The 72,089-nt window shown below is 46.0% G+C and overlaps 1 long non-coding RNA gene across 1 annotated transcript; it reads left to right on the plus strand.

The window, feature by feature from the left end:
* The first annotated feature begins 21,958 nt into the window (after window positions 1–21,958).
* LOC141098939 (uncharacterized) lies at window positions 21,959–38,965 on the plus strand. Its single transcript, XR_012234391.1, has 3 exons — window positions 21,959–22,085; window positions 22,718–22,794; window positions 37,782–38,965. It is a non-coding gene; the product is annotated as an uncharacterized lncRNA (long non-coding RNA).
* Window positions 38,966–72,089: the final 33,124 nt, after the last annotated feature.

A 72,089-nucleotide genomic window follows, 5' to 3' on the forward strand; every position in this document is an offset into this window, starting at 1 on the left:
GATGTATATGCTATATACACACATACTGATGCACTATCCACACACTGATATATATGTTATACACACAGTGATAAATACGCTATATACACACTGATGTATATGTTATATACACACATACTGATGCACTATCCACACACTGATATATATGCTATACACACAGTGATACATACGCTATATACACACTGATGTATATGCTATATACACACATACTCGTGCACTATCCACACACTGATATATATGCTATACACACAGTGATACATACGCTATATACACACTGATGTATATGCTATATACACACATACTGATGCACTATCCACACACTGATATATATGTTATACACACAGTGATAAATACGCTATATACACACTGATGTATATGCTATATACACACATACTGATGCACTATCCACACACTGATATATATGCTATACACACAGTGATACATACGCTATATACACACTGATGTATATGCTATATACACACATACTGATGCACTATCCACACACTGATATATATGCTATACACACAGTGATACATACGCTATATACACACTGATGTATATGCTATATACACACATACTGATGCACTATCCACACACTGATATATATGTTATACACACAGTGATAAATACGCTATATACACACTGATGTATATGCTATATACACACATACTGATGCACTATCCACACACTGATATATATGCTATACACACAGTGATACATACGCTATATACACACTGATGTATATGCTATATACACACATACTGGTGCACTATCCACACACTGATATATATGCTATACACACAGTGATACATACGCTATATACACACATACTGATGCACTATCCACACACTGATATATATGCTATACACATAGTGATACATACGCTATATAAACACTGATGTATATGCCATATACACACATACTGATGCACTATCCACACACTGATATATATGCTATACACACAGTGATATATACGCTATATAAACACTGATGTATATGCTATATACACACATACTGATGCACTATCCACACACTGATATATATGCTATACACACAGTGATAAATGCGCTATATACACACTGATGTATATGCTATATACACACATACTGATGCACTATCCACACACTGATATATATGTTATACACACAGTGATAAATACGCTATATACACACTGATGTGTATGCTATATACACACATACTGATGCACTATCCACACACTGATATATATGCTATACACACAGTGATAAATACGCTATATACACACTGATGTATATGCTATATACACACATACTGATGCACTATCCACACACTGATATATATGCTATACACACAGTGATACATACGCTATATACACAGTGATGTATATGCTATATACACACATACTGATGCACTATCCACACACTGATATATATGCTATACACACAGTGATACATACGCTATATACACACTGATGTATATGCTATATACACACATACTGATGCACTATCCACACACTGATATATATGTTATACACACAGTGATACATACGATATATACACACTGATGTATATGCTATATACACACATACTGATGCAGTATCCACACACTGATATATATGCTATACACACAGTGATACATACGCTATATACACACTGATGTATATGCTATATACACACATACTGATGCACTATCCACACACTGATATATATGCTATACACACAGTGATACATACGCTATATACACACTGATGTATATGCTATATACACACATACTGATGCACTATCCACACACTGATATATATGCTATACACACAGTGATACATACGCTATATACACACTGATGTATATGCTATATACACACATACTGATGCACTATCCACACACTGATATATATGCTATACACACAGTGATAAATACGCTATATACACCCTGTTGTATATGCTATATACACACATACTGATGCACTATCCACACACTGATATATATGCTATACACACAGTGATACATACGATATATACACACTGATGTATATGCTATATACACACATACTGATGCACTATCCACACACTGATATATATGCTATACACACAGTGATAAATACGCTATATACACACTGATGTATATGCTATATACACACATACTGATGCACTATCCACACACTGATATATATGCTATACACACAGTGATACATACGCTATATACACCCTGATGTATATGCTATATACACACATACTGATGCACTATCCACACACTGATATATATGCTATACACACAGTGATACATACGCTATATACACACTGATGTATATGCTATATACACACATACTGATGCACTATCCACACACTGATATATATGCTATACACACAGTGATACATACGCTATATACACACTGATGTATATGCTATATACACACATACTGATGCACTATCCACACACTGATATATATGCTATACACACAGTGATACATACGCTATATACACACTGATGTATATGCTATATACACACATACTGATGCACTATCCACACACTGATATATATGTTATACACACAGTGATAAATACGCTATATACACACTGATGTATATGTTATATACACACATACTGATGCACTATCCACACACTGATATATATGCTATACACACAGTGATACATACGCTATATACACACTGATGTATATGCTATATACACACATACTGATGCACTATCCACACACTGATATATATGTTATACACACAGTGATAAATACGCTATATACACACTGATGTATATGTTATATACACACATACTGATGCACTATCCACACACTGATATATATGCTATACACACAGTGATACATACGCTATATACACACTGATGTATATGCTATATACACACATACTCGTGCACTATCCACACACTGATATATATGCTATACACACAGTGATACATACGCTATATACACACATACTGATGCACTATCCACACACTGATATATATGCTATACACACAGTGATACATACGCTATATACACACTGATGTATATGCTATATACACACATACTGATGCACTATCCACACACTGATATATATGCTATACACACAGTGATACATACGCTATATACACACTGATGTATATGCTATATACACACATACTGATGCACTATCCACACACTGATATATATGTTATACACACAGTGATAAATACGCTATATACACACTGATGTATATGCTATATACACACATACTGATGCACTATCCACACACTGATATATATGCTATACACACAGTGATACATACGCTATATACACACTGATGTATATGCTATATACACACATACTGGTGCACTATCCACACACTGATATATATGCTATACACACAGTGATACATACGCTATATACACACATACTGATGCACTATCCACACACTGATATATATGCTATACACATAGTGATACATACGCTATATAAACACTGATGTATATGCCATATACACACATACTGATGCACTATCCACACACTGATATATATGCTATACACACAGTGATATATACGCTATATAAACACTGATGTATATGCTATATACACACATACTGATGCACTATCCACACACTGATATATATGCTATACACACAGTGATAAATGCGCTATATACACACTGATGTATATGCTATATACACACATACTGATGCACTATCCACACACTGATATATATGTTATACACACAGTGATAAATACGCTATATACACACTGATGTGTATGCTATATACACACATACTGATGCACTATCCACACACTGATATATATGCTATACACACAGTGATTAGAGTTGAGCGAAACGGGTCGAAAAAATTCAAAAGTCGCCGACTTTTGGCAAAGTCGGGTTTCATGAAACGAAACCCGACCCTAGGATGAGGTCGGCCACGAGGTCGGCGACTTACGCGCCAAAGTCGCGTTTCAAAAGTTTGTTTTGCGCTCTTTTTCAGCCAATCAGGATCCACGGACACTGTGGGCAACGTGATGACATAGGCACGGGTCACCACCATCTTTCAGAAGGGCATGCAAGTGATTGGCTTGCTTTGGTGGGCGTCACAGGGGGTATAAAAGGGCATGCACGCCGACCGCCATCTTACTTCTGCCGATCTTAGTATAGGGAGAGGTTGCTGCTGATTCTGTAGGGAGAGCGTTAGGCAGGGAAGAAGACAAAAAAACTGCTTCTGCTGCTAGCGATTTGGCCTGCACAACACACAAGTCACTGTGTGTGCAGTGCAAGGGGAGGCTATATTGTGGTGTATCAGTGGTGTTGGTTGTTGGGCTGCCTTTTAAGGCTTCCTGACACGCTGGCATTGCTGTTTACCCACTGCTCCGCAAACTGCTTTTTTAAAAGCAATCCAATCTCCCTTATCCTCTCGTCACTTTGGTCACAGGCAGCTGTGCCATCGAGCGTGTCACATAGCGCTCAGATATCAGTGGGCCGCACACAATCCACAAGTGTCCACTGTCCACAAGTGTACGCAGAGATTCAAAATCTCCATTATCCTCTCGTCACTTTGGTCACAGGCAGCTGTGCCATCGAGCGTGTCACATAGCGCTCAGATATCAGTGGGCCGCACACAATCCACAAGTGTCCAGTGTCCAAAAGTGTACGCAGAGATTAAAAATCTCCATTATCCTCTCGTCACTTTGGTCACAGGCAGCTGTGCCATCGAGCGTGTCACATAGCGCTCAGATATCAGTGGGCCGCACACAATCCACAAGTGTCCAGTGTCCAAAAGTGTACGCAGAGATTCAAAATCTCCATTATCCTCTCGTCACTTTGGTCACAGGCAGCTGTGCCATCGAGCGTGTCACATAGCGCTCAGATATCAGTGGGCCGCACACAATCCACAAGTGTCCAGTGTCCAAAAGTGTACGCAGAGATTCAAAATCTCCATTATCCTCTCGTCACTTTGGTCACAGGCAGCTGTGCCATCGAGCGTGTCACATAGCGCTCAGATATCAGTGGGCCGCACACAATCCACAAGTGTCCAGTGTCCAAAAGTGTACGCAGAGATTCAAAATCTCCATTATCCTCTCGTCACTTTGGTCACAGGCAGCTGTGCCATCGAGCGTGTCACATAGCGCTCAGATATCAGTGGGCCGCACACAATCCACAAGTGTCCACTGTCCAAAAGTGTACGCAGAGATTCAAAATCTCCATTATCCTCTCGTCACTTTGGTCACAGGCAGCTGTGCCATCGAGCGTGTCACATAGCGCTCAGATATCAGTGGGCCGCACACAATCCACAAGTGTCCACTGTCCACAAGTGTACGCAGAGATTCAAAATCTCCATTATCCTCTCGTCACTTTGGTCACAGGCAGCTGTGCCATCGAGCGTGTCACATAGCGCTCAGATATCAGTGGGCCGCACACAATCCACAAGTGTCCACTGTCCACAAGTGTACGCAGAGATTCAAAATCTCCATTATCCTCTCGTCACTTTGGTCACAGGCAGCTGTGCCATCGAGCGTGTCACATAGCGCTCAGATATCAGTGGGCCGCACACAATCCACAAGTGTCCAGTGTCCAAAAGTGTACGCAGAGATTCAAAATCTCCATTATCCTCTCGTCACTTTGGTCACAGGCAGCTGTGCCATCGAGCGTGTCACATAGCGCTCAGATATCAGTGGGCCGCACACAATCCACAAGTGTCCACTGTCCACAAGTGTACGCAGAGATTCAAAATCTCCATTATCCTCTCGTCACTTTGGTCACAGGTAGCTGTGCCATCGAGCGTGTCACATAGCGCTCAGATATCAGTGGGCCGCACACAATCCACAAGTGTCCAGTGTCCAAAAGTGTACGCAGAGATTCAAAATCTCCATTATCCTCTCGTCACTTTGGTCACAGGCAGCTGTGCCATCGAGCGTGTCACATAGCGCTCAGATATCAGTGGGCCGCACACAATCCACAAGTGTCCAGTGTCCAAAAGTGTACGCAGAGATTCAAAATCTCCATTATCCTCTCGTCACTTTGGTCACAGGCAGCTGTGCCATCGAGCGTGTCACATAGCGCTCAGATATCAGTGGGCCGCACACAATCCACAAGTGTCCAGTGTCCAAAAGTGTACGCAGAGATTCAAAATCTCCATTATCCTCTCGTCACTTTGGTCACAGGCAGCTGTGCCATCGAGCGTGTCACATAGCGCTCAGATATCAGTGGGCCGCACACAATCCACAAGTGTCCACTGTCCACAAGTGTACGCAGAGATTCAAAATCTCCATTATCCTCTCGTCACTTTGGTCACAGGCAGCTGTGCCATCGAGCGTGTCACATAGCGCTCAGATATCAGTGGGCCGCACACAATCCACAAGTGTCCAGTGTCCAAAAGTGTACGCAGAGATTCAAAATCTCCATTATCCTCTCGTCACTTTGGTCACAGGCAGCTGTGCCATCGAGCGTGTCACATAGCGCTCAGATATCAGTGGGCCGCACACTATCCACAAGTGTCCAGTGTCCAAAAGTGTACGCAGAGATTCAAAATCTCCATTATCCTCTCGTCACTTTGGTCACAGGCAGCTGTGCCATCGAGCGTGTCACATAGCGCTCAGATATCAGTGGGCCGCACACAATCCACAAGTGTCCAGTGTCCAAAAGTGTACGCAGAGATTCAAAATCTCCATTATCCTCTCGTCACTTTGGTCACAGGCAGCTGTGCCATCGAGCGTGTCACATAGCGCTCAGATATCAGTGGGCCGCACACAATCCACAAGTGTCCAGTGTCCAAAAGTGTACGCAGAGATTCAAAATCTCCATTATCCTCTCGTCACTTTGGTCACAGGCAGCTGTGCCATCGAGCGTGTCACATAGCGCTCAGATATCAGTGGGCCGCACACAATCCACAAGTGTCCAGTGTCCAAAAGTGTACGCAGAGATTCAAAATCTCCATTATCCTCTCGTCACTTTGGTCACAGGCAGCTGTGCCATCGAGCGTGTCACATAGCGCTCAGATATCAGTGGGCCGCACACAATCCACAAGTGTCCAGTGTCCAAAAGTGTACGCAGAGATTCAAAATCTCCATTATCCTCTCGTCACTTTGGTCACAGGCAGCTGTGCCATCGAGCGTGTCACATAGTGCTCAGATATCAGTGGGCCGCACACAATCCACAAGTGTCCACTGTCCAAAAGTGTACGCAGAGATTCAAAATCTCCATTATCCTCTCGTCACTTTGGTCACAGGCAGCTGTGCCATCGAGCGTGTCACATAGCGCTCAGATAACAGTGGGCCGCACACAATCCACAAGTGTCCAGTGTCCAAAAGTGTACGCAGAGATTCAAAATCTCCATTATCCTCTCGTCACTTTGGTCACAGGCAGCTGTGCCATCGAGCGTGTCACATAGCGCTCAGATATCAGTGGGCCGCACACAATCCACAAGTGTCCAGTGTCCAAAAGTGTACGCAGAGATTCAAAATCTCCATTATCCTCTCGTCACTTTGGTCACAGGCAGCTGTGCCATCGAGCGTGTCACATAGCGCTCAGATATCAGTGGGCCGCACACTATCCACAAGTGTCCAGTGTCCAAAAGTGTACGCAGAGATTCAAAATCTCCATTATCCTCTCGTCACTTTGGTCACAGGCAGCTGTGCCATCGAGCGTGTCACATAGCGCTCAGATATCAGTGGGCCGCACACAATCCACAAGTGTCCAGTGTCCAAAAGTGTACGCAGAGATTCAAAATCTCCATTATCCTCTCGTCACTTTGGTCACAGGCAGCTGTGCCATCGAGCGTGTCACATAGCGCTCAGATATCAGTGGGCCGCACACAATCCACAAGTGTCCAGTGTCCAAAAGTGTACGCAGAGATTCAAAATCTCCATTATCCTCTCGTCACTTTGGTCACAGGCAGCTGTGCCATCGAGCGTGTCACATAGCGCTCAGATATCAGTGGGCCGCACACAATCCACAAGTGTCCAGTGTCCAAAAGTGTACGCAGAGATTCAAAATCTCCATTATCCTCTCGTCACTTTGGTCACAGGCAGCTGTGCCATCGAGCGTGTCACATAGCGCTCAGATATCAGTGGGCCGCACACAATCCACAAGTGTCCAGTGTCCAAAAGTGTACGCAGAGATTCAAAATCTCCATTATCCTCTCGTCACTTTGGTCACAGGCAGCTGTGCCATCGAGCGTGTCACATAGTGCTCAGATATCAGTGGGCCGCACACAATCCACAAGTGTCCACTGTCCAAAAGTGTACGCAGAGATTCAAAATCTCCATTATCCTCTCGTCACTTTGGTCACAGGCAGCTGTGCCATCGAGCGTGTCACATAGCGCTCAGATATCAGTGGGCCGCACACAATCCACAAGTGTCCACTGTCCAAAAGTGTACGCAGAGATTCAAAATCTCCATTATCCTCTCGTCACTTTGGTCACAGGCAGCTGTGCCATCGAGCGTGTCACATAGCGCTCAGATATCAGTGGGCCGCACACAATCCACAAGTGTCCACTGTCCACAAGTGTACGCAGAGATTCAAAATCTCCATTATCCTCTCGTCACTTTGGTCACAGGCAGCTGTGCCATCGAGCGTGTCACATAGCGCTCAGATATCAGTGGGCCGCACACAATCCACAAGTGTCCACTGTCCAAAAGTGTACGCAGAGATTCAAAATCTCCATTATCCTCTCGTCACTTTGGTCACAGGCAGCTGTGCCATCGAGCGTGTCACATAGCGCTCAGATATCAGTGGGCCGCACACTATCCACAAGTGTCCAGTGTCCAAAAGTGTACGCAGAGATTCAAAATCTCCATTATCCTCTCGTCACTTTGGTCACAGGCAGCTGTGCCATCGAGCGTGTCACATAGCGCTCAGATATCAGTGGGCCGCACACAATCCACAAGTGTCCAGTGTCCAAAAGTGTACGCAGAGATTCAAAATCTCCATTATCCTCTCGTCACTTTGGTCACAGGCAGCTGTGCCATCGAGCGTGTCACATAGCGCTCAGATATCAGTGGGCCGCACACAATCCACAAGTGTCCAGTGTCCAAAAGTGTACGCAGAGATTCAAAATCTCCATTATCCTCTCGTCACTTTGGTCACAGGCAGCTGTGCCATCGAGCGTGTCACATAGCGCTCAGATATCAGTGGGCCGCACACAATCCACAAGTGTCCAGTGTCCAAAAGTGTACGCAGAGATTCAAAATCTCCATTATCCTCTCGTCACTTTGGTCACAGGCAGCTGTGCCATCGAGCGTGTCACATAGCGCTCAGATATCAGTGGGCCGCACACAATCCACAAGTGTCCAGTGTCCAAAAGTGTACGCAGAGATTCAAAATCTCCATTATCCTCTCGTCACTTTGGTCACAGGCAGCTGTGCCATCGAGCGTGTCACATAGTGCTCAGATATCAGTGGGCCGCACACAATCCACAAGTGTCCACTGTCCAAAAGTGTACGCAGAGATTCAAAATCTCCATTATCCTCTCGTCACTTTGGTCACAGGCAGCTGTGCCATCGAGCGTGTCACATAGCGCTCAGATATCAGTGGGCCGCACACAATCCACAAGTGTCCACTGTCCAAAAGTGTACGCAGAGATTCAAAATCTCCATTATCCTCTCGTCACTTTGGTCACAGGCAGCTGTGCCATCGAGCGTGTCACATAGCGCTCAGATATCAGTGGGCCGCACACAATCCACAAGTGTCCACTGTCCACAAGTGTACGCAGAGATTCAAAATCTCCATTATCCTCTCGTCACTTTGGTCACAGGCAGCTGTGCCATCGAGCGTGTCACATAGCGCTCAGATATCAGTGGGCCGCACACAATCCACAAGTGTCCACTGTCCAAAAGTGTACGCAGAGATTCAAAATCTCCATTATCCTCTCGTCACTTTGGTCACAGGCAGCTGTGCCATCGAGCGTGTCACATAGCGCTCAGATATCAGTGGGCCGCACACAATCCACAAGTGTCCAGTGTCCAAAAGTGTACGCAGAGATTCAAAATCTCCATTATCCTCTCGTCACTTTGGTCACAGGCAGCTGTGCCATCGAGCGTGTCACATAGCGCTCAGATATCAGTGGGCCGCACACAATCCACAAGTGTCCACTGTCCACAAGTGTGTGCAGAAATTCTAAAACTCCCCTGTCCTATAGACACCTTGTACCTTGTTTTACATTACAATATAGTTTGTTGGATTTTGTCTACATTTCTACCAAAAATGAGGAAGGCTGGTGGAAGAGGCCGTGGAATTGGGCGGGGGTCGGCAGCTGGTAATGATGGTGTTGGTGGTGGATCTGATGGTAGTGGCAAGAGCAAAATAGGACCGAATGCAGGAGGTGCTGACCCTGCGTCATCGTCTGGCTACATAAGGCCTCGAACGCTTAGTTTTCTAGGAGTTGGCAAACCGCTTTTAAAGGCAGAGCATCAGGAAAAAGTTTTGTCTTACATTGCTGACTCAGCCTCCAGCTCTATCGCCTCCTCTTCTTCAGTTGTAAAAAGTAAAAGCACTGAGTCGTCATTGGAGGCTCATGTTCATGAACCACACCTTTCCTTGTGTCCTTCACCCCAACCAAGATTGAAGGATGACGCAGGCCATACTACTGATTACTCCATGGAGCTGTTTTCATGTTTTCATGTGACCATGCCTGGATTATCAAGTCAAATGGTGAATTACCCAGGCCAAGATGAATCTGACATGGAGTGCACTGATGCACAGCCGCTGATGGATGATTCTGCTGGTACATTCACTCAGAGCACTACATTGTCCTCGCAGTGTACAGAGCCAGATTTTGACCCTGATGAGATTCAGGTGCCCCTTCCCGCACACTATACCACCATACACGGTGACACAGAGAAAGGTGCACATGACATAGAAGAGGAGGTGATGGATGACCCAGTTGTTGACCCAGATTGGCATCCATTGGGGGAAGAGGGTGCTGCTTCCAATAGCTCAGATGAGGAGCATCCACAGCAGACATCGACATCGCAACAGCTGTTATCTGGCAGGCCCAGAGCACTCCAAAGACAGGTTCCAAACATCAAAAGAGCTGCTGGACAGCTTGTCCAGAGGGTCAAAAGATCACAGCGTGCTAGGCCGCAAAATGTCTGCCAAAGTAGGAAGAGTGCAGTGTGGCACTTTTTTGAACAAAATCCTCATGATCAGGCCAAGGTTATCTGTAAGAAGTGCGCAAAGACCTTTAGCCGAGGGAAAAATCTGAAAAATTTGAATACCAGTTGCATGCTTAGACATTTAACCAGCATGCACTTGCAAGCGTGGACACAACACCAAACCTCAAGTGCCACATGTGCAACTGATCACAACGAAGGTAGTCAGCAACGCTACATTGTTTCCCCCACTGTAAGCCCACCAGTTAGCACAGCAGCAAATGTTGAGGTGTCGTTGCAAGGCCACAGCAGTCAGGGAATCCCACTGTTATATCAACGAAAGACTGATTCTAGGCCATCAGAAAGAACACCAACTCCATCACCATCATCAACCCTCTCTCAGTCCGCCCTGTCCACCGCTACTTCCACCATATGCAGCTCTCAAGTCCAGCTCACCCTCCCAGACACTATGAGTAGGTCAAGAAAGTACTCAGTCTCTCATCCGCGTACACTGGGTTTGAACGCCCACATTGCCAAACTAATCTCGTTTGAGATGATGCCCTTTCGGTTGGTGGAAAGCACAGCTTTCCGCGAACTCATGGCCTATGCAGTACCACGCTATGACCTACCCAGTCGCCACTTCTTCTCTCGCAAAGCCATCCCAGCCCTCCACCATCATGTGAAAGACCGCATTGTCCATGCACTCAAGCAGTCAGTGAGCGGAAAGGTGCACCTCACAACTGATGCATGGTCCAGTCGGCATGGCCAGGGCCGTTACGTGTCCATCACTGCGCACTGGGTTAATGTGGTGGATGCAGGGTCCACAGGGGACAGCGGTGGTGGGACAGTGCTGCCTAGCCCACGGTATAGGAAACAGTTGGCTGTAGGCGTTCGACCCTCCTCCTCCTCCTCCAGAAGCGACAGCTCATCCACAGAGCGCAGTCGTACGAGCACTCCATCTGCAGCTGCCACTGTTGCACACGATGTGTCCCCCTATCGAGCAGCTAGTGGAAAGCGTCAGCAGGCTGTGTTGCAGATGATGTGTTTGGGCGACAGACACACCGCCGAGGTGCTGGCCGAGTACTTGAAGCGACAAACTGAGTCATGGCTGGGCAGTGTACATCTTGAGGCAGGCAAGGTAGTTAGTGATAACGGCCGTAATTTTGTGGCAGCCATAGCCCTTTCAAAACTCAGCCACATACCTTGCTTGGCTCACACCTTGAACCTGGTGGTGCAGTGCTTCCTCAAAAATTATCCGGAGTTAACAGCCCTGCTCCAGAAGGTGCGAAGACTGTGCGCGCACATCCGCCGGTCGCCTGTACACTCCGTTCGTATGCAGAAGCTGCAGCGATTGCTCCACCTTCCCAACCACCGCCTCATTATCGACATTGCAACAAGGTGGAACTCCACCCTGCACATGGTGGAGCGGCTGTGCGAGCAGAGGCAGGCCATAATGCATTTGTGGGAGGATACACGGCCAGGCACTTTGAGAGCAGACATGGAGTTGACAGGTGTGCAGTGGTCGAAGCTGAAAGACCTTTGTAAAGTCCTTCAATGTTTTGAGGAATGCACACGGCTGGTAAGCGCAGACGACGCCATCCTAAGCATGAGCATCCCACTTATGCGTCTGCTCATGCAAACTTTGACGCACCTTAAGGAGCAGGCGTCTGCAGCCAATGTTGATGAGGAGGAAGAGGAGGAGGGAATCCTTGATGACATTCAGCCATTGTCTGCTCAGGGACCTCTCCTGGACGAGGTGGAGGAAGAAGAGGAGGAGGAGGAGGAGGATGATGGGGATGATTACTTAGGGGAGGAGGATGCATCTCGTGGGGCAAGTGAAAATGTTGGCGTGGCAAGGTCTGGTACAGGGTTTGTGCGTGACTGGAGGGATGTGGATTTGCCAGAAAGTGCTCCTCCACCCAGCACTCGCAGTGTATCATTGACACCGGGAACATTGGCCCACATGTCAGATTATGCCTTGCGGATCCTAAAAAGGGACCCCCGCATTGCCAAAATGATGAACGATGACGACTACTGGTTGGCCAGCATCCTGGATCCACGCTATAAAGGCAAATTACAAAACATCATGCCACAGGAGAACCTTGACCTAATATTGGCTAATAAACAAGCAACTCTGGTAAATCGGTTGCTTGAGGCATTCCCAGCACACAGCAGCGGTGATGGTTCTCACACGAGCCGTACGGGCCGGGGGCAGCTTGGCAGAGGTGTTCGTGGTGCACACAGCAGAAGTGGCGTTGGAGACAGGGGTTTCATGACAATGTTGTGGACTGATTTTTCAAATACCGCTCACACAACTGGTAATACTGCATCGATGGAAAGTGACAGGAGACAGCAGTTGTCAACTATGGTTACAAACTACTTTTCCTCCCATATCGATGTTCTCCCACACAGGTCATTCCCCTTTGACTATTGGGCCGCTAAACTGGACACCTGGCCTGAATTGGCCCAATATGCCTTACAGGAGCTCGCTTGCCCAGCTGCAAGTGTGCTATCGGAAAGAGTCTTCAGTGCAGCTGGATCAATCCTGACAGAAAAAAGGACCCGTCTGTCAACCCAAAATGTGGATGATCTAACCTTCATTAAAATGAACCACGCATGGGTTTCCAAGGATTTTGTCCCACCTTCCCCTGATGACACATAGGGTGACAGAAAAATGGCTTGCTTTGGTCCACCTCTTCCTGGTACTTCACCTATTTCGCCTTTTGCATCAGTTGAATGTCCAACATCAACATATGCCACTTTCTAAAACTCCCTAACTGTGCTGCCTCCCTCCCCCCATGGCCGGGGTCACCACCTAGCGCACGACACCGTGCGAGTGCCGTTGCCCTGGACAGGTGGGTAGGCCGACTCTTGGGCGCGGGCACTGGCACAGGGTCCCTCATAGTGCAATCAAGTGTCTCTGACAGCGGTGGTGCACACCCGCCGTCAGACACACCGCTGTACTATGAGGGGCCCAGTGCCAGTACCGACGCCCACGAGTGGGCCCCCCTTGCTTGGCCAGGGCCCCAGCATTTGCAATCTTTACCTCTCCCTGCTCCTCCGCTGTGTAATCTGGGCCGTCAAATCCATACTGTGCCTGACACCGTCTGAGCCTGCCTCCTGAGACATATATTTTGAATGTGTACGCTATCCATACATGTTATCCGGGGATACGGTACCCCTTCTAACCTTTGTGCAATGACGTGCAATCCATACTGGGCCTAACACCGTCTGAGCCTGCCTCAGGCTGTATAGACATATATTTTGAATGTGTACGCTATCCATACATGTTATCCAGGGATACGGTACCCTTTCTAACCTTTGTGCAATGACGTGCAATCCATACTGGGCCTAACACCGTCTGAGCCTGCCTCATGCTGTATAGACATATATTTTGAATGTGTACGCTATCCATACATGTTATCCGGGGATACGGTACCCTTTCTAACCTTTGTGCAATGACGTGCAATCCATACTGGGCCTAACACTGTCTGAGCCTGCCTCATGCTGTATAGACATATATTTTGAATGTGTACGCTATCCATACATGTTATCCGGGGATACGGTACCCCTTCTAACCTTTGTGCAATGACGTGCAATCCATACTGGGCCTAACACCTTCTGAGCCTGCCTCATGCTGTATAGACATATATTTTGAATGTGTACGCTATCCATACATGTTATCCGGGGATACGGTACCCCTTCTAACCTTTGTGCAATGACGTGCAATCCATACTGGGCCTAACACCGTCTGAGCCTGCCTCATGCTGTATAGACATATATTTTGAATGTGTACGCTATCCATACATGTTATCCAGGGATACGGTACCCTTTCTAACCTTTGTGCAATGACATGCAATCCATACTGGGCCTAACACCGTCTGAGCCTGCCTCATGCTGTATAGACATATATTTTGAATGTGTACGCTATCCATACATGTTATCCGGGGATACGGTACCCCTTCTAACCTTTGTGCAATGACGTGCAATCCATACTGGGCCTAACACCATCTGAGCCTGCCTCATGCTGTATAGACATATATTTTGAATGTATACGCTATCCATACATGTTATCCGGGGATACGGTACCCCTTCTAACCTTTGTGCAATGACGTGCAATCCATACTGGGCCTAACACCGTCTGAGCCTGCCTCATGCTGTATAGACATATATTTTGAATGTGTACGCTATCCATACATGTTATCCAGGGATACGGTACCCTTTCTAACCTTTGTGCAATGACGTGCAATCCATACTGGGCCTAACACCGTCTGAGCCTGCCTCATGCTGTATAGACATATATTTTGAATGTGTACACTATCCATACATGTTATCCGGGGATTGGGTACCCCTTCTAACCTTTGTGCAATGACGTGCAATCCATACTGGGCCTAACACCGTCTGAGCCTGCCTCATGCTGTATAGACATATATTTTGAATGTGTACGCTATCCATACATGTTATCCAGGGATACGGTACCCTTTCTAACCTTTGTGCAATGACGTGCAATCCATACTGGGCCTAACACCGTCTGAGCCTGCCTCATGCTGTATAGACATATATTTTGAATGTGTACGCTATCCATACATGTTATCCAGGGATACGGTACCCTTTCTAACCTTTGTGCGATCACGTGCAATCCATACTGGGCGTGAGAACGGCTGGCGAGCTGTTAAGCAAGCTACAGCACCTGTCCAGACAAGTACAGGGATTCCCTAGCGAGGAGACTTATTTGATTGTTTTCTATGTTGGGACAGCAATTTTTGGGGAGCACTATACTCTGGAGAATGATAGATGGGGCCCACCATACACTGGAACATTCCAAAGGTGGACATCAGACACTGGAGCAGCATTTACAGGGCCCATTATACACTAGAGCATTAGAAATGGGGCCCATTATGTTTGGAGCATTATTTGGGCCCATAAGACAGTGGAGCTTCATCCATGGGGACCAACATATACTGTAGCATTATGTGGAGCTCATCATATACTGTTTCAAACATTATATGGGACCAATGATTTTGTATGAAGAAATAGATGGGCCTCGTCATGAGATGTAAAAAGTGAGGTATTTTTCATTGTACTATACCGCTATTTCTCTGCCGTATCGGAGCATGATGAGTTGTGGTATGTGTTAAAGGGGCGCTCTTTCGCCCAGGGCACATGAAAACCTGCAGCCAGCCCTCCCCCCCCACAAATTTAGCCAAATAACCCCCATTTTTCAGTGCGTAACTTGTATTATGAAGTTAATTAAGGTTGACAAGCTTAAGTAAGAAGAATTGATGCTTTTGGCATTCAAATGGGCACTGTAGGTGTGTTTCCTGTCCTCCTCTCACTGCCGACTTTTATTCCCCATTGACTTACATTGGGTTTCGTGTTTCGGGACGACCCCGACTTTTCCCTATAATCGGACGATCTTGCTCGACCCGACTTTTGGAAAAGTCGGGTTTCACGAAACGAAACGCGACCCTAAAAAAGCAAAAGTCGCTCAACTCTAACAGTGATACATACGCTATATACACACTGATGTATATGCTATATACACACATACTGGTGCACTATCCACACACTGATATATATGCTATACACACAGTGATAAATACGCTATATACACACTGATGTATATGCTATATACACACATACTGATGCACTATCCACACACTGATATATATGCTATACACACAGTGATAAATACGCTATATACACACTGATGTATATGCTATATACACACATACTGATGCACTATCCACACACTGATATATATGCTATACACACAGTGATACATACGCTATATACACAGTGATGTATATGCTATATACACACATACTGGTGCACTATCCACACACTGATATATATGCTATACACACAGTGATAAATACGCTATATACACACTGATGTATATGCTATATACACACATACTGATGCACTATCCACACACTGATATATATGCTATACACACAGTGATAAATACGCTATATACACACTGATGTATATGCTATATACACACATACTGATGCACTATCCACACACTGATATATATGCTATACACACAGTGATACATACGCTATATACACACTGATGTATATGCTATATACACACATACTGATGCACTATCCACACACTGATAAACACACACCGATGCATACATACTTTATACACACAGGCTATACACACACAGACACTTACGCTATACACACACACACTGACACATGTCACACACACTAATACGCTATACACATACACTGATACATGCACTTTACAAACAGACTGGCACATATGCTATACACATTGATGCATACACTATACATACAGACTGATGCGCGTACAAACACACACACACACACACACACACACACTGAGAAATTCTACAGATGCTGATGCATACGCTATACACTCACCCGCTGATACATACCCTATACACACACACGCCGACACATTCACTATCCACACGCCGACACATACACTATACCATACCGCCAACTTTTGAAGAAGGGAAAGAGGGACAAAGGCTGCGCGCCGTGGCAAATTTTAGGCCATGCCCCTGACCACACCCATTTCACAACTAGTTACACATGTCCACGCCCCAACCACACCCATTTAGCACTGCTGATCATACTGACGTACTGAGGGCACAGTGGCTGGCATTATGGGCACAGTGGCTGGTACTGAGGAAAAGAAAGAACAGAGAGAGAAAAAAATGGAGAGAGAGAAAGAAAGAGGGGAAAGAAACAGAAAGAGGGGAAAGGAATAGAGAGAAGGAAAGAAACAGCGAGAGAACAGAAGGAAAGAGGGGACAGAAAAAAAAACGTAGAGAAAAAGAGGGGAAAGAAACAACAGAGAGAGAAGGAAAGAAAAAGAAAGGGGACAGGAAAAAAAAAGGGGAAAGAACAGATAGGGAGAGAGAAAGAGGGGAATGAAAAAAGGGAAATAAAGAACAGAAGAACAGAGAGCAAGAACAGAGAGGGAGAGAGAAAGAAAGAGGGGAAAGAACATAGAGAAAGAAAGATGGGAAAGCAAGAACAGAGAGAGAGAGAAAAAACAGATGGGAAAGAAAGAAATAACAAAGAAAGAAGGAACAAAAAGGAAGAACAGAGAACAAAAGAAAGAACAGCGAGAGAAAGAAACAGAAAAAACAGATTGATTAGAGAAAGGGGAAAGAAAGAACAGAGAAAAAAGAAAGAGGGGAAAGGAGGGGGAAAGAAATGAACAGAGAGAAAGACAAAGAAAGAACAGAGAGAAAAAGAAAGGGGAATGAAAGTAAAAAAGGGAAGAAAGAATAGAGAGAAAAAAGGGGAAAGAACAGAGAGAGAAATAAAAAGAAAGAGGGGAAAGAACATAGAGAAAGAAAGATGGGAAAGCAAGAACAGAGAGAAAGAAAAAAACAGATGGGAAAGAAGGAACAAATAAAGGAAGAACAGAGAGAGAAAGATTGATTAGAGAGAGAAAGAGGGGAAAGAAAGAACAGAGCGAAAGACAAAGAAAGGGGAAAGAAAGGAAGAACAGAAAGAAAGAGTGGACAGAAAAGAACAGAGAAAAAAAGGGGAAAGAAATAAAGAACAGAGAAAGAGGGGAAAGAAAAAGAACAGAGAGAAAGATGGGAAAGAACAGAGAAAGAAAGGGGAAAGAAAGAGAACAGAGAGAGAAAGAAAGATTCTATAAAGATACTATAGCAGCCTAGCTCCCATTGTAGTGCCCACCTGAGCCTCCCGCTGCAGGACATATCATGATCTACTCACATGGCCGGCATCCCCGATTCCAAGGCAATCCTACTGTCGGATGACGACACGGTGATGGATCTGAAGCATTCCCTGAAGTGCCTCCATGGTTCCGTCACAATCTCCTCCCGAAATTACCTCATTTCCGGGCAGCTTCCAGCACATCACTTCCCGTGGAACGTCACGTGTGAATTTTAAAGTGATCCTCGGCGCTCCGCCGTGTACTCCTGTGTCTGCTGGAAAAGTAAGCTCCCGGCCGGGGCAGTGGGGCAGACTCAAAATCGGGACTGTCCCACTGGATCCAGGATGGTTGGGAGGTATGAATGCTCTCCACCATACACGCACGGCTCCACACACCTCATACACATGGTTTTGCTTTGTATGCCTCGTACACACACAGCTCCTCTCCGTACACCTTGCACACACAGGGTTCCACTCAGTACACACATGGCTCCACCCCGTAAACCTCATACACATGCAGCTCTGCTTCATACACCTTGTATACATGCGGCCACGCTCTGTACAGCTAGTACATACATGGCTCCACGCCGTAAACCTTGTACACATGCGGCTTTGCTCCATACACCTCATACACAAGCGGCTCCGCTCCGTACACCTCGTACACACGCGGCTCCGCTCCCTACACCTCGTACACACGCGGTTCCACTTCCTACACCTCGTACACTCGCGGCTCCGCTCCGTACACCTCGTACACATGCGGCTCCGCTCCGTACACCTCGTACACGCGGCTCCGCTCCGTACACCTCTTACACACACGGCTCCCCTCCGTACACACACAGCTCCACTCCGCACACCCCTTACACACACTGCTCCCCTCCGTACACCTCGTACACACACGGCTCCGCTCCGTACACCTCATACACACAAGGCTCCGCTCCGTACACCTTGTACACACATCTCCGCTCCGTACAACTCATACACGGCTCCGCACACCTTGTACACACACAGCTCTGCTACATCCACCCTGTAAACCCCTCCTGACCCCACACATAAACTTCCCCCATCCAGCACCATGACAACCAGCACAGCAGAGTCCTGCATACACTGAGGCCCCTGATCATGTGAATCCTGACTCCTCCCCTCCTGTGACCTCATCACAGGTCCTGTGCACACAGAACAGCCCAGCGACGTCATTGCTGGCTGTGAGGGGCTGTGGTGAGTCTCTCCGGGAGGGTGAGGATGGGGTGCATGGTGGGGCGTGCGGCTTATCTTGGTCCAGTGCGGGAAAAATAGACTCCCGGGTGGGATAGCAGGTGGGGATTAAAATCAGGAATGTCCCGCTAGAATCAGGTCGGTTGGGAGGTATGGCTATATACACACGCTGACACATACACTATACACACTGATGCATTCACTTTACACACTATATCTACACACACACTGACATGCTATACAAACTGATACATGCGTTATATACACACACACACTGATACATATGCTATACACTGATAGGCTACACACACACCCTGATACGTAGGCTACCCACACACACATTGATACATAGGCTACACACACACACTGACACTATACATACACTGAAGAATTATACACACGCTGATACATACACTATACACACTGATACATGCGCTATACACACACACACTGAAACACTATACACTGATGGGCTACACACGCATACAGGCTACACACACTGAGAAATTATACACACACACAGTGATACATGCGCTGTACACACACACTGATATATAGGCTACACACTCTGATACATAGACTGGCACACACGTTGACACATGCGCTCGAGCTAGGAATGTTTGACTCAGCCCCCCTTTCAACCTCCATCTTATGTAACCCCTACACCTACAATAATCGCAGACACATTCCGAGCCTTTTTTGATAAATAGACCACAGCAGTCCTGTTTATTAACATATCTACATACAAAAAATGAACATATCAGTATAACATTGACAAATAAGGAACGGGGTCTATGGAAGCAGTGCACCAGCTTACCAGAGACCCTCCTGATTATGCCATCAACCGCAGCACACCGTTTCGAGGACCTTACTGAATGGCACCACCAATTAAATTGTCCCACCGAGACCTCAGCCCAGTAGGGACCCCTTTTATTTAAATTATACTCTGACCACCAAATGAAGCAAAAGAGGGGAGGGGTAGGTAACTGTCCCAACAAACACAGGCCCCCTACCCCCCTCTGCTACCATCACCTGGTTCTCCACAGACTCGTTCCCAACTGTGGCTTGCAGTACGGGCCCCATTATACACTGAGAGTCTACACACGCACACACACACACTGATATGCTACACACATACTGATACATGCTCTATACTAACACATACGCTATACACACACTGATAGGCTACACACTCATACTGATACATACGCTACACACACAGACTGACACTATCCACACACACTGAGAAATTATACACACACTGATACCTTACACAATGATACATACGCTATGCACACACACACTGATACATACATACGCCACACACAAACTGATACATATGCTTTACTCTGGTAAGGTCCATTCTTGTGACCTGACCACTAGCACCAATCCTACCTCTCCCTGGAAGCCCCCCCACCCCCCATAAATAAAAGCTCAGACAACAATCCATTTTTTCTTTGGATAAAAATGGCCACAGCAGCCAGTTTATTGATAATTAAAACAATTGGTGAGGTCCTCGAAGCCACAATAAATCTGGTGATTTTCCTATGACATTGCTCTTCCCCTCCCCAGCCTTACTCCTAGCCGTTTTCACCTGCTCAGGAGCACCGTGAAACAGAGGAAAGATGTCCTCTAATACTGTTAATATGAACCCGACGTTCCATCACCAGGTGTCACCCAAATCTCACCAAACCACCATCAAATAACCATCCAGTAAAGGGGATCTACGTATTTAATGAATCCCAATCTCGAAATTGTAAGTGGCTGATGGATTGCTCTTCCCTTGGGCTTAGGCAAATGCCAAAATTTAACTCTTTATAGCAATAATGTCATTGAACATGGTAACACCGCCGATGATCGCCACTGTGACCCAGAATTTCTTCTTTTTCTTAGGGAGGGTGGGTGGGACTTTGCTGTCCAGTGGTCTGAGGTCAAAGAAGGCCACTCAACCTCGGTCAGTCCTATTAGGTTTTTTTTCCCCAGGAGTCTCCACCTATAACCTATGTCATTTCCTCCCTCCCTTCAGACCACTACCCCTTGGATCACCTTTCGCCTCATTCTCCACCCCGCATCTTCTCCCATATGGTCACTCCCTCCCTTCCAGCATCATGTCAAGCTTCCCCCCTATCCCTGCGTGGAGTGTCCAGCTGATACTTGACTCTGGTAAGGTTGATTCTTGTGACCTGACCACTGACATCAATCCTACCTCTCCCCGAAAGCCCCCCACCCCCCCTCCCATAAATAACTGACGTGTGCACCACACACACACTGATGCATGCGCCACACACACACACTAATGCAATGCTCTCTCTGTCTGCAACAAACTTTCCTACATCCATGATCTTTTCATTACTAAAAGCTTACCTTCCTCGCTATCACTGAAACTTGGCTTGCCCCCTCTGACATAGCCTCTCCTGCTGGACTTTATTATGATGGATTCTCATCTTTCTCACACCCCCGCCTCAGCAGCAAGCATGGCGGAGGAGTTGGTCTTCTCCTGTCAGATAACTGTTCCTTCACGCAAACCCCACTGCCATCCTCTGTTACTCTCGCTTCTTTTGAGGTGCACTCCTTGCGCATCTACTCCCCCTCCAACTGGCTGTCATTTACCACCTCCCAGGGCCAGCTACCACCTTCTTCGACCACTTCACCACCTGGCTACTTCATTTCCTCTCCGCTGACATCCCCACTATCATCTTGGGTGACTTCAACATCCCCATTGACACTTCCCTCTCAGCTGCCACTAACCTTTTCTCTCACTTCCTCCTTTGGCCTCACTCGATGGTCTTCTGCAGCCACTCACAAAGATGATGAAGAAGAAGCAGGGCGAAATGTGTGACTGCAGCACTTAACATACGCTCAAGGCACACAGGTACTTGTGCTGGACAACATTTGTATGTATTTCTTTCTGCCATTCCTTCTGTGACGTTAAAAGCAACATGAGTACCTGAGTGGTAAATTTATGCTTTCTTTGATGGATATTTGGCTGATTGAATAGGAACATCTTTAGAAATAATGCCTGCTTTTTAAGTGCTTGTATTTTAAGAATATCGAAAACTCAATTCAGTTTTTTCTCTCTGTTGTATTAATGTGAAATCGTATTGGGAAGCTTTAGCACCATCTGGAGGCCAGTTCATACAATAGCATTTATTATTTGTTCTTCAATCTTTATTTTGACTAACATATAATTTATGAATGAGAAATTGTTATTTCTCTTGGCACCATGCACGTTAAAAATTGATGGAAAACATAGATTGGAGAAAAATTGTTGCACATAAGCACTGTATTGTTATCTACATTTTGGAGTCTGATAAACTTTGTTTTTTATTTTTTTATTTTATTAATATCTACCTTAAATTGAGTTTCTTGAGAGATAAGCTGTCATACAGGGCAGGCATTTGGGGCAGGCAGATGCCTGGGGCCCCCACCTACAAAGGGGGCCCCCGCATCTGCAGCCCCTTTATGAAGTGCCCAGAGGGTGTACAGCAGTGAATAATGCTGTGCATTGCTCTGTAGTCCTGGAGTGTCTCTTGCAAACCCCCCTTGACCGTGGTCCTGTAGCTCTGTGCTGATTGCTGTAGGATCAGGTTTCACAGTCAAAGCAGAGATCAGCATGGGCTCTGAACACAGTCACTAAATCACTGCTTGTAATCTGACAGGGCAATCTCCTGTCAATACTGTCTGGATGACACAAGCAGAATTCACACATTAGAGGAGCATCCAGCCCTACATAGACCATGACAAAAATTGCATATAAAAATATTCCTTTTATTAATCATCACATAAAACCACAATAAACATAGTAATGATAGATGAAGTGGTCGGTGTTGAGAGACAAACAGAAATCCCGGAGATACTCACAGCCAGGGTACTACAATGTGCACCATACAGAAAAAATCTCCAGAAGGGAGAGTAGAATGATAAGGTGAAACACAAGATCTGACTATGCTGCAATTTCAGACTCAAAACATCACCCTGCCAATAGTAATATGTCTCCAAAATCCCATATAACCAGGGAAGGAAAGTCCAATGCAGGGTGACAGGACTATAAAGGAATAGTACATGTGATTGATGGGTTGATTTTGGAACCAGATATGTTTCTCGTCACGGCTGACGTTGAGTCTCTGTACACCAGCATCAATCATACAGATGGGCTGGAGGCTGTATACTTCTTTCTCAGTATGGGTGGTCTTGATCCATCCCTGCGGTCCCTGGTCATGGAGCTGCTGGAATTCATTTTGACACACAACTTTTTTACTTTCAAAGACAGGTTTTATTTACAGAAACGAGGCACGGCAATGGGGGCGGCGTGTGCGCCATCCTATGCAAATCTCTTCCTTGGCCATTGGGAGAGGGAGTTTTTTGGGGATGGCGCATGCGCGGCTTCCCATTTGCTGTGCTGGTATAGGTACATTGACGATATTTTGTTTATTTGGCAGGGTCCCGAGCTTGGTCTTCATGAGTTTATGGATAATCTTAATCAAAATAATTTGAATATCAAATTGACGTACAAGATCTCCAGGGAAGTCATTGACTTCCTGGATATTAAAATCATAGTGTCAGATGGTGGCATGGTGTTGACCGATGTCTTCCGCAAAGAGACCTCGGTCAATGCGCTCTTGCTTGCCACATCTGCACATACATCTTCTACCATCCGTGCCATTCCAACTGGCCAATTTTTGAGACTAAAGCGTATTTGCTCCACGGATGGGGTGTTTGAGGAGCAGGCCCGGGACCTTTTTCGGCGGTTCCATGACCGGGGTTACAGCAGGAGATCGATCAAACGGGGGTATTTGAGAGCCAAAAAAACCCCACGTAATCAACTCTTGGGGGCGAGACATAGAGTGGCTAATCATAATCAGCCTATTAGATTCATATCCACATTCAATAACCGTTGGTCTCAGATACAGGGGATTATGACTAAACACTGGCCTGTGTTAAGATCAGACCCAGTATTGAGGAGTATCTTGCCCGAACGTCCCCTTCTTACGTCTAGGAGACCCCATAATCTGAGGGATATTTTGGTAAAAAGCCACTATGTGGCCCGTCCTCCTGACCCTTTTGGTGCTGGTGTGCAGAGACATGGTTGCTACCCATGTGGTTCCTGTTTGGTCTGTAGGAACATCCTTCGGGCCACGTCATTTTCAGCTGCGGATGGAGGTGGGAGCCATCGGATTACTAACTATATATCTTGTAGCACATGTTATGTGATTTATCTTGCCACATGCCCATGTGGATTGAGATATGTAGGTCTGACCTCGCGCGAACTTCGTGTTCGCGTTAGAGAACATATTAGGGATATCAGGGCAGCTGAAGAAGTCATGGACCTTGTGGCACTTAAGACGATCACAAGGCATTTCAAGCTGCGCCATAAGTGCAATCCTTCAGGCCTTAAATTTATTGGCATTGATCGTGTGCGTGGGGGAATCAGAGGAGGTGATCTCAAACGCACACTGGCGCAGCTGGAGTGTCGGTGGATCGTCTATTTGAAAACTATGGTGCCCAAGGGCCTAAATGAAAAATTATCATTCGCCTGTTTCCTGTAATTGGATTTCTTATACTCTGTTTCTTTTTTGCTTTAATGGTGTGCGGTTTTTAATTTTTACTTTCCTTTGCAATTATTATAGTAATTATTTATGGATGACATGTCCGATCCGGTGGCATGCTTGATGACAGTGATGGGCTTCAGTTCTGCCGGCATGGCTTTGGGATATTCCAAAGTGGAAGAAGGACCAGTTCGTTTACCCGTGATGGAGGCATCGATTTTTATTGTCGACTAGTTAAGAAATATTATGGACTATCGAACTATGAGTCTAATACCAATACCCTATTAATGTAGTAACCATACCATTTACTAATAAGGGGTTAAACTTCTTTTTTGATGGGTTTTTGGTATTTATTTGTTATGGGAGGATATATGGGCAATTGTTTATTTATTTTTCTTTGTTGTTTGTTTTATTTTTATTTACGTCCTATGTTGATTTATATTTACATTTATTTATCCTTATGCTGATTTATATTCATTTGTTTTATATTGGATTGATGTTCTGTGCCCTTTTTATAAGAGCGATACATGGAAATATCTTACAGACTTATAGATTAGGTTTGTTTTATTTCGTTCCCTTGCCAACCATTAATAAGTTTGTGGTGGGGATGTATACGTGCAGGCAGTTAAAAGGGTATGTTTCCCCAAAGGCACCCATGGAACGTTTATGCGGGACTCTGATATTATGGGTTAAATTCTTCCGTTCCCTGGTATTCTCCTTTTTTCTCCCTTTTTTCTTTTTTCTTTTCTGTTTTTTGTTTTTTTGTTTGTGTTTTTGTTTTATGTATACATTTTCCTTTTCCTCTTTTTGCTCCTCCTCCCATTATATGCTCTCACGGGCTGGTTGCTCTAAGTTTTTGAGCGTAAATGAAAACATTAACACGGCCATGTACCGGGTCTTTTTGCCCATTCTGTTGCCAATCACCAACATGTCCGCCGCGGGGGTGCGCATGCGCGGGCGGCTTCACAGTCTCGCGTTTCCTAAGGCCTCCATACGGTGACCGTCACTGACATCATGGGTGATTTTCCCAGACCTGCGCTGTCATTGGGAGGCCGGCGGTGACGCGGCGTCTGTGAAATCCCGCCCCTCATGCGCCGTGACACCGCGGCTGATACCATGCACCTGGAGTTGGGGGTATTTATACATGGCTGAGTACACCTTTCCACACTGCCCCCCAAGGAAGCCAACACGGCGAAACGTGCGTCGGGGCACGTTCCTGGAGACAGATACTCACCCACATGGGTAAGCACTAAAGGGCACTTTAATCTGCACCGTCACTTTATGGGAGAATTACTTTTGGACAATCACATGTACCATTCCTTTATAGTCCTGTCACCCTGCATTGGACTTTCTTTCCCTGGTTATATGGGATTTTGGAGACATATTACTATTGGCAGGGTGATGTTTTGAGTCTGAAATTGCAGCATAGTCAGATCTTGTGTTTCACCTTATCATTCTACTCTCCCTTCTGGAGATTTTTTCTGTATGGTGCACATTGTAGTACCCTGGCTGTGAGTATCTCCGGGATTTCTGTTTGTCTCTCAACACCGACCACTTCATCTATCATTACTATGTTTATTGTGGTTTTATGTGATGATTCATAAAAGGAATATTTTTATATGCAATTTTTGTCATGGTCTATGTAGGGCTGGATGCTCCTCTAATGTGTGAATTCTGATTATGGGTGGAGTTGCCCATCCCCTTTGGGGACTTTGGAAAGTGTTTTTCACCCATTGTATCGGTTATATTAAACTGGATGACAGAAGGCAGGAATATTGTCTGCTGAATCAGGGTATTATATAGAAATAAATGAATTCCCATGTGAAATAATAAGGGTAAACCATACACATATATACAGTGCCGTATTTGCCACTAGGCCCTTGAGGGCACGTGCCTAGGGTGGGATTGCATACAAGGGGGAGGGGGAGAATGAGCCCAGAGCCATGCATACAAGGGGGGAGGATGAGAATGAGCCCAGAGCCATACATGCAAGGGGGGGAGAATGAGCCCAGAGCCATGAATACAAGGGGGGGAGGGGGAGGATGAGCCCAGAGCCATGCATACAAGGGGGGGAGGGGGAGGATGAGTCCAGAGCCATGCATACAAGGGGGGGAGGGGGAGGATGAACCCAGAGCCATGCATACAAGGGGGGGAGGAGGAGGATGAGCCCAGAGCCATGCATACAAGGGGGGGAGGGGGAGGATGAGCCCAGAGCCATGCATACAGTGGGGGGATGAGCCCAGAGCCATGCATACAAGGGGGAGGATGAGAATGAGCCCAGAGCCATGCATACAGGGGAGGAGGATGAGAATGAGCCCAGAGCCATGCATACAGGGGAGGAGGATGAGAATGAGCCCAGAGCCATGCATACAGGGGAGGAGGATGAGAATGAGCCCAGAGCCATGCATACAGGGGAGGAGGATGAGAATGAGCCCAGAGCCATGCATACAGGGGGGGGATGAGAATGAACCCAGAGTCATGCATACAAGGGGGGATGAGCCCAACCATGCATACAAGGGGGTGATGAGCCCAACCAAGCATACAAGGGGATGATGAGCCCAACCATGCATACAAGGGGGGATGAGCCCAACCATGCAGACAATGGGGGGATGAGCCCAACCATGCAGACAATGGGGGGATGAGCCCAACCATGCAGACAATGGGGGGATGAGCCCAACCATGCAGACAATGGGGGGATGAGCCCAACCATGCAGACAATGGGGGGATGAGCCCAACCATGCAGACAATGGGGGGATGAGCCCAGCCATGCATACAAGGGGGGGATGAGCCCAGCCATGCATACAAGGGGGGGATGAGCCCAGCCATGCATACAAGGGGGGATGAGCCCAGCCATGCATACAAGGGGGGATGAGCCCAGCCATGCAGACAATGGGGGATGAGCCCAACCATGTAGACAATGGGGGGATGAGCCCAACCATGCAGACAATGGGGGGATGAGCCCAACCATGCAGACAATGGGGGGATGAGCCCAACCATGCAGACAATGGGGGGATGAGCCCAACCATGCAGACAATGGGGGGATGAGCCCAACCATGCAGACAATGGGGGGATGAGCCCAGCCATGCATACAAGGGGGGGATGAGCCCAGCCATGCATACAAGGGGGGGATGAGCCCAGCCATGCATACAAGGGGGGATGAGCCCATCCCTGCATACAAGGGGGGGGATGAGCCCAACCATGCATACAAGGGGGGCCGGAGTGTGTGTCTGCATGTATTTCTACGTAGCTGAACGCTCTGGTCCCGAGTGCCGGCGGCAGTGCCGGGTATTGAGGTGCAAAACTCATGCGAGTTTGTTGCAAGTGTGACCTCGGCCTAATGCAGATTTTATGTGTGTGTGTCTTTATTTAACTCTCTATGTACCATTTTATTATAAATATTGCTAAACATTGGGCTTGGTATTAGATATCTATAGATAGATGATATATAATAGATGATGGCTCTATCGATCTATCTATTATCCTTCAATGGAGTATGTAAAGGAAGAGGCTGAACAAGAAATTACATCACAATTCTTTTTTTTTTTTTATTTGGTAAATAATAGATTGTTATTTAGCCTACAAGAATGCATACAAATCTGCATCAAAAACACACATATTTTTACCTGCATTTTCTGCTAAAAGAGGCAGATTCTGTGCAGAAAATTCTGCAGACAAATCTGCAACGTGTGCACATACACTAAGGCCACGTTCAGGAAACACTGCAGAGAGGACCCAGCTCCGTCCAAAGCTTTGCCGGCTTTTGTATGTGGCGGTTATTCCTCATTTTGTCATTGAACCGTGCGGAATCACCGCATCCTATTCATGGAACTGGGTTAGGCCTCGTTCACACTTCAGTTTTTTGCATAAGTTCAAATCCGCCAAAAAGTCAGACAAGCGGATCCGTTCTTAACTGATGTGAACGGATGGCACAGGATCCGTTTTCAGACGGATCCTGAAAATGAGGAAATTTAAAGGGAGAGAGAGAGGGAGAAAGAGAAAGAGAGAAATTTTTTTGTCCGGCACCCAGAAAGAATTTCGGGTTAAATGAGTGTCTGGAGGATCCGCCACAGAAAAAAACATTGCAAGCTCCGTTTTGAAATCTTTGAGGATGGTGACGGACGGCAACTTTTGGCGGATCCTCACAAAAAACGGATGCAACGGACAGCAATCCGTCACAATCCGCCATTAATGGAAGTCAATGGGGGAAAAAAACGGATCCTCAAAAGAAAATTGAGGATCCGTTTTTTTCAAAACCTGGCGGATTGTGACTGATTGTAAAAAACTGAAGTGTGAAAGAGGCCTTATTTATCTTGTGAGGACTGAGCGTCTCCGTGACATAAACAGACACGCTGCGGTCTAGAAAGATGCGCCACATGTGTGGATATGCGGGTCTGCCGCCTGCGTGTTTGAACACATAGTGGAGACGGGATTACATAAAATCCCCTCCACTATGCTGTAACATCTGGACGCTGCGGCTGTATGCAGCGTCCAACCCGCAGCGTTTCCTGACCGTGGAAACGTACCCTAAATCTATCTCTGCCTCTGGACATTATATAGTATAGATTTGCCTGGACTGTACATTATATATTATAGATCTACTACCTTAGCATTATATATTATAGATCACCCTAGACATTATACATTATAAATGTCACTGGACATTATATATGATTGTACATAATATATTACAGATAATTCTGGACATTTTATACTATAGGTCTCCTTGTACATTATATGCTATAGATAGATCTACAATAGATAATGTCAAAGTAGATCTATAATAAATAATATACAGGGAGATCTATAATATAAAGTGTCCAGATTTATCTATAATATATAATGTATATGGAGATCTATAACATACATTAATATATTTAGCATTGCAAAATATAGGATAATTTTTGACATTTATTTATATATCCATTATTGAAAAACACTTATTGTAAAATCTGACACACTGACCATACATCAATGACACTGATACCATTTTTTCAAGTATCTGTTTAAACCCAGACATATGAATAAGGCCTTAGTCAGAGACTGGGCAGTAATAGAATAATAAAATCCATCTAGTAATCCTCCAATGTCTGCTGGACATGGGATGGGGAGAGTTTCTAGTTCAGTTAGTACAGACACCAGACTTCTTGCTGTTAACCAGTTAATGCTCTCTTGTCCACCACAATGCAGTGTCAAAAGAGGAAAACAGCGAGACAGGCAGCAACATCGCATCAGAGAGCTCGTGACCTCGAATTAGAACATCCTCAGATCCTGGTATTGTGACATAATATTAAGAATAATATTTATTCATTGATATTGTCCTATTAACTCCACAGCACTTTATATAGATCATCAGCACTGTCCCCATTGGGGCTCACAATCTAAACATCCTATTAGTAGGGCTTTTGAGTGTGTTAGGAAACCCACACAAACACGGGGAGAACATATAAACTCTTTACAGATGTCATCCTCTGTGGGATTTGAACCCCAGTGCTACAAAGCGGTTGCGCTGACTACTGAGCCACTATATACAGTGCTAACCACAGAGCCACCGTGTATAGTGCTAACCACTGAGCCACCGTGTACAGTGCTAACCACAGAGCCACCGTGTACAGTGCTAACCACTGAGCCACCGTGTACAGTGCTAACCACAGAGCCACCGTGTACAGTGCTAACCACTGAGCCACCGTGTACAGTGCTAACCACTGAGCCACCGTGCTGCCATAATAGCTATGCAAGAATATTTTTGCTGGCAGCGTTGTGTATTAGCTCTTTCTATGCAAATCATATGCACTAAACATCTGTTTTTAATTGATTTATTTGAGGATGTAATATTGATATCCTCTCCTTATAATAGGCCATCAATATTGACACCAGCACTGATCAGTTGACTGAAGGAGTTGTAGCGCTTCGTGGAATAATGACTGCTATTTTACCATACTTATACACTATGTTCCAATGTATTATTATGCAGTTATATAACGCCATTTATTCCATGGCGCTTTACATGTGAAAAGGGGGAAAATATAGACAAATATAATAAACATGTGTTAGACAAGGGACACACAAGTACATAAGGAGAGAGGACCCTGCCCGCGAGGGCTCACAGTCTACAGATGTATTTATTTAAAGGCAGTCTGTCTGCAAGATTTCACCCCTCCAAAATTTTATATGTGCATGTACAGTCATGGCCAAAAGTTTTGAGAATGACAAAAATATTATATTTTCACATGATCTGCTGGCCTCTGTTTTTTATGTGTGTTTGTCAGATGTTTTTATCACATGCAGAAATATAATTGCAATCATATTATGAGTGACAAAAGGTTATATTGACAGTTAGAAAGAGTTAATGCAGCAAGTCAATATTTGCAGTGTTGACCCTTCTTCAGGACCTCAGCAATTCTCCCTGGCATGCTCTCAATCAACTTTTGGATCAAATCCTGACTGATAGCAGTCCATTCTTGCAAAATCAATGCTTTTATTTTGTCTGAATTTGAAGGTTTTTGCTTGTCCACCCGTCTCTTGATGATTGACCACAAGTTCTCAATGGGATTAAGATCTGGGGAGTTTCCAGGCCATGGTCCCAAAATATCTATGTTTTGTTCCCTGAGCCATTTAGTTATCACCTTTGCTTTATGGCAAGGTGCTCCATCATGTTGAAAAAGTCATTGTTGATCGCCAAACTGCTCTTGGACGGTTGGGAGAAGTTGCTCTTGGAAGACATTCTGGTACCATTCATGGCTGTGTTTTTAGGCAAGACTGAGAGAGAACCCATTCCCTTGGCTGAGAAGCAACCCCACACATGAATGGTTTCAGGATGCTTGACAGTTGGCATGAGACAAGACTGGTGGTAGCGCTCACCTGGTCTTCTCCGAATAAGTCGTTTTCCAGATGTCCCAAACAATCGAAAAGGGGATTCATCAGAGAAAATGACTTTACCCCAGTCCTCAGCAGTCCACTCCCTGTACCTCTTGCAGAATATCAGTCTGTCCATGATGTTTTTCCTGGAGAGAAGTGGCTTCTTTGCTGCCGTCCTTGAGACCAGGCCTTGCTCCAAGAGTCTCAGCCTCACAGTGCGTGCAGATGCACTCACACCTGCCTGCTGCCATTCCTGAGCAAGCTCTGCACTGCTGGTAGCCGATGCCGCAGCTGAAACACTTTTAAGAGACGGTCCTGGCGCTTGCTGGTCTTTCTTGGGCGCCCTGGAGCCTTTTTGGCAACAAGGGAACCTCTCTCCTTGAAGTTCTTGATGATGCGATAGATTGTTGACTGAGGTGCAATCTTTCTAGCTGCGATACTCTTCCCTGTTAGGCCATTTTTGTGCAGTGCAATGATGACTGCACGTGTTTCTTTAGAAATAACCATGGATAACAGAAGAGAAACAATGATGCCAAGCACCAGCCTCCTTTTAAAGTGTCCAGTGGTGTCATTCTTACTTAATCATGACAGATTGGTCTCCAGCCCTGTCCTCATCAACACCCACACCTGTGTTAATGGAGCAATCACTGAAACGATGTTAGCTGGTCCTTTTAAGGCAGGGCTGCAATGATGTTGAAATGTGTTTTGGGGGATAAAGTTCATTTTCTAGGCAAATATTGACTTTGCAAGTAATTGCTGTTAAGCTGATCACTCTTTATAACATTCTGGAGTATATGCAAATTGCCATTAGAAAAAATGAAGCAGTAGACTTTGTAAAAATTAATATTTGTGTCATTCTCAAAACTTTTCGCCATGACTGTACTGTAGCTCTTTCAAAGACAAACTCAATAAATATCTTTTATATGGTCAGTCCCTTTCTCCCTTTATTCAGAAATCAGCATTTCAATTGCTATATAAATAATCCCTAACGACTATGGTGGACCTTATCCCTCTATCACTCCAGCTCTATTTCCCGCAGCGTGCCACCTCCTCTCGCTTCACTGACAGCCTCTATCATGTGTTTCCTTCTGTAAGTCGATCAGGAAGAGGGGGCACCGAGCGGGTATAGAGCTGGAGTAACAGATCTACGCCTTCATTTGAGTATGTATGCAAACCGATTTCAGATGAATAGACTGAACATATTGCTGGAATTGTCTTTGAAAGAGCTACATGGGCATACACATTGATTCGGACCCCTTACTCATTTCCTATGGGACTTGCGAACATGTGCGGCACTTGCGGTGGAACAAAAAAACACTGCTAGCAGGGTTTTTTTTCCGATGCTGCAAGTACTGCATTTGCTGAATCGTGGCAAAACCGCAAGTGTCGCACATGTCCGCAAGCCCTATAGGGAATGAATGAGGCCGTACGCAGTGTTCCCGTAAGTGATTAGTTACGCGGCAGATGCGGAAAAACTGCCGCGAATGGCAAAAATCACTGATGTGAGAGTAGCCTAAGTCACTGACGACAGTGTATGCATTAGTCATAGTCACCAATGGGGGAGGCAGCACGAAAAGTGCCTAGGGCAGCACAGAAGAACATTTAGAATTGAGAGTCCTCAGTGGTTGATACCTTTTAATAGCTAACTGAAAAGATGGTAACACATAGCAAGCTTTCGAGACTACTCAGGTCTCTTCATCAGGCATAGACTAATACAACATCTGAAGAATCACATATTTATAAATAAAGCCCCCGTTACACATAGCGATATCGCTAGCAATATCGCTGTAACATCACCGATTTTGTGACGTAGCAGCGATATTGCTAACGATATCGCTATGTGTGATACTTACCTCCGACCGGCTCCCCCGCTGCTCATCGCTGATCGCGCGAGAACAGGCTGGACTGTTTCTCGTCGTCAGCTTCCTGCTGGGCTTCCTGTGGCGCCGATGAGCGACGCGTGGAGCCAGGCGGGAGGACGTCAGGATTGCCTCGTCTGACAGGTAAGTAGCGACCCCCGACCTCTGCGATGTCGCTGGTGAGATCTGCCTGTGTGGCAGCTCACTAGCGACCACTTAGCGATGCACCAGCGATCCATATCGTTGTCGGGATCGCTGGTGCATCGCTAAGTGTAACGGTACCCTAAGACAGGACAGAAATAACTCAATAGATAAGACAAGTGATGTGAAGCGGAATAGTCATTATGGGTGACGAAATAGGGCAGCACAAACTCTAAATACGGCCCTGCATATACAGTACAGGTGTGCATATGAATCAGCGTTTTTGGTGCATTTTTTTTTTGCAGCCAAAGCCGGCTCTCTTGGCAGTAAAAACACAGCTTTCAAAACACCCATTTTTTTAGGGCATGTGCAGACGATCCGGAAATGGCAGCACTTTGGACGCAGTGGACATGTGCCTTGTCCAAAGTATTGCCATCTTTCGAACGCAGGTGATTCTGCGTGTGTTCATTGAACCGTGCGGAATCACTGCGTCCAATACATTGTATGGGTGAGATCTCTCTTGCAGAGACTCGCATCTACACAAGATAAATTGACAAGCTGCGGTCTGGAGAGACGTGCCGCATGTCCGCCTCTGCGGGTGAGCCGCGGGCATCTGTGGATGCATAGTGGAGATGGGATTTCTTGAAATCCCATCCACTATACTGTAGCATCTGGCCGCTGCGGGTTGGACGCTGTACAAGTATATAGCAGCTGACCCGCAGCGTTTACTGACCGTGAACACATACCCTTAGAGCTTTTGCTGTTTGTTTGGGTTTTTTTACAGTATGCATTTTGTCTACAGTACATGTTTAATAAAGTTCGTTTTATTCACCAAAAACGCAGCGAAAAACAACGTTGTGACATTTGCAGCTTTTTTTTAAACTTTTTCATTGCTTTCTACGGGTGAAAAAAATTGCTGAAAAAAGTGACGCTGTAGATTGAAAAAAAACGCTGCAGTTGTGAAATTAAGTCAGGAGAAAATAAAAGGGTGTGCAGGAGATTCCTGAAAATCTCAGTCTTTGCTTGTGCTGTAAAATGCTGTAAACTTCTTATTTGCAGAAGAAAAAGCTGCAAAAATTCTGCATATGAACGTGGCCAAGAGCTGCTTTTTAAAGCGCCAGCAAAACATATGAGATTTCCGAAATCTCCTGCATGCGCTTGTTTTTTTTACTAACTGAATTTCAGGACTGTAGCGTGTCACTTCTTTCAGTGTGTTTTCACCCTTAGAAAGAAATGAAAGAAAAAAAAAAAGCTGCAGATATTGCAACGGCATTTTTCACTGCAATTTTTTAAGTGGTTTTGGTGAATTAAACTATTAGGTCTCGTTCACATGTTCAGTATGTTGTCAGTATTTGTAATGCAGAAACAACAGTGAAACAATGAGAGGAAAAGTATAATAGAAACACGTCACCACTTCTGGATTTCTCACCCTCCTGGCTTTGGGTCACACATATTGATGTGAAATACTGACCAAATACTGAATGTGGCCTTAAACATACTGTTGACAAAGCAAACATCCTCACTCCAAAAAAAGCTGAAAAAAGTGTAAAGAACACCAGAAAACAAGCTGAAAAACAGGTGTTTTGAACGCAACATTTTTACCGCCAATAGAACAGGTTTTGGCTACTGAAAAAAATGCTGCGTGTGAACATAGTCATAGCGTTTCAGTGTAAGACTATCTGTGGTGTTACATAGGACTGCAGGTGACAACTACTACATTATCTGATCTCAGAGAGTTATCACTGTGCTATCTGTGATACATAGGACTGAAGGTGAAATCTACTACATTATCTGTTCTCAGAGCGTTATCACTGTGTTATCTGTGGTGTTACATAGGACTGCAGATAGAACTCTGTAGAGGAATAAGTGGATTTTTGTCTGCGCTGCCCAAAAGATGAAGTTCCAGACGGTTATTAAAGTTGACTGGTTTATTGTACGCGTTTCAAGTTTTTTTGCAACCCCTTCATCAGGAAATACCACATGAGACATACATAAGTGGTGCAATAAATACATACCGATTTTAAAAAAAAAAAAAAAAAGTCAGATGACACATGTCAAAGATCATAGTTTGCTGATAAATAGTATGTTATCATTTAAATCATAATAATAATATGTCTCTTTGAATTCACAGGTATGTTTGACAAAAAAAGAAAAAGTGGTTGCAAAAAACCTTGAAACGCGTAGAATAAATCACTGTCAACTTTCATAACCGTCTGGAACTTCATCTTTTTGGGCAGCGGGGTCAAAAATCCACTTATTCCTCTACAGAGTTCTGTCTCATATAGTCGGTGACCGACTTGTAGATCTGTTGCAGCCCTTATCTATACATGCTTTCAACACATAATACCAGGTGAGCAGTTTTTTTTTGGCTTAACCGCTTATTGTATAAGTGGGATAAGACCCTATTTTGCGCTTTTCTTCACAATAATAGGACTGCAGGTGACATCTACTACATTATCTGTACTCAGAGAGTTATCACCATGTTATCTGCAGTGTTAAAACAAAATTAAGAGGGAGTTGAGGGGCCAATCTTTTCTGACCCTTGCAACACCCCTGCGTACTGCTAATAGTGGCAGACCCTTTGGCCGGTATAAGGCCCCTGAATATGGGGGCCTCAGTGCGAGACACTGGCTCCAGGCCCCTCCGCCAAATGTATCCGCATCCTGCTCATGTAATGTAACCTAAATGTTTGTGTGATTTTACAACGTTAGCATTTGGGGCCCCACTTTAAACTTTTGCCTAGGGCCCCACTTTGTCTAAAACCGGCCCTGGATATAAGGGACAACCATCGTTGAGCGGAGGTGCAACATCTCTCATTTAGGCTGGTTTCATACTTGCATTGAGAAGGGCTGCAGATGGCAGCCTACTTCCTCCTTTCTTCTTCCGTGAAGCTCCGCCCACGCTCCACCTACTGCCACATGTTTCCAGCGTTTCCCTGCGTACCTATCTTTAACATTGGGTACGCAGGGACATGCATTGTATGCGGATACGTCCTCATGCGGTGATTTGACGTGTGCGACGACTGCACGGAAACGCAAAATTTTGAGTTTCCGTGCGGTCGCCGCACACATCAAATCACCGCATGCGGACGCATCCGCATACAACTCATGTCCCTGCAATGTTAGAGATAGGTACGCAGGGAAACGCTGGAAACATGCAGCGGTAGGTGGAGCTTCGCTGAGGAAGAAAGGAGGAAATAGGCTGCCATCCGCAACCCTCCTCAACGCTAGTGTGAAATTAGCCTTAGCATGCCAATCTCCACTGCTAAGCAGGACATCAGCCTATAGGGTCTACCAGGGCAATATATACATAATCTGAGTGATTTACCCCTTTATACTGCTCATATACCCAGATTCCCTGTTACTACCCTATTTTTGTGTGTCTGTACGTATGTTCAAGGTTTTAATTCATTAATAAAATATCTTTTTAGGGTTTATTTTCCTTTCTATTTTTTCTAGAGACAACAAAGACATCATGAATCCTATTTAGAGACAGCGAGATCATCAGTAATCTACTCCAGAAACAGGAAGGCATCAGGACTCTGCTCTAAAGACAGCAAAGACATCAGGAATTTGCTCCAAAGACATAAGGGCATCAGGAATCTGCTCTAGAGACAGCGGGGACATCAGGAATCAACTCCAGAGACAGTGAGGACATCAGGAATCTGCTCCAGAGACAAGCGAGGTCATCAGGAATCAGCTCCAGAGACATGAGGGCATCTGGACGATAAACAGCAAAAAGCAGCTGACAGCACAACGGAGGGGTGGATGCCAGCTCAAAGGTTCATGGACCCAAATGAACAATAGTCCAAATAAGGAAGAGGAACAGCATCCGGTCTGGGTGAAAAATTGTATCAAAAATTTATTCTGCCAGTACAAAATACAATGTTTCGGCCATATTGTGGCCTTTTTCAAGTATAACAGCACAAATGGTGGCCTTTTATAGTGTGGCACAGCCAATCACCATTTCGGTAACACCCATCACAGAAAATCCATACATAAAATACATATAAATACATCCATCAGATATATATATGTTCAATAACACAGTTTATCTAGTCGTTAACAATAATGGTCATATTCATATTAGAAATATTGCAAAAACATTTCATATAAAAACAACGATCCCCAAATCAGCCCACCAATGATCGTGATGCATCAAAGGTATCCATAGAAATAACGCACCAATCACTTGCAGTAATACATATCCATATATAAACCGCCAATCTCTAATCACATAATAGTGGCGCCAACCCCAATGGACCAATCATATGAGGACTCACAAATCCCTATATCGGCAGAGTTCCCTCTCCCCATATGACAACATCAGCCAGAGCCAGGTTGTATCAGGAGCGCAGTCTAATGACGCGCACCACCAGGTCACGGCACGCGCGCTGCCCATCCCCGCAGGTCCGGTCACGTGACGTCTCCGTCACAGAGCACCGCGCATGCGCGGTGCTATGCAAGGGATCGGCCACACGAACCGCCCACCGGGGAGGACCACGCACGCGCAGAAGCCCAGGGCACGCGATCACATACCGCACTCCCTCACAAACCCGCGCATGCGCTGATTAACAAAAACAAGTGTAATACCACACTTAAATAAATGAGTCCACACAGATAGGCCAAAATGCTCCCAAACCACGCAGCATATAAAAGACATTTGGAATCAAGGAACCATATCCATAGTAACTTTAATAATATTCCATACTTTACGAAATTCGCATACGTTGCACATTATATAAGGAGCAAAACTGGGATAATTACAGAAAAGAAAAAAAGGAAAAGAAAAGAGGGCACGGGGAATGGCAGGCAAGGAATAACGACAAAAATTCACAAAGGACAACATCCTCTTCGTAATTCAGGACTGTTCAGTCCCCGTGTCCTCCACTCCATCCAAATGTATCACCTATAAACACTGAAAATAAAAAAGCATTTGATTAAAAGACCATAAAGGCCACATAGATATGTGGCCTTTATTAATTTTTACCATTAAAAATTTAATAAATTGTAATTCTTCTTATGTTGTATATTTAATAACATGAAATATTTGTAATATTCAATACACGGGTTGCACCACGGGACCCCTGAAGGTTAGAATTAGGAGGCATCTCTCAGATGTGTCTAATCACAATGCTGTTGCGGTTTCTGCAGTATCAAAGCATTTTGCCACAGTTCACAAAGGGGATGTTAGCGGCTTTCATTTCATGGGAATAGAACAGGTGCACAGACCGATTCGGGGTGGAGATCACAGAAGGAAACTATTGAACAGAGAGTCCTTCTGGATTTTCACCCTGGGCACTAGATATCCGGATGATATGAACAGGGCCGGACTGGGACTAAAATTCAGCCCTGGCATTTGAAGTTACACAGGCCCACTAGTCACATGGTGACTATATAATATCTTTGTACACTTGTAGGTTACAAGAAGTGAGAGGAGATTAACACGACTATATAACATGTAGTCACAGCTGTGCCCAGTATTTCAGCTCAGTCCTATTTATTGCTTTTAGGTACAGTACTCCTCCCAAACCTCTGTCCCCTTTTGTATGCATGATTACAGAATTCCTGGCAGAACTGCTCTCTATTGGGCAACCAGACCCCCTGGTCATAGCTGCCCCATCATACCCCCCAACTTTTGAAGAAGGGAAAGATGGACAAAGACTGCGGCGCAAATTTTGGCCACGCCCGGCCACACCCATTTCACAACTAGTCACACCCATGTCCACGCCTAATCGCACCCATTTAGCACTGCTGATCACACTGACTGGTACTGAGGGCACAGTGGTTGGCATTATGGGCACACTGACTGGCACTAAGGAAGATAGAAAACAGAGAGAGAAAGAAAAAAGAAAACAGAGAGCGAGAAAGAAAGGGGAAAGAAAGAAAGAACAGTGAGAGACAAAGAAAGAACAGTGAGAGACAGAGAAAGAACAGAGAGAGAAAGAAAGAGGGGAAAGAAAGAAAGAACAGAGAGAGACAGAGAAAGAACAGAGAGAGAAAGAAAGAAGTAAAGAAAAGAAAGAACAGAGAGGAAAGAAAAAGAAAGAAAGAGGGGAAGAAAGAACAGAGAGAAAGAAAGAGGGGAAAGAAAGAACAGAGAGAAAGAAAAAGAGAGAAAGAAATAAAGATTCTACAAAGATACTATAGCAGCCCGGCTCCCATTGTACTGCCCACCTGAGCCTCCCGGTGTAGGAACTATCATGATCCGCTCACATGGCCGGCATCCCCGATTCCAAGGCGATCCTGCTGTCTGCGCTGTCGGAGGAGGACACGGTGATGGATCTGAAGCATTCCTGGTTCCGTCACAATCTCCTCAAGAAATTATCTCATTTCCGGTCAGCTTCCAGCACATCACTTCAGGTGGAACGTCATGTGTGTGTTTTAAAATGCTCCTCGGGGCTCCGCCGTGTACTCCTGTGTCCGTGGGAAAAGCACGCTTTGTATGCTTTGTACACACTTGGCTCCGCTCCGTACATCCCGTACACATATGGCTCAGCTCCGTACATCCCGTACACATATGGCTCCGCTCCGTACATCCCGTACACACGGCTCCTCTCCGTACACCTCGTACACACAGGGCTACGCTCCGTACACCTCGTCCACACACGTGGCTCCGCTCCGTACACCTCGTACACACGCGGCTCCTCTCCGTACACCTCGTACACACGGCTCCGCTCCGTACACCTCGTACACACGGCTCCGCTCCGTACACCTCGTTCACACACGGCTCCTCTCCGTACACCTCATACACACGCGGCACCGCTCCGTACACCTCGTACACACGCGGCTCCTCTCCGTACACCTCGTACACACGCGGCTCCTCTCCGTACACCTCGTACACACACGGCACCGCTCCGTACACCTCATACACACGCGGCTCCTCTCCGTACACCTCGCACACACGCGGCTCCGCTCCGTACACCTCATACACACGCGGCTCCTCTCCGTACACCTCGCACACACGCGGCTCCTCTCCGTACACCTCGCACACACGCGGCTCCTCCGTACACCTCGCACACACGCGGCTCCTCTCCGTACACCTCGCACACACGCGGCTCCTCTCCGTACACCTCGTACACACGCGGCTCCTCTCCGTACACCTCGCACACACGCGGCTCCTCTCTGTACACCTCGTACACACGCGGCTCCTCTCCGTACACCTCGTACACACGCGGCTCCTCTCTGTACACCTCGTACACATGCGGCTCCGCTCCGTACACCTCGTACACCCACGGCTCCGCTTCGTACACCTCGTACACACGGCTCCGCTCCGTACACCTCGTACACACACGGCTCTGCTCCGTACACCTCATACACACACAGCTCTGCTACATCCACACTGTAAATCCTGACCCCACACATACTTACCTCAACCAGCACCATGACAACAGCAAAGCAGTCTTGCAGACACCAAGAGGCAAGGCTGTACGCACAGGACCTGTGATGAGGTCACAGGAGGGGCGGAGTCAGGGGGTGACATGATCGGGGGTCTGGACAAAGGCTCCTGATCATGTGACCCCCTGACTCCTCCCCTCCTGTGACCTCATCACAGGTCCTGCGAACAGAGCGAGCAGGCAAGCGAGTGCGACGCTGTGAGTGGCTGCGGGGGGGGAGTCTCATGCTAGGGCGAGGATGGGGGGCGTGAGGGGGGCGTGGCGGCAGGAGCCACAGTGGCCGCAGCAGCTGGCAAGCGGCCAGATGATCGGGCGCTGCCGCCCGCGGCCCACGTGACAGCGGCCCAGCGGGAAAATGCCCGGTTGGTTATATTGCCAATCCGGGCCTGGATATGAATATTACATTATTGAATATGTTCGTCCCATATTTTTATTCAGAGGTTGTAATGTAACTTATCGATCTAATTTTAGTATATTATGTATGGAATATGAATATGTGATATGCACTTTGAAATATGTTACTGCAATTGGAAAAAATTTTTTTTTTTTTAAATTTTTTAAATTTTTTTTGTTATATATTCATCTTTTTCATCTTACATTAGGAGTATATATATCTCCCTTTTAAATTATATATGTTATTTATGTTGTATTGTCTACATTGATTGTTTTTTTTGTTTTTTTTCTCCTTGTTTGGCTCTCCCACCATTACCATATCGGGAGCTGCTTTGGAGCAGTCCACACATGTGTTTCTGATTTTTGCAGGTGGGAGAATCCAATAAAAGGAAGTTGGTTACATTTAATGTCAGAACATGATTAAGACCTGAGGCGTCGAAACGCGTTGTTCTGCAGTCATCCGACTGATATGCTGTACCTGCTGGAATTTTAATATGCACTGGCACAATAAAATGGATTTTTAATTTTCCATTTCTGGCGCTGGAATTTCTCTTTTTTCTTTTCCACTATTGATTGACTGCCTAGTCAAATCCGTGCGCAGGATTTGGATTCTACCAGCAAGGCAGTACGGTGAGCTGGATTATTTTTTCTTTTCCTTTTACAATTTGGCCAGAGGGTTTATCCGAAAATCATCATCACCGGCAGGAATAGGATTCTTCTTCGAGAAGAACAAAGGCGGATCCATGCGGCCCTGTATCGACTACCGGAGACTGAACCAGATCACGGTAAAAAACAGGTACACTTTGCCTCTAATTTCAGAACTGCTTGACCGTCTCTGAGGGGCCAAAATCTTCACTAAGCTGGATCTCAGAGGTGCCTACAACGTGATCTGAATCAGGGATAGAGACGAATGGAAAACAGCCTTCAACACCTGTGATGGTTGCTACGAGTACCTGGTAATGCTGTTTGGTCTAAGCAATGCACCCGCTGTTTTCCAAGAGTTCATCAATGACATTTTCAGGGACCTGCTTTACACCTGTGTTGTTGTCTATCTGGACGACATTCTGATTTTTTCCACTGATTTGGTCACGCACCGGAGGCAAGTACGCCTAGTCTTACAGAGGCTCAGGGAGAACAGACTGTATGCCAAGTTTGAAAAGTGTCTCTTTGAACAATCCTCTTTGCCTTTCCTCAGTTACATTGTTTCCTCCACAGGATTGAAAATGGATCCAGAGAAGTTATCGGCTGTACTCAAGTGGCCTCGTCCGTCTGGGCTGAAGGCCATATAGCGATTTCTGGGCTTCGCCAACTACTACAGACAATTCATTCCTAACTTCTCCACCCGAGTGGCTCCCAACTCAGCTCTGACCCGGAAAGGTACAAATCCCAAGGATTGGCCTCCTGAAGTAGGCTTTTGTCTCTCTCAAAAAGGCCTTTGCTGTCGCACCTGTTCTTCATCGTCCTAACTCCAATGAACAATTTTTTCTTCAGGTCGATGCTTCCTCCGTAGGTGTGGGAGCCGTACTTACCCAGAAATCATCCACTGTGCGAATGAACTCCTGTGGGTTTTTTTCCAAAGTTTTTTCTTCCGCAGAGAGGAATTATTCCATTGGAGATCGAGAATTGTTGGCTATCAAATTGGCTCTGCAGGAGTGGAGGCATCTTCTAGAGAGAGCTCTTCATCAGGTAGTCATATACACTGATCACAAAAACCTTGCTTACCTCCAAACTACGCAAAGGCTGAATCCTCGTCAAGCCCTCTGGGCTTTGTTTTTTGCTCGATTTAATTTTGTTCTTCATTTTCGCCCAGCTGACAAAAATGTCAAAGTAGACGCACTTTCCAGAGCCTTTCTACCTCCAGATCAAGAAGAACCGCAGCACATCATTGAACCCTCAAGGTTAGTAGCTCTCGCTTCTGCCGATCTTACCCGGCTTCCCCCTGGGAAAACTTTCATGCCTGCTTCTGAACGTACTCGTGTCCTTCGGTGGACTCACTCCTCCAAGTTGGCTGGTCACGCCGGTCAGAGAAAGACTCTGCAATTCATCACCCGGTACTCCTGGTGGCCTGCTATGGCTAAGGACATCCAGGAGTATGTCACAGCCTGTCCTTCCTGTGCCCGTAACAAAACGGCCAAACACCTACCTGCAGGTAGGCTTCAGCCTCTTCAAATTCCGTCCGCTCCCTGTCAACACATCGCGATGGACGTCATCACAGATCTTTCGATCTCATCTGGCTGTTCTGTGGTGTGGGTAGTGGTGGACCGCTTCTCTAAAATGGCTCACTTCATTCCGCTACCCGGTCTTCCAACTGCTCCTGAATTGGCAGATCTGTTCATCCGGCACATCTTCCGTCTCCATGGTTTCCCTCTCCACATCATATCCGACAGAGGAGTCCAGTTCACCTCAAGATTCTGGAGAGCAGTTTGTAAACTGGTAAGAATTGAACTGGATTTTTCCTCAGCATACCATCCCCAGTCCAATGGACAAGTGGAGAGGACAAATCAAATCCTGGCTGGATTTCTGCGTCACTTTGTCAACGCCTATCATGACGACTGGGTAGACTTACTGCCCCGAATTTTCCTACAACAACCAAGTAAGTGAATCTTCTGGAAAGTCTCCCTTTCAGATTGTCTTTGGACTGCAACCCGAAATACCTCTTCCCATTTCCGGATCATCTGGCATTCCGGCTGCCGATACTTTCTCCGAAGATTTTTCTAAGGTTTGGAGGGACACCAAAACTGCTCTGGAGAAAGCCTCCCAGCGTCTGAAAAGGCATGCGGACAAGAGACGTTTGGATGCGCCTATCTTTCGCCCCGGAGACAAGGTATGGTTCTCCTCAAAGTATATCCATTTAAAGATGCCATCCTACAAATTGGGCCCCCCGGTTCATTGGACCATTTGAGATCTTGAGACAAATCAATCCAGTCTCTTACAAGCTGAAGTTGCCTACTTCCCTACGTGTGCCTAACTCCTTTCATGTTTCTCTCAAACCAGTAGTTTTGAGCCCCTTCTTTAAGGCTCCGGTAACCACTCCTGACCCTGTCTCGGAGGATGATGTTTTTGAGGTAAAACATATCCTGGCCGTGAAGAAAGTAAGGGGTAAGACCTACTACCTGGTGGACTGGAAGGGTTTTGCTCCTGAGGAGAGATCTTGGGAGCCTAGAGAGAACATCCAGACTCGTCTTCTCCTTAAAAGATTCTACGCAGGCCAGGCTTGAAGAAGAGGGGGTGTAAAGAGCGGGATACTGTTACACCTGGTCCCTGTCCTGGCGCGGCGCCCAGGTCTGCCGCTGCCTCCCGTTCTGAGCACTCACCTCGTGCCTCGCACGCTGTCCTTATGCAGCAGCCGGCTTCCTCTGTGTCTCGTGCAGCTGCTCAGTATTCAGGTCTCTCTCCTTCCCCCACCTCCTGGTGTCCTGTCGGCAGATCTGCAACTAGAGCTATTAGGGCACGCCCGCGTGCTCTCCTGCCTTTTTAAAGAGACAGCGTGCATTTTTCAAAATGGGCAATTAACCAATTGCAGCGCACTGGCTGCTATTTCTGGCCTCTCCTCCGTAGGGAGAGCGCCGGAGCAACGAGTATCAATCATTGCTACATCCGGTTCTCTTGCTAACCTGTCTGCGCTGCGTCTGCAGTCTCTGTGCATTCTCTAATGCTATCTGTTTCCACAGAATATCAGTATCTTGATCATCCTGGTTATATCTGCAACCATCTGGGCGAAAGCCTTCCCGTTCCGCCAACAGGCCTCAGCTTCCATTCGTTACAGAGAGCATCTGGAATGAGTTCCACAAACAGAAAAGCATCAAGACTCTTCTGTAGAGACAGCAAGGCCATCAGGAATCTGCTCCAGAGAAAGGGCATCAGTAATCTGCTACAGAGAGAGCAAAGAAATCAGCAATCTTCAGAGGCAGGGAGGACATCAGGAGTCCACTTCAGAGACCAGGTGGACATCAGTAGTTTGCTCCAGATACAAGAGGGCATCAAGACTCTGCTCCAGAGATAGTGTGGGCATCAATAATCTGCTCCAGGGGCAGTGAGAACATCAGAAAACTACCCGGCACACCTAGACAAGTGTTGGGGTCCTGGACGAACGGCGGGGCCCACTTGACGTCATGGACACAAGCACACTATGGGGACTGTGAGTCGGGGGAGCATGGTGCCAGCACTGGTACTGCCCACCCCTCATATACTCACCTGTCCTCGTTCCCAGCAGCTCCAGGACTATGTGGTGCCCCTAGTACTGTATGGAGGACTATGTGGTGCCCCTAATACTGTATGGAGGACTGTGTGGTGCTCCTAATACTGTATGGAGGACTGTGTGGTGCCCCTAATACTGTATGGAGGACTTTGTGGTGCCCCTAATACTGTATGGAGAACTATGTGGTGCCCATAATTCTAAGTCTAAAATGATAAGTCTGCAGTCACCCTGTGTGCTGTGTGCTACGATTATTCACCGGTTTTTGAGCTATTGTAGAATTTACAATAGAAATCACTAATGTAATTTAAGTACCGTATTTACTCATGTATAAGCCAAGTTTTTCAGCACATTTTTTTGTGCTGAAAAGCCTCCCTCGGCTTATACATGAGTCAATTGTCCCAGAAAGCTGGCGGGGGAGTGGGAGCGGTGGAGCAGCGGGTTGGCTGCTGCGACTGTAACTGTGCCCGCTGCTAAATATTCATTTCTCTTATAACACGCACAGCGACACCCACAGCCGCTGGCTTCCAGAAGACTCCCATAGGCGTGGAGACGTGTGCATATTCATAGCCTTAATGAGTGGGGCCACGTGATCGCTCTGCACATGAAGATCTGCTGGAAGCCGGTACCAACGAGATGCAGGGCACGCAGGGAGGTGAGTAGGATGTTTGTTTTGTGCTTGGTGCTTTGTAAACAATGGGAGAGAAAACCAAGACAGAGTGGCATCAGGGGCGAAGTCAATGCGAAATGCGCATTGGTGTTGCACGGTGTGGATCCAGCTATACCACAACATGGGTAAGGAATCCAGGGTTTAGTAGGTTTTTATATTTATGGGGCACTTGTCTCTGGGCTTATAGGACTTCTAAATAAGCCACATTAGTCACTCTGTCCTGGCTTTCTCTCCCATTGTTTACAAAGCACTAAGCACTTTATTAGTGTGATATGTGTGGTATTTCTGGACTAGCACACTGCTCTGTTCAACCTTGGTTTACTCTCGCTGAACATGTAATATTCATTGATTTTCTATTTACTTTTATTTTTCATCTATAAACAATGTGATGAACTATTTAATAAACTTGTACCTTCTTAATATTTTAGACTTGTACTCCATTTTCTCTCTTTGGGTCTAATGTTCTGGTGTTTGGAGTGTCCTCCTTTGTTTTATTGGTCTCTCAGGTTGTCGGCTCCACCAGTGTGATGAGCATGTGTGAGAGACTGTTATTTATGTTTTCCGTTCTGGGCTGTATTAATCTTATTATATTATTTTCTTCAAAAGCAGGTAAAAACATAGCGGCAAGGGAGAAGAGATGGAGACTACGGAGGACTACAGCTGCGGGTTTTGCACTGCCGCTATGTTTTTACCTGCTTTTGAATAACATACAGACATTTCGGACAGTGAGTGCTGCTTTCTTCTTTTTTTTTTTTTTTTAATTTCTGCTGCACTATTTTCTGTCTGGCACCCTGTTTACCGTGCTCTACCATACTGGTATTTACAGGTGCTGTTTCAGTCAGGTGCACTGGGACCTTCTGATATGAGGAATAAGCTGTTACAGTATGTTCTCTTGATGAACCGACTGGCGGGGAAACGTATTGAGAATATGCGTACTTGGCTGCTTATATGCACAAATATCTAGTGTGAATATGACCACATTACTGGATGTATAAACTTGGTTATTCTATCCATTGTTTTGGGGAAAATGTAATACGAATACCGATACTGAAAAGGATAATTATAGCTTCAATACATAGTGACCCATGAGATATGGAATGGGCTACAAAACCATACGTAAAATGCTGGGTGAGAAGGAGACAACTGTTGGTGCAAGAGTAAGAAAATGAATTTGTCAGTGGGCAAAATTACAAAATCAACAAGGGATCAAATAATTATCTCCTTCAGAGAGAGAGAGAGAGAGAGTGTGTGTGTGTGAAATATACAAACACACACGCACTCTTATAATTTCTCTTGATACCACTGAATCCAAAAACAGGCTCCTGGATTTATAGGGAGTAGGAAATGTATATGTTTTTTTCAGTATAACTACAAACTCTTTACTGTCTGATATAGTTCACGTACCATATGATATATCAGACATATATTATCCAAACTCTACGAACCATATAGTGCCCTACTATTTAACTTTCCTACACCCCTTTATCCTTTAAATAGGGCCATATAAGGTGAGGGAGAGATCGTCGACGGTGATCGAGGTCGCCACTACTCACGTTAAGGGTGCCAACCTCCACAGCAAGATAGAGAGATACTAGTAACCTATTAGGGTGAAACCTTTCCCTCTTTGAAATACAGACAAGTGAAGACTTGAGTTGGATAATTTTTGTATAACAAAAACTCTGAAATTAACCTGAAATATAACCTTTTTAATAAACGAAATAAAGGGTATGTTTTATATGAGACAAAAGGGCATCAGGAATCTGCTCTAGACACAGGAGAAGATCAGGAATCTGTGTTTTAGAGGCTGCAAGGGCATCATTAATCTACTCCAGAGACAGAAGGACATCAGGAATCTGCTCCAAATACAGAGAGGACATCAGGACTCTGCTCCAGAGATAGTAAAGGCATAATGAATCTGCTTCAGAGACAGGACGGCATTAGAAATCTGCACCAGGAACAGCAATGTCATCAGGAATCTGCTTCAGAGCTAGGAGGGCATCAGGAATCTGGTCCAGAGACCAAGAAAATCAGGAATCTGGTCCAGAGACCAAGAAAATCAGGAATCTGATCCAGAGACAGTGAAGATATACAGAATCTTCTCCAGAGAAATCGAGGACATCAGGAATCTGCTGCAGAGATGGCAAATACATCAAGAATATGCTCTAGACACAGGAGGGCATCAGTACTGTGCTCCAGAGACAGCGAGGATATCATGAGGAATCTGCTCCAGAGACGGCGAGGGCATGAGGAATCTGCTCCAGAGACAAATAGGACATCAGAAATCTGCTGCAGAGACAAATAGGACATCAGAAATCTGCTGCAGAGACAGCAAAGGCATCAGTAATCTGCTCCAGAGACAACAAGGGCATCAGGAATCTGCTAAAGAGACATCGATGGCTCAGGAATCTGCATTCCAAGATGGCGATAGCCTCAGGAATCTGCTCCCAAGACTGTGATGGCCTCAAGAATTTGCTCCCGAGACAGCGAGGGCCTCCGGAATCTGCTCCCGAGACGACGAGGGCTTTCTTCTTGCATAGATATTGGGACACTGAAACTCTCCCAACATCTATCTAATGTGATGAAGAATTCATTCTCTGAGTTCAGGCTATTTTTGTCAGTTCACTATTCTAGGTCTCTGCTCTTTTGTTCATATATTTCTCTTTCTTCAGATAGTTTGTTGTACCTCATGCCCGGTGAAGAGACCCCGGTAGTCTGAAGCTCTGTTGTGTGACGTCTCTTATTTTAACCGTTTGCCATTAAAAGGTCTCATAAGTACTAGATTATTATTTTGTTTCTCCTACTGAGAACAATCTAGTCACTTTATCTTGTAATTCTTGATAGCTGGCACTAGATGGCAGTGTAAGGTTGCTAGCAGGAACGCGGGATGCAGTGACAAGCAGGAGGCAGAACAAGAGTTAATGGGTATTTTATGCAGAGTCGGCAATCAGTGCTCCATGCAGGGAGATCGTGGAAACACAATAATACAAATACAGGAAGGATGAAATGTGTAGATATAACGATCGATAAAGGTTTGGATCAACTTATCAGTTTGTAGCTCCCGGAAGGTCAGGGTTACACGATCCCATGATGTCGACGTAGGTGACACGAAAAGTCTCTGAAGCGATCCTGGAAGAAGTCGAAGCAATGTCTCTTGAACGAAACGGCAGTTCCTGGCTTTTCCAGGCCCGGGCTTTGGGTCCTGGTACACAGAGTTGCACGGGGAGTAGAAGATGGAAAAACAAGTGGGCAACAAAGTTCTGGAGTGGAGGCCGCAGAGGGAAATGCGGAGTCAGCGTGCTGGGCGTGGTCGGTCTGGCACAGATTGTCAGGCACTGCGAAGGGTGCTGCCAAGTCAGAGCTCTCAGGTATGGAAGTCTGCCAGGAGCTCGGCTCTATCTCAACACAGGCTGTGCTCGTAGAGGCTGCGGCGTAGGCCTGCTGATTGGCGGGGAACCGTGGAAACGGGAGTCAACCTCCTTGCGTATGCCCTGTCTTCCCGCCAGAAGTCCCCCTTTCACGTGCTCATCTTCTTTTATCCCTACCCCACCTCCTGCAGTCAGGTGCAAAGGTCTTCTCCGGTCAGAAAGCGCTCCCCCCCCGCAACAATGGTGACAGCCCCGATGGTTCCAGCCAAGACACACAAGAAGCTGCCTCAGTCAGGTCCATCTCCCTACAGCAGCATCAGTCAATAAGAGAACAGAATAGATATTACAAAGTGTTGTTTTCTTGATTTTCCTTTATTTTCATCTAATAATATTGGGTTTTTAAAGATTGTTAAGTCAAACATTTAAACAGGCATAATAAAACAAGGAAATTAAGTGGGTAAAGGTAAGGGTATGTGAAATATGAGAATGGAAGGAAAGCTAACAAACTTTATTGGGCAGGTAAACGGGAGGGCATGTCTCCGGGTGTTACTACATTATAGAAAAACAAGAGCATATGCTGTCTTGGATTTTTCTTTATTTTTATGCATTTGATGTACAGTTAGTAATGCAGCAATGGTTTATATACTGTAGTGTCAGGTACTGAAGGCTGGAAGCCCATCTCTGCAGGAGACAGGAGCTACACAGGTACAGGAACAAAGCAAGCTGAGGGTCAGCGCAGGATCAGTAATGTACACAGCGACTGCAACAGCAGAATAGTGAGTGCAGCTTTGTTCAGCTGTTGCTCATTCTGGTAATTGTGGGTGTGGTTGCCACTCATCATTCTGTATGCTCCAGAGAACCAACACCTCTCCACCTGGGGACATGCTCTCTCTCCTACTCAGGGAGGGAGTGGGTTTCCTGGGATGAGCAATGTAGCCAAGTCCCAGGCTTCTGTTTCCCGGACCAGGCCGGCGGGAGGCAGAAGAAATCAGCAGCTGGCCTGCACATCAGAGGACTCGACTCGGGTGAGACGCTCCACCAGGAGTCACAGCAATGTGACTCCTACTCTCCCTGGGTCTGCAGAGATCCAGAGAAGCCACAAAGCTTCCAACATAGAGGAAAAGCCTGCTAGCAGCGTGCATGATGGCGGTCCTTCTGGAGGAAAGCTGAGCGCTCACGGAGGTGAGACAGACCTCACTGAGGAAGGTTGGGGGCTGCAGAGACCCAAGGAGTCTGTGTCCACCTATGCCTCCCGGGTCATAAGCCACCTCCATAAGTATGAAGAAGCAAGTAAGACCATCAGGAGGCTCCAGGCAGAGGTAAGGAGGCTCAAACATGAGCTTAATGAGCTGGAAGTCAGAAAAGCCTTTATAAGAGAGAAGAGTGGACCATTCAAGAAAAAACTAATGAATGAGGGCAGATTTAGAGAAATGGCTGACAACAGAGATCAAAGGCAGATGGGGCTGCAGCCTGAGAGCCAGGTGGATCATGATGATGATGAAGACCAGCAGAAAGCCCCACCTGGCAGCCTGCAAAGTCACCCGCAGGCCACTTTCAGCGACCTCCCTGCAGGACATCTGGTCGCAGTTCTGCTGGCTCTGGGGAGGAAAGTGACAACAGTGACCAGGGAGGGGCACTAATGGTAGAGATCAAGCTCCTGGAGTCCCCAGTGTGCCTTCAGAATTTCTATCTTGGTGATGATCTACCAGAGGAGTCACCTGGGGGGCCAGAAGAAAAAGGGAAAGACAACCAAGCCAAAACTACAGGAAGCGGTAAGTTATGTATATGCCCCCCTCCCTGTACCCCCTGAGTAAGCTGAAGGGTCAGCTTGCTGTATAAGCCAAGCCCCGTTGCCCTGCCCAGCCCGGGTTCTGCTGTGGATCCGATGCAAAGGTGCGGGGAGAGTACAGAGCACGGTAGTGAGGTGCAGAGCTCCGTTTCTGCTTGTAGTAGCAGGAATGTAGCTGGAGGTGCATCAGCCGAGAGGCTAGACAGTGAGGGCAGCCCAGCTGCGGGCAAATGGTCAGGCCACGATACTGTGGCGTGCTCCTCAGTGGGAGAGGGGGGGCGTCCCAGTGTTGGGGGCAGCTCTGGTAGCCTCGGTGCCCCTGAATACTGTTGCTGCTGATCACTTAGTTGAGAAGCAGCGGCAGCGTGAGGGGGTTGTTGGGGCTGGGCGTTCTGATCCTCCCAAAGTCCTATTCTGTGTTTGCGCTGCTGGTCAACAAGATCCTGATATAAAGGATCAGTGGCGCCTCACAGCAGCAAAAGATCAGCGGCATCTGATGACAACTGTTAAACAGTGGAAATTACCAGCTGATGATGAAGAAGGCTCATGTAAGAACAGGAGTGAGGTCACCTCCAGTTCTGTGGAGCAGACTGAGCCCCTTGTGCCTGATGATGCGGAGGTCAAAATGTCACCCCCTGTTGTCACTGGTCCAGCAGGAGTGAATGTGGTGGGGGGGTATGAAAGAATTTTCCTCATTCTCTAGTGGTGTGGTTGCTAGTTTGGTAGAGGGTGAGGGGGTTATGGAGGTGGGTAATAATGGTACTGTTGGTGTTGATGTGGTCACTGGTCCGGTTGCCCCCTCAGTGGTGGCAGCACCTATTAGTAGTTATGCCGCTGTCACCTCAGGGAGAAATAGAGCGTCCTCCTCATCTCCAGGCTCTGGGGATGGCATGTTGCTGCGGCATTGCCTGGAGGCTCTAAAGAAGGGGGAGAGATCACTAATGGTAGAGGGTCGAGAGGTAGATCTATCCTTCTGGATAGAGAGGCATAGCCTCAGGGCCTTCCGGGAGCAAAACGGCGGGGATACAGTGCGGTCCCTCCCAACAGCCGGGCTGGGTAGTATGTGTAGGAATGTGGTCTGTCTTCGGTGAAGGGGCAGTGATGCGTGTCCTCAAAGGTCCAAGGTTGTGGAGCTCCTGTTGAGTGTGCTGTTCCGCCTACGTTATGCTTTTATGGTTTCCATAGATTGTGTTATTTTCCATGCCGTGTATAATTGTCTTGCATTTGCTCTGCTGCCACCTGCTGGTCTCTTTTCTGTATGGCAGCCTGCAGCTAATTAATTCTTGTACATGCCTTTCACTTCTGGTTCAGAGGTCACGCCTTCTCTTCCTGCTTCCAGCCATTGGTAGTTTCACTTTCACCTGGTAGAGACATGCTTGTACTGAGCTGTGAAAGGCATCAGTTTTTCGACCACCTTGCTTTATCACCTTTTTCTACTACATTGCTGTACCACTTTGCTGCACCACCTTGTTAACCACTTTGCTGTATCACTTCATTAACACGCTGCACATCTGGAGAACCTATTGTATTACCAATCATACGCTGTATGTCCAGATTTCCAAGTAAATAAAACTAGTCTGGACTTCCCAATTCCTGGTATGCATTATCTCTCCGGACGCTGAGCAACATGATCCTGTCTGCCCTGCATTGAGGAAATGAAAGGTAGGAATCTCTCCCAGCCCCAATCAACTATACCGCCATTCGCCTCATGTGGGGACAGAACACTGAGGATGGGCGTCAAGGCGATTGACATCTACGCCGTGATACATCCCTATTCCACTCCTGAGTTTGATGTCAGCTTTGTTCGGCCAGAGGTGCTTGAACTCTTCTGGTCGAATCATGACTTCTCCCGCGCTGCGCCAATCCTCTGGAATGCTCCACCCCAAGAAATTAGGACTATCCACAATTTGCATAGTTTCAGGTGCTCCCTCAAAACACATTTGTTCAGAGCGGCCTATCACGTTCACTAATCAAAGTCATTCTATGTGTAAGTGTGCATGTGTACCCCATTCACTATCTCCATCCATCCTTCACTCTCTCAAGATGGCTGGACCATCATTGTAAATACACCATTGTAAACTGTACTTTGTGTCTCCCCCACCTCATTGTAGATTGTAAGCAGGGTTGTCTTATTTTGCTTTACTGTATTGTTAACGTTATTACTTATGAATTGTGTTTTGAAACTGTTAAACTGTAAAACACTGTGGAATATGTTGGCGCTATATAAATAAATATTATTATTATCATTATTAGTTGGCAAAAAATGAGCCTGGCTGGCAAGACTTTGCCATTCAGGCAGTGTCTCGCCAAAACTAAGTCAAGAAAGTGACCGTGATGACTTGTGACAAGTCGCTTTCTTGTTATGACATCATGACGTGGCTTGGCTGATATGGAGAAGTGGTGAAGAAGCCAAAGAAGAACCGTGACGAGATTGGTATCTGGTCAGGGACCTGGACGTTTATGGTAAAACTTAAGCGTTCAGGTGGTACGGTTGCCCACATTCCATCATCTGCCTTCCTGGGTAGGGATCATATCAATGACTTCTACCAGGGGCAACCGAAGCTCTGTCACAGGTGCAGCAACCCCACATATTTCAGTGCAAACTGCACTGTGCAGAAATGTGCATTGTGTGGGGATATCGGCCATCTTGCTGCATCTTGTGTGAAGATTAGGTGCCACCTGTGCGGTGACTTGGGTTACCCATTCAGCCGTTGTCCTCGCTCCTTCGCTAATGCAGTCGTGACCCCGGTGGGAGAAAGCCGTGAGGCTGATTCTGCTGGGGAAGGGACTAGCAGGGGTGGGGGAGCTGAGGGGCCAAGGAGGAAAAGCAATAAAAAGACTCCTGCCCATCTGAGGTGTCCAGACATGCGCAGACAGCAGAGGAAGCTGGGCGAGCCCCGGGCTACTAAGGTGACCCCTTTCTTGGATGCCAGTCTTGCTGCTGAGGATCCGAGGGATGATGAGTTGGATGAGGAGATCAGGAGGATCCACAGGGAGGAAACTGCCACTGCCTCCGAAACTTCCCATTATAAAAGTATGGATGAGGATAATAGGCAGTGGCTAGAGGACTAGCGTAAGATCGGCACCAAAAAGAAGAGAAAGAAGGGAAATAAAACATCTCCCGCCCTGACCAAAGTACCTAAGGAAGGAAAAACTGACTCCTCTCTGGTTGGTCTTTCTAACCGGTTCCAAGCCCTTGAGAACATCTCTTCCTCTGAGGGTGAGGTTCCGCCTTTGGTGGAGCTTACAGGGGGTGCCGAGTCTCGTTCTTCTGGGAATGTAATGTCCTTGGAGGGAGGGACTGGATTAGAGTCCGGAGGCGAGGAAGACAAAAAGAAAAAACACGTGGGAATGGACTCCTCTGTGTCATTAGTGGGAGTGGGAAGAAGAAGAAAGCCATCTAACTTAATCACCAATGATGGCGGCACCCACTCCGTTGACGCTGGCGTCCATTAATGTCAGCAGTATAAAGTCAAATACACCCAGATTTGCGGCCTTTGATTTTCTCAGCCATGTTGAAGATGACATTTTCTTTTGGCAAGAGACCAGACCATTTGTTTAAAGCCAAGAGGGAGGGGAGACTCGGGCCCTCCTATTGGTCTCTTGCGGCCGAGCCGTATAGCGGAGTGGCGGTCCTTTTTACCGCACAGGTGGAATGCTGATGGGTTATTGAGTTAGAAATGGGGTGGTGCCTGATCTTCGATGTCCTCATGAAGGGACAAGAGTTCCGGCTTATTAACATCTATGGTCCCCAATCTAAGTGGGACTGGAAGTGTCTCTTTTTGAGGATCAAGCCCTACCTTTTACAAGTTGGCAGGATGTCTTTGGAGGGGACTTCAATACTGCCACGAGGCCCTGAGATAGAGGATCCAGAGACAAGCTGACTTATGATAGCGTCGCCCTTAATAGTATAGCTAGTGAGGCTCGCCTGGTAGATATCCACATTCGGCACACCCCAGGCCACGAGGGGTTCACCTATCATATAGGTAACTGTAGGTCCAGAATAGATAGGTTTTATTTAAAAGAGGAAGCTGCCTCTTCAGCAGTGTCTGTTGTTGAGGTGGAGTTCTCCGACCACTGTTTAATTTTGTTCTCTCTGAATGTTACAGAGACCCTCCGGTTGGGAAGAGGCTTTTGGAGGCTCAATTCGTCTCTCTTGGAAGAAGCGGACATAAGACAGTCCTTTGAGGATTTTCTTCAGAGCCAGGTACCCTTAGTGGATCTTTGTAGTAGTAAGTCAGAGTGGTGGGAGATGTTCAAGAAAAGGGTGGCAAGATTCTTCCCCAGCTCTCGAGGCTCAGGAGTCTGAGCAGGTACCGCCTGTATCAGGGTCTGAGGAGGAAACTCGAGTATCTTGTCTCAACTGGAGGTATCTGCGAGGAGTGAAATCTTTGCTTATGAGGTGTCAGTACAATAGACACGCATCTTTGGTTTTTGAGAGGGATTACGGGAACTACTGCTTGCCCGACCCTTACAGAAACTGCAAGATGTTAGTGAATAGTAAAGTGGTTACAGGACTGGTCGACACTACGGGGTCCCTGAGGCGATCCAGATCAGGGATCCTGGAGGTTGTCAGATCCTTCTACTCACACCTCTTGGGGAAGAGGGATCTTGATTGGGAAGAGATGTCGGCTTTCCTGGCTGAAGCCGTTCCCGAACCAGGGGCAGACCCCTCTCGATGTTTTGACAGAGATGATCAGGGAAGAGGAAGTTAAGTTGGCAATTAAAGGGCTTGCCCCCCAAAAATCGCCCGGTCCAGATGGCTTAACATCTGAGTTCTATAAGACCTTTAAGGACGCTTTGGTTCCCCTCTTGATTGAAGTATTCAATGAGTGTCTTTCTTCGGGCATGCTGCCAAAGTCAATGAGGAGGTCTGCCCTCATCATCTTGTCAAAGGGTAAGGATCAATCATGCATTGAGAATTGGTATCCCATAGCGCTTCTCAATGCAGACAGGAAGGTTCTGGCAAAGGTGCTGTTTAATTGGCTGGTGAAATTTGCACCCCGACTCCTTTCGGAGGCCCAGCATTGCTCTGTTCCAGGTCGCAGCACATTTAGTGCTGTGCTCGGTGTCCGGGAGGCGGTGGAGCAGGGTAGGACTGGTCACAGGAAGGGGTACATGCTGTCACTGGACCAGGCAAAAGCGTTTGATCGGGTTAATCACGAGTACCTCTGGTCTGTCCTTCTGAGATATGGCCTGCCGGGGGAGTTTGTTGATTGGCTTGTACGGTGGGGCAGAGAGTTTCCCGCTTGTGAACGGTTGGATTAGCAGCTCTTTTAAGGTTGGATCTGGTGTTCACCAGGGTTGTCCCTTGAGCGCGCTGCTGTATGTGTTTGCGATTGACCCACTTCTTAGGAGGGTGGACCGTTGGCCGGGATCGGGATGGACCTGGGAAGCACTGGAAGCCACTCTGAGGGTGGTGGCGTATGCGCATGATGTCACTGTTTTTGTTTTCTCTCACGAGGAGGCAGGGTGACTGATGTCAGAGGTAGATCACTACTCAAAGGCATCCGGGTCCAAGATCAACCGGGATAAGTGTGAGAGTCTCTGGCTGGGAGTAGTAGATCCTGGTTTTGATCTCCCGGACACCCTTCCAGGACCCAAAGTCTCTGCAAAAGTCCTTGGCATCGAATTTGGCCAGGGGGATTACCCCAAGCAAAATTAGGACAGCAGGCTAGAGATCGCCACTCAGAAGGTGAACCAATGGAAGGGTTGGTCTTTGACCCTCACAGAAAGGGTAAACCTGATCAAAACTTACCTGCTCCCTTTACTGATTTATCTGGGCAGTGTGTGCATCTTTCCGGAGTCTCTCTGGACCCGGGTCTACAGTTTGTTCCTCCAACTGCTATGGGGGAATAGACTGAACCTGGTCAAGAGGGATGTTACTTACCATACGAGGAGACAAGGAGGGTTGGGTATGGTCAACCCTGTGGTATTCCTTATGGATACCTTCATTAAGATCAATATTGCAAACCTCTGGAAAGAGAGGGCTCCTCCGTGGGTATTCTCCTGTAGGGGATGGTTTCAGCCTCCCAGGAATGGGAGACAGGAAGGCAAATGAAGGATCTTTGCACACCGCATGGACATCTTCCGGCTTACGCTACCTTGGTTCTGAAGGTCATTCGCCGGTGGGGTCTGGGAATGTGGGAGATCAGGACTCTCCTTGACAATAGGGTTCTGTTGACCCATTTCCAGAGGCCTCTGGTGCTCAGGGATTGCCCAAGTCAGGATCTTGGGGTGGGTTTGCATCTTTTGAATTCTATCAGGATCCCCTCAAAGTTTTTGGACTTTGCTTGGCGCTGCTTCCATGGGAAACTATGTGTGAGGGACAATCTGAAGTGTAGGAGCTCTGAGGACAGGAACTATCTTTGGGAGCATTGTGGTACCGTGCTGGAAAGCATGGACCATTTCCTGCTTCATTGTCCCTTCAACACAGAGGTGTACAACAGGGTGGGCGCCTCCATTGGCTGGTCTCGGCTGGCCAATCTCTCCTATGCGGAATGGGCCTATGGAGCATTCGGAGACCTTGGTGGTCGGGACCACTGCACCTTATTTCTAGTTAGTGCAGTGGTTAGGTATCACACGTGGAACGCACCGTGCTTAGTATCGACGCGACGGAAAATCCTCCCAGTGGACGATGTGTTTAGGACCATTCTAGGTGACCTGGTGAAGGTGCGCTCTCTGGAGTATGAGAGACTGGGCACACGAAGGGCCGCTCTCCTCTGGAGGGGCTTTTCTTTTAGCGTGCCCTAGTCTGGTCATCTCCTTTCCTGGTGGTGGGCTGCTGCTGACACTGTAGATTTTTGTTTTGTGATCGGTATACAGTGATGTAGGGCTGCAAGCACCGAACTTGGGCTTTGTGATTTGTGTGTATTGTAGTGTTGGTTTCTGTATATATTGTATATAGGGATATAGATTTGGGTGTAGGTGTTAGGTTGGGTGGTGGGAAAGGGTTGGAGGTGGGTTTATCTTGTGGGACTATGGGACACTGGGGTGTTTGGGGGAAACACTGGCACTGCCTGATCTGGCCTATGGATGGTGGACATGGACTGAGGCATGAGACGCAGGACCAGCTCTCAGGTCAATGCGGGGGGGTTGGGAATGGTGGGCTTGAGTGTGAGGTGTTTAGTTTAGTCTTGTATATATTTGTATAGTTTGTGGTCAATTTTTTTTTTTTTACATTTTAAATAAAATATGTATATAGTTTTTGTTTGCTATTGTTTATTTTATTTGTTTGTTATTAGTTTGTTGGTGACCGGACCAGAAGGTGGTAATACTTAATATTAGTTATTATTCTGTATGTATGTATAATATGTGAGAGGAGAGAATGAGCGGCTGGACCAGTGTTCATTATTGGATTTGTGGCGCCCCTGAGGCTCAGTCGCCACAGAGGTACTGCACCTTCTCCTAAGGTCTGGTGCCCCACCATCCAGGTAAGTTGGGGGCTCCTGACCACGCTCCAACACTCCAACACTCGCACCCCACACAATAGAGTAGTTCAGCAAAACCTCATTGCGGCTCCTTGCTTAGAGAGAAGCAGAGCACCTTTGATGGTTCCCTGTTTGGAACACTAGACGTGCTGGGAGATGGGTGGAGTTCAGAATATATATATGAGCGGGTGGTTTAGGATTACAGGTCAGTCAGTCAGTGAGTGAGTGAGGAAGGAAGCCACTCGGGAGGAGTGGGGATCCCTGGAAGAGGGATGGAGGGAGTGCTGCAGCTGCCTCAGTGATCTGAGCCAGCTGGCACGGGAAAGGAAAGAAGGAGAAGGACATTGAACTGAAGCCTGAGCTTCCATAGAAGGGAAAAGACAAGTACGGAACGTAGGAGTAAAAGGGAACACAGAGGACGTGGGTTAGAGGAAGAACCCTGCCTAGAAGGTCTAAGCGCAAGGTCGGGGCCCGGTCCCCGTGGTTGTATGGACACTAATGGTTCTGCAGCAGACACAGGTGGAGTAGTGGGCTGTAAATGCACTACTCCCATCTAAGACTTGAGGGCACAACAGCAACATGGATAGAGAGCTGGGACTAGGAGTAGAGAGTCCCCGAAGCAGGCTACAGCTGTCTGCCGTGCAAGTAGAGTTCTGGGGAACATCTGTCAGGAGGAACTCCAGTGTAACACAGTACTAGGAGATCTTCACCCTTAAAGGCGCTAAAGAGGAGACGTTCAGGAAAAGGCACATAAGTTGGCAGAGTGTGGAAGGGAGCATTCCATCTTGCCTGGAGGTTGACTGGGTCCCTGACCCGTAGGACACGGCACAGAAGCGGGCACTACAGACTGTGAGTAAAGCTTTGGAACTACATGCCCTGGTGTCCTCCATTCCTTCCTGCGTCCGTCCGCCTGACACTGCTACATCCCCTGCGCCAAACACTACACCATCTAAGTGTCTCCACATCTACACTGCCCTGGGACAACAGCCCTGCCTGTGGAGGGCTATAACATCATTGCTGCCCCACACCATCTGTCCTGGAGGATCTGTCTGCAGCGTCGGCTTAACGCCTCCCTTGCCGAACACCACAGGTGGCGTCACGAACTATTCATTTAACTACATTCCACCATTCACATCTTCCTATTACTTGGGCGCCCAGGGCCACGGTCCGGGTCACCACTGCTGTGACACATCCCACTGATACCGGCCCGGTACCGAGTACCCCACAGCCCTGGGAGGGCGACCCAGATTATTTTTCTGGCTGATATTTTTGTTTTGTTTCTGTTATTGTTATATTTTTCATTTTTATAATAAAAGATCTACGGGATGTAACTCTGGATATGTAATGTATGTACACAGTGACTGCACCAGTAGAATAGTGAGTACAGCTCTGGGGTATAATTAGGAGGTATCTCAGGATCAGTACAGAATTAGTAATATAATGTATGTACAAAGTGAATTCACCAGCAAAATAGTGAGTTCACCTTGTACACAGGCAGCTCCGCACACCTCGTACACGCACACCTTGTACACGCACATCTCCGCTCTGTACACCTTGTACACGCACATCTCCGCTCCGTACACCTTGTACACGCACATCTCCGCTCCGTACATCTTGTACACGCACATCTCCGCTCCGTACACCTGGTACCTGCACATCTCCGCTCCGAACACGCACATCTCCGCTCTGTACACCTCGTACACACACGGCTGTGCTCCATACACTTCGTACACACACAACTCTGCTCCGTACACCTCGTAATGCACATCCCCGCTCCGTACACCTTGTACACACACACTGTGCTCCGTACACTTCGTACACACATGGCTCCGCTCCGTACACATCGAATACACATGGCTCTGCTACATCCACCCTGTAAACCCCTCCTGACCCCACATATAAACTTACCATCATCCAGCACCGTGACAACCAGCATAGCAGAGTCCTGCTGACACTGAAGTCCCTGATCATGTGACCCATGACTCCTCCCCTCCTGTGACCTCATCACGGGACCTGTGCACACAGAGCAGCCATCGTGAGCTCCTGAATGCGCGCCTATCCTCTGCACTCTCTAGTCACGGAGCTCCATGTGACTGGTTACTGAGAGTGATGGCAGCAGTTCTCATCCTCCACCTGAGACACTGGGGGGTGGAGTGCAGTGCTCAGGGGGAGGAATAGCCGAGTCCATGCTGGAGTAGGGGGCGCAGGACGTGATCGAAGCCAAGGTCCCACATGAAGCTGGCTGCTTCTTTGCTGTACTGGGGCGGTCCCTAATCACTCTGGGGCCCCGTCGCAACTGCGACGCCTGCGACCTCAGTAGTTATGCCTCTGATAGGGAGGCAGTGATAATGTGCAAGAGAAATAAAATCTGGATCACAAGTGAAACACCAAATTAGTGTATACTCATCTGTACAGTCTGGGTGCTGGGAGGATGAGTTCTCCCTATATGTGTACATTGGGAATGAAACTTCTAATCCAAATTTTCAGTTTGTCTGATTTTTCTCTTTATAGGTATATTTTTGAGTAAAATGTAAATTGCTCTTTTATTCTATAAACTACTGACAACATGTCTCCGAATTTCCAAGCACTAAATTTTGAATTTATTTTCAGAAAATGAGAAATGGTCAAAAGAACAAAAAATGCCGGGTTACAGACCTCAAATAATGCTAAGAAAACAAGTTAATAATCATTTAGAAACAACAATACTAATGTTTTAACTTGGCAGGAGTTCAGAAGTCAATATTTTGTGGAATAACCATGATTTTTAATCACAGCTTTCATGTGTCTTGGCATGCTTTTCACCAGTCTTTCACATTGCTTTTGGGTGACCTTATGCCACTCCTGGTACAAAAATTTAAGTAGTTCTACTTTGTTTGATGGCTTGGGACTATCCATCTTCCTCTTGATTACATTCCAGAGGTTTTCAATGGGGTTCAGATCTGGAGATTGGGTTGGTCCTCCCGGTCAGTGGAGAGTCATTTTCTCTCTCTGCCGGTCTAGCTTTGTTGTCCCTAATGTCTACTGCTTGACATTTTTGTAATGGACTGCCGTCTTAGAAATTTTAAGGATAGAGGCAACATGACGCTCACTGTATCCCTTTGCTAGTAAAGCCAGAATTGAGCCCTTCTTTTCCTCACTCAAGACTTTTCTTTTCAACTCCTTTGACATGGTTAAAAGTTATTTTTTTATTCTTATTTTTTTTGGAATTTTACTAGCACTTGTTTTGCCATCCAGTTTGTCCAATTGCAAGAGGATTGTGAACACCACAGAAGGGTTTTTTATGCTTTCCTTGGTTAAATAAGATATGGTTCAGGGGATCACCTTATCAGAAGCACATTCAGTAGAATGAGGTGTACTCTGGTTGGAATTCAACTGACACTGGAATGGAACGGCTGTCAGACATGTAGAGAAGCTGATTTTTATAAAACGGTGCAGTGGTCTCTTAATTTTTGCCAGAGCTGTATATTCCAGCTATGTAAAGCTTACACATGTTTACCACCTGCAGATTATCTCAACTTCTCTGGTTTCTGACTATCTCATTAGGGAATATAATTATTCCTATTGATTAACATAAGATTTTGTCTGGAAACCAATATTTATTACATTTTATAAGCTTCAGTGTACCCTATATTGTAATTTTTAAATATGCTAGGTCATATTCACTTCTGCAACCTGCATATATGAGGTTTCTTTGCTACTTTCTCCCTCCATTCTTGTTTTTTATTCTATATGTAATTTTTAATGACCGATTTGTTATAATAAAATTATATCTTTTGATTATACAGCTGTATATTTCTTTTTCATTTTGGTTGGTTCTCTGGAAGTGGTGTTGATATAAGTTGGTCCCCTTTGTTTGGATAGAGTGACACTGCTTAAGGACCTTCAGTGTCATGACAGTCATGTGGCCTGATGTCACTACAGGACTTTCAGTATGGTACTCTTCAGGACTTCAGGACCTTTCGTGATATCATGATCATGTGAGCGATGTCACCAAAGGTCCTGTATTGTGCAGGCGTTTAGAAGAAATTCAGAGGAGAGGACTGGTAAGTATTCTATTGTGTGTGTGTGAGATTGTATGTAGATATGAGCATGCATGTGTCTGTATGCACAGTGGAGAAAATAAGTATTTGATACACTGCCAATTTTGCATGTTTTCCCACCTACAAAGAATAGAGAGGTCTGTAATATTTATCATAGGTACACTTCAAGCGTGAGAGACAGAATCTAAAAAAAAAAAACAGAAAATCACGTATGATTTTTACATAATTAGTTTGTATTTTATTACATGAAATAAGTACCGTATATACTCGTGTATAAGCTGACCCGAGTATAAGCCGACCCCCCCCCCCAATTTTGCCACAAAAAAACTGGCTCGCGCATAAGCCTAGGGTGGACAATACAGCAGCTACTGGTAAATTTCAAAAATAGAAATAGATACCAATAAAAGTAAAAGTAAAATTAATTGAGACATCAGTAGGTTAAATGTTTTTGAACATCCATAGTGAATCAGGAGCCCCATATAATGCTTCATACAGTTCATGATGGCCACATAAGATGCTCCATACAAAATACACCCCATATAATGCTGCACAAAGGTTAATAATGGCCCATAAGATGATCTATATAATAATATGCCCCATATGCTGCTCCATAAAGGTTATGGCCCTATAAGATGTTCCATAGATTATGCCCCATATGCTGCTCCATAAGTTGCTCCATAGATTGTGCCCCATAAGATGCTCCATAGATTATGCCCCCATAAGATGCTCCATAGATTATGCCCCCATAAAATGCCCCATAGATTATGCCCCCATAAGATGCTCCATAGATTATGTCCATTAAGATATTCCATAAATTATGCCCCCATAAGATGCTCCATAGATTATGCCCCACAAAATGCTCCATAGATTATGCCCCTTAAGATGCCCTATAGGTTATACCGAGCAGCAATGGACCGGGGACAGGTGAATTTTGGATATACTTACCCCCTCCTGGCGCAGTCTTTACAGCCCCCTGCTTCTCCCACTGTTTCACTTCCTTCCTTCAGCAGTCACGTGGTACCGCTCATTAAAGTCATGAACATGCACATATTCATGCCTTTAATGAGCGGCACCATGTGACTGCTGAAGGAAGGGAGACCGTGGAAGAATTTGAGGGGACTGCAGAGACGGCGCCAGGAGGGGGTAAGTATGATCTGGCTCCCACGCCGACCCCCTGGCGTATATGACTCACGTATAAGCCGAGAGGGGGACATTCAGCCCCAAAAAATGGGCTGAAAATCTCAGCTTATACGCGAGTATATACGGTATTTGATACCATAGAAAAAAGAATTTACATGTGCTTCTCACAAAATTGGAATATCATCAGAAAGTTAATTTATTTAAATTCTTCAATATAAAAAGTGAAACTCATATATAGCGTTATTACATTGGGTGATCTATTTCACATGTTTATTTCTGTTAATGTTGATGATTATGGCTAACAGCCAATGAAAACCCAAATGTCATTATCTCAGTAAATTAGAATAATTAACAAAAAACACCTACAAAGGCTTCCTAAGTGTTTAAAAATGTCCTTTAGTTTGTTTCAGTAGACTCCACTATCATGGGGAAAACTGCTGACTTGACACATGTCCAGAAGGCAGTCATTGACACACTTCACAAGGCGGGTAAGCCACAAAAGGTCATTAAAGAAGCTGGCTGTTCACAGAGTGCTGTATCCAAGCATATTAATGGAAAGTTGAGTGGGAGGAAAAATTGTGGTAGAAAAAGGCACACAAGCAACTGGGATAACCGCAGTCTTGAAAGGATTGTTAAGAAAAGGCCATTCAAAAATTTGGGGGAGATTCACAAGGAGTGGACTGCTGCTGAAGTCATTTCTTCAAGAGTCACCAGACACAAACATATCCAGGACATGGGCTACAAGTGTCACATTCCTTGTGCCAAACAACTCATGAACAATAGACAACGCCAGAAGCATCTTACCTAGGCCAAGGAGAAAAAGAACTGGACTGTTGCTCAGTGGTCCAAGGTGTTGTTTTCAGATGAAAGTAAATTTTGCATTTCATTTGGAAATCAAGGTCCCAGAGTCTGGAGGAAGAGTGGAGAGGCCACAATACAAGCTCCTTGAGGTCTAGTGTGGTTTCCACAATCAGTGATGGTTTGGGGAGCCATGTCATCTGCTGGAGTAGGTCCTCTGTGTTTTATCAAAACCAAAGTCAGTGCAGCCGTCTAACAGGAAATTTTAGAGCACTTCATGCTTTCCTCTGCTGACAATCTTTTTGGAGATGCAAATTTCATTCTCCAGTAGGACTTGGCACCTGTTCACACTGCCAAAAGTACCAATACCTGGTTTAAAAACAACAGTATTACTGTGCTTGATTGGCCAGCAAACTCACCTGACCTTAACCCCATAGAGAATCTATGGGGTATTGTCAAGAGGAAGATGAGAGACACCAGACCCAACAATGCAGACAAGCTGAAGGCTGCTATCAAAGCAACCTGGGCTTCCATAACATCTCAGCAGTGCCACAGGCTGATCGCCTCCATGCCTCGCCATATTGATGCAATAATTGATGCAAAAGGAGCCACGACCAAGTATTGTGTGCATTTACTGAACATACATTTCAGTAGGCCAACATTTTGGATTTTAAAATAAATTTTCAAGCAGGTGTTATAAAGTATTCTAATTTGCTGAGGGTAGCGAATTTTGGGTTTTCATTGGCTGTAAGCCATAGTCATCAAATCATCAACATTAACAGAAATAAACACTTGAAATAGATCACTCTGTAATAACTCTATATAATGAGTTTCACTTTTTGTATTGAAGAACTGAAATAAATTAACTTTTTGATGATATTCTAATTTTGTTAGAAGCACCTGTTTTACTCCTCCATACAGTTCTTCTCCAGATCTTTTTAGGTTTTGAGAACTGGGCAAAATTGAGTTTCAGCTACTTCCAAAGATTTGCTATTGGATTCAGGCGTGGAGACTGCCCATGCCACTCCAGGACCTTGAAATACTTCTTACGTAGCCTGTGATGACACAGCATTTTATCTTAATTAACTAGACATCTATTTTCAGTAATCTAGGAGGAATAGACTGTTATCTATATGTTGAATTTTCAATGTATGCGTTTGTTCTTTAGTTGGTCAAGAACCATACACTTTTGTTCTATGAGTCTTAAACGTTGATTTTTGATATTTTTGAATGGCTAATGTTTGCCTCTTACATCAGCTCCTACAATATATTGTCTGTTGTCTTTGCAAGACAGTGATGCAGGGTCATTAAGCAATGTATGTTTGCTTAATATGTTGAATGACCACTGTGTGGGTCATGTTGCTTGTTGGCTTGGTGGGATGTGCCCTGGTCCATGCAGTTTCAGCTAGTGGACTAGGGCACCCCGCTGATCCCCGTGTCTTCACAGAGCCACTCCTTAGTTGCCCTGGCTGTGTGTTTCTGGTCATTGTCATGCTGGGAGACCCAGCCACAACCCATCTTCAATGCTGTTACTGAGGGAAGGAGGTTGTTGGCCAAAATCTCACCATACATGAACCCATCCATCCTCCCTTCAATACGGTGCAGTTGTTCCCTTTGCAGAAAAGCAGCGCCAAAGTATGATGGTTCCCCCACCATGTTTCACGGTTGGGACTGTGCTCTTGCGGTTGTTGTACTCATTCTTTTTCCTCAAAACACGGCGAGTGGAGTTGAGACCAAAAAGTTCTATTTTAGTCTCCTCTGACCACATGATCTTCTGCCATGTCTTCTCCGGATCATCCAGATGGTCATTGGTGAACATCAAATGGGCCTAGACATGTGCTGGCATGAGCAGGCCGACCTTGTATGCCTTGCAGTATTTTTATCCATGATGGTGTAGTGTGTTACTAACGATAATGTTTGAGACTGTGATCCCAGCTCACTTCAGGTCATTAACCAGGTCCTCACATGTAGTTCTGGGCTGATTTCTGACCTTTCTGAGAATCATCCACGAGGCGAGATTTTGATTGGAGCCCCACAACTAGGTAGATTGACAGTCATCTTGTGTTTCTTCAATTTTGTAATAATTGATCCAACAGTTGTTGCCTTCTCACCAAACTTCTTGCCTATTGTCCTGCAGAGCACCCCAGCCTGGCCTGGTGCCCTTTTACAGCTCTTTGGTCTTTGCAATGGTGGAGAGACTGGAGTGTGATTGATTGTGTGGACAGGTGTCTTTTAGGGTATGTGCACACGATGCGGATTCTGCTGCGGTTCCGCAGCATTTTTGGCCCTGCGGATCCGCAGCAGTTTCTGCTGCATTGTACAGTACCTTTATTTTCTATGGAAAATGAAAAACGCAGTGCACATGCTGTGGATTTTTCCGCGTGGATCTGCTTCGGTTTTCAGTCCGCAACATGTCACTTCTTTGTGCAGCATCCGCAGCAGTTTCACACCTGCTCCATTGTACAGGTGTCAAACCGTAGGGGAAAACCGCAGGCTAATGCGCAGACAAAATGCAGGTGTCATGGTTTGATATGACAGAGAAAATGCACAAGTAACCTTTTTTTTCCTTTAGCTGTGTGCTAAAGTTTGGTTTTGGCCCCCGGTGGTCATTAGGATTATTGAACTTGGTGTTGTTTGTTCTAAGTTTCCCCCGGTGGCCATTAGGGTCATTGCACTTTGGTTACTTTAGTTTTGTGCACGTAATTATAAAACAGGTGTAATTGCTCTATGAAAGAGTGTCAGAGGTGGTAATCACTGTTGGTGATAGTCCTCAGTTACAAGCTAGCCTGGGTGAAGGATGGAGCTGAAGGAGAGTCCCGGGCAGCTCAGTGAGAGTCCTGGAGTGGCAGCTATGGTGCCTGCGAGGAGGGCTGGCATGGCTTGGTGGAGTTGCAGCTATGGTGTCAGCAAGGAGTTCTTGTATGGCTTGGTGGAGTGGCAGCTATAGAGTTGAGCTGCACTCATGATGCTGGACTCGGTGGCTGGAAAGCTGGACTCAAGATGCTGGACTCTTTTGCTGGAAAGCTGGACTCAAAAGCTGGACTCTGTTTCTGGACAGCTGCACGCAGGTGGTGGACTGTTGTGAGCTCATTTTCTCGTTCACCTTTGATGTCCGATGAAATCCCTCTGCTGGTGAAAGGAGGTGGTGAAACTGATTTGGATGGGAGAGACCTGTCACCTGAACAGGTGGATTGTGATTGGACATCAGGAATCTCTGAGTGGATATAAGGCAGACGACGCCCTGTAGGATTGCTGGTGATTTCTCTGCTCTGAGTTCTGGCCTCCAGTTCAGTTCCTGTTTTCTAAAGCTAAGTTTTGCTCTGTTATTGTTCCATGAGATTTTGTCTGATTTGCTTAGTTTTGTGTTCAGCCAGCCCCGGCTGGGGATTTGCTGAATTTCCATTTTGTCCCTGATTGGTTTAATCTCTTTTGCTCTGTCTTCAGAATATATCGGAGTGCTGATATAGGGATTTTGAAGTCTAGTGACTTCAGGGCCGTTTTTCCTATCAGACGTGTTGGGACATTTTTGGTAGGGTTTTTGCGGATTGCAGCCAGCATCTTTTCTGTCCTGTCCTATCTAGTTAGTTGGGCCCCATTGTTTGCTCTGCCTGTCTTTCTGTCTGTGTTTGTGGTTTCATCTGTTTTCACCGACAATACATGTTGGGGGCTGTCTATTGCTTTGGGGTCTGCTCTGGGGCAGTTTAGATTTCCCCTTTCTTTCTTTAGGCTTATTTAGTTCTCCGGCTGTGACGAGGCATCTAGGACCACCGTAGGAACGCTCCACGGCTACTGTTAGTTGTTGTGAGTAGGATCAGGGGTCTGCAATCCGCTAGCTACCAACCTCTCCAGTTTTCTGGACTTAGCTTGCATTTTTGTTTTTTCCTGACTCATTCATAACAGAATCACAAGCCATACCGCAGATTCTAGAGTACTCAATAGCAGGAAAGAATTGTAAAAAAAAAAAAAAGTGTCAGAATTTTTTTTTTTTAACCCCTTACCTACAAAGGACGTAATATTCTGTCCATGTGACCCTGGACCTAACTACCATGGACGGAATATTACGTCCCAGCGATCAGCGGCGCCCACGTGGTGAGCGCCGCTAATCGCGGCCGGGTGTCAGCTAATTATCATAGCTGACACCCGGCACAATGTGTCAGGGGTGGTCACGGACCACCCCCGACACGTTAACCCCTTGCACACCGCGATCAAATGCGATCGCGGTGTACCAGGGGTTAAAGGGAAGCATCGGCAGGGAGGGGGCTCCCTCCGTGCTTCCCTGAGCCCCCCACGGCAGCGCAATGTGCAGCGCTGCTGCGGGGGGCTCTTTCCCTACAGGCCCCCGGATCCAAGATGGCGACGGGGGCCTGCAGGGAGCTGACTTCCTCACTGCCTGCAAAGCGCAGGCATGAGGAAGTCTGCAGCAGTGCCTGTGACAGATCGCTGATCTGTCACAGTGATCTGTGATGTGACAGATCAGCGATCTGTCACAGGACAGTGATGTCCCACCTGGGACAAGGTAATAAAGTAAAAAAAAAAAAAAAAAGTGTTAAAAATAATTAAAAAAAAATCGCTAAATAAATTAGTAAAAAAAAAAAAAAAAATATTCCCCAATAAATCCATTTTTTCAAAATAAAAAAAACAAAAACAATAAAAGTACACATATTTGGTATCGCCGCGTCCGTAATGACCTGCCCTATAAAACTGTCCCATTAGTTAACCCCTTTAGTGAACCCCTTAAAAAATAAAAATAAAAAACGAAGCAAAAAATAATGATTTATTATCATACCACCGAACAAAAAGTGCAATAACGCGCGATCAAAAAGACGCATATAAATATCCATGGTACCGCTGAAAACGTCATCTTATCCCGCAAAAAACGAGCTGCCATACAGCATCATCTGCAAAAAAATAAAAAAGTTATAGCTCGCAGAATAAAGCGATGCAAAAATAATAATTTTTTATATAAAATTGTTTTCATTGCAAAAAACCGACAAAACATAAAAAAACGACCTAAATGAGGTATCGCTGTAACCGTACTGACCCGAAGAATAAAAACGCTTTATCAATTTTACCGCACGCGGAACGGTGTAAACGCACCCCCCAAAAGAAATTCATGAAACGCTGGTTTTTGTTCATTCTGCGTCCCAAAAATCGGAATAAAAAGCGATCAAAAAATGTCACGTGCCCGAAAATGGTACCAATAAAAACGTCAACTTGTCCCGCAAAAAATAAGACCTCACATGACTCGGTGGGTCAAAATACGGAAAAATTATAGCTCACAATATGTGGTGATGCAAAAACTATTTTTACAATAAAAAGCGTCTTTTAGCGTGCGACAGCCGCCAAACATAAAAACCGCCATAAATCGTAAATCAAACCCCCCGTTATCACCCCCTTAGTTAGGGAAAAATAATAAAACTAAAAGAAAATGTATTTATTTCCATTTTCCAGCTAGGGTTAGGGTTAGGGTAGGGTTAGGGTTAGGGTTAGGGCTAGGCTTAGGGTTAGGGCTAGGGTTAGGGCTAGGGTTAGGGCTAGGGCTCAGATTAGGGTTAGGGGTGTGTTGAGGTTAGGGTTGGAGTTATAATTGGGGGTTTCCACTGTTTGGGCACATCAGGGGCTCTCCAAAGGCAACATGGCGTCTGATCTCAATTCCAGCCAATTCTGCGTTGAAAAAGTCAAATGGTGCTCCTTCCCTTCCAAGCTCTGCCATGCGCCCAAACAGTGTTTTACCCCCACATGTAGGGTATCAGCCTACTCAGGACAAATTACAAAACAACTTTTGGGGTCCAATTTCTCCTGTTACCCTTAGGAAAATAAAAAATTGGGGGCAAAAATATAATTTTGCGGAAAAAAATGTTTTTTTTATTTTCACGCCCAGGCGTTATAAACTTCTGTGAAGCACTGGGGGGTTCAAAGTGCTCTCCACACATCTAGATAAGCTCCGTGGGGGGTCTAGTTTCCAAAATGGGGACACTTGTGGGGAGTTTCAATAGTTTAGGTACATCAGGGGCTCTCCAAACGCACATGACACCCGCAGACCAATCCATCAAAGTCTGCATTCCAAAACGTCACTACTTCCCTTCCGAGCCCCGACGTGTGCCCATACAGTAGTTTTCTCCCACATATGAGGTATCAGCGTACTCAGGACAAATTAGACAACAACTTTTGGGGTCCAATTTCTCCTGTTACCCTTGGGAAAATAAAAAAATTGGGGACTAATTGATCATGTTTGTGGAAAAAATACGATTTTTTTATTTTCATGCCTGGGCATTATAAACTTCTGTGAAGCCCTTGGGGGTTCAAAGTGCTCACCACACATCTAGATAAGTTCCTCAGGGGGTCTAGTTTACAAAATGGGATCATTTGTGGGGGGTTTCCACTGTTTAGGTACATTAGGGGCTCTCCAAAGGCAACATGACACCCACAGACCATTCCATCAAAGTCTGCATTCCAAAACGTCACTACTTCCCTTCCGAGCCCCGACGTGTCCCCATACAGTAGTTTTCTCCCACATATGGGGTGTCAGCGTACTCAGGACAAATTGGAC

Source organism: Dendrobates tinctorius, unplaced genomic scaffold (genome assembly GCF_039654945.1).
Source record: "Dendrobates tinctorius isolate UK_male_01 unplaced genomic scaffold, ASM3965494v1 ptg000010l, whole genome shotgun sequence".
Taxonomy (NCBI): Eukaryota; Metazoa; Chordata; class Amphibia; order Anura; family Dendrobatidae; genus Dendrobates; species Dendrobates tinctorius.